General features: G+C 35.1%; 1 long non-coding RNA gene across 1 annotated transcript; it reads left to right on the top strand.

The window, feature by feature from the left end:
- Positions 1 to 21,585: 21,585 nt before the first annotated feature.
- LOC149555259 (uncharacterized) lies at positions 21,586 to 22,579 on the top strand. Its single transcript, XR_016365291.1, has 2 exons — positions 21,586 to 21,680; positions 22,131 to 22,579. It is a non-coding gene; the product is annotated as an uncharacterized LOC149555259 (long non-coding RNA).
- Positions 22,580 to 66,448: the final 43,869 nt, after the last annotated feature.

Below are 66,448 nucleotides of genomic sequence, written 5' to 3'. Positions count from 1 at the left end.
ATTGTATTTCTTTTTAGATTTTTAAAAATCTTTCTCTTTTCACCAGTTTGTTGTCTTGTTTTCAGCAGCTTGTATTAATAATGGTGTAACTCAATATCCCACTATTGGATTTGTATGACCTCTTGGGGATAGTGAGTATACACAATGTAATATATTGTGGCAAAGGCAGGGCCCTTCAAAAATTTGGCAAGCAATTTTAAACTCTTGCCCTAGGCGAGCTAGAACATGTCTGGCAAGTGCATCCAATATAGAAAAAGAACATCATTGAAGGATATATATGCAGATATGAACATTAACCAATAAAAAATATAAATGAATAAGAATATTGAGTATTGTATACAATAAATATTTTTTCAAACCAAAGGCAATAAGTCATTTATAATAGTTAGACAATTAAGAACTAGATATATATATGAACTAGATTATTCTTACATATGTATACAATATTATTGACCAAATCAGAATTAGCAAAATGATATTGCACATAATATCCATTATAATAGCATGGAAGCTTTGAAATTTTAATAGTTATATTATTTGGTCCCAAAAATGGACATTATGGATATTGTTCACTTCTCCTTTATAATAGAAAATGTTTACAAAAAATGGCATGTACTTGTATGAGGACATTATATATTATGGAAATCCCACACTGAAGTAGTTGGCTAGCCGCTCAAAAAATAGTAACTGAATGCAAGTGGGATCATAAAGATACCCTAATAAACTAGTATCCCCTTTACTCAAGCAACATCTTGTTCATTGACGCAGCAGTAGGTAGCAGAAGTCTTCAAACAACAAGGAATGGTAGAAGTTCTCAAATTCCCTCAACACCCAAGGTGAAGGGTCCTAGTGCCAAATACCTATCATAGTTATGGAGACAGGATTATATAAAGGTTATCACAACCCTAAAAGACAAACTAACCTAATCACTAGGTCTACTAAAGTTCTAAGCACCAAAAACTCAAAATGCACTAATGGATTCCCTTAGCCAAAGAGGGATCAAACCCCAAAAACTAGATACAAAGACCAATGGTGCCCTAAAATCACTAATATGGCCTATTTAAGTCCCAATCAACATGAATCAATGATTCATTTCATCAAATATAGCTTATAGCATCAAGTTGCTTTGAAAACCAATTAATTAGCTTGTAGCCCTCCTAGAATGAGAACGAGGCATAAGTTTAAATTCTTCCAAACAATATGGTGAATTTACCATGGATTTGGATACCATTTTTTTTATTATAAAATATTCCAAAGAGCCCAAGGATGGAGAGGAATAAAGGTTGCTACTGTTGCAACATTAGACTGGATTCCTAGGCCTAATTAGGGCTCCATTTACTCTACAAGTGTGTTTTCTAAAAAGGAGAAACTCAATCCAACTATTAGGATATGTGGGGGCATGTAAAGTAAACAATAATCCAAGGTTCTAGCCTTTGATGAATCCAAATCAAACTAGAAGGTACTATTAAAAATGTTGTATGGTGTACTCATGGTGATGCACACCTAGGGTATTGCAGCAAACTCAACTCCTTGCACTTCCTAGAAAACAACTTGCAGAATCTGAAAGCACATTGTTACACCTTGCATTCCACCAAAAGGCATCAATTTCCTATTGTGGAATGTGTCAAAATGACCCAACCCTAACAAAGTGTTGATTTCTAGGTTGAATCCTAGGCAGGAAGCAAGAAAATTTGATAACTTTCCACCTATGAAGAATTAGAACATGAGACTTGATGAAAAATGAAATAGATAAAAATCTCCTTCTTCTAGATCCACTAGAACATTCCCTCTCATCTGTATAGTTCCATACAAGGGTTTGGAACATGTATTTTGCAAGGAAAAATGCTGGTTTGTATTGATTTCAATGCCAAATTACAATTGTGCTCCCTATCATCAGCCTATAAGGCTTTTTAGGACTTCTCTAATGGTTACATGGTTAGTTTGAACTACCTAGCCAATGGAGGAAAGGATTTGAATGTATTTGACACTTTTTTGCAAAGTTTCTCAAAAGTTGCTAACTTGATCTAGACCTAAGCTTTGTTTAGACCTAAAGTAGGCAATCCAACATGGATCTAGTTTTTAAAAACAATTAAAAACCTAGAGTCCAATTCATTTCTAAGGTGTATTGATCATATTTGGTCTTAGTTACCCAACTAAATAAATGTGATAACCTATCCTAAGTGAACTATCTAGGATCCTTAGTTGCCTTATTTGATGAGTCTAGAGTGGGTGCTCCTGCACTAGTCATCTACTTGACTAGGACATTTTTGGGAACTGACAATCTCCATTTAAACTCAAGTCTCCATTTAAAGGTGGCAATGAGCTTTTTGTTGTTCTGTTAAGATCATTAATATATTTCAATGAGAACTTTGAGGGATCATACCTAGCTTGAGTATCCTAGCTTTTGAAGTCCTATAAATGAAAAGCCATTGATGAATAGGCATTTCTAATTGAAACATATGTGGTGCTAGAATGAAGTGCATGACTAGGTTATTTTCCTACTAATGAGCCAATTTGGGGCTTCACTTCACATTTCTCCATGGATAATTCTATAGCACTTGTTACCTCTCTATCTAAAAATTTTGTGTCTATGTACATGTGCACTCTTTCCCAATAGTTTTAGGTTTTGTCTCTTCATCTTAAGTAATTTGCATACCTTGGATGGCACTAAGATAACCATTTTCTTTTGAAATGTCCTTTTCTCTCAAATTAATCTCTCTATTAAGAAAATTTTCTATATCTTCCTTTGTATATTTAATAGATGTAGCTAAAATTCCTCTATATATATTCCTCTATATATTAAGCTTTCCTCCATATAAATGAGAAGGGATGGGGAGTGAGGCCAACTATTGGTCACTATAGTAAAAAGATAGTTCTTGGCCATGCCACTGATGGGAATCATTTCAATCTTACTTTTCGAATCGGTACCTCATTTTTCTTGAAAGAATAATATGTATTGTTTTCAATGTCTTTGAAATATTTGTAGCTGGTAGCCAATTTCTTATTCATCACCTTTCAATATTCATTTGAAACTAAGATATTTGGTTACCTAATAGGTCCTAGGAATATTAACTAGGGTCCTAGAATAGTCCTAGATGGACCCATTTGACCTAAATATGTAAAGAGCAAAAATTGCTCAAAAGTTGCAATGTTGCTAAAAAGGTTGCTTGAGCAACTTTTGCAATTTTTGCAAAAGTGTTGGAAATGGAAGTTTGAGAAGTTTTAAATATCCATGCTCATGGGAAACATATTTTCAAAGGTTAGAAGGTTTCCAATCAGATTTGCATTTTTAAGCAACTTTTAGAACTTTTGCAATTTTGTACAAAAACTGCAACTTTTGAAAAGTCCACTAGATTTCAGTTTTAGGACTTGGAAAAGGTTCCAAACTATTTTTAAAAAATTAAAAACTCCTAATCCTAGGCTATCTTGACCAAAAAATCAAAGAGACCCAATTTTTCCTAATTAGCAACTTTTTCTCATATCTTGAACAAAGTAGCCTAGGCATACATATCTTACTCATATTTCTCTCACTATTCATCATGGGATCAAACTAAATCTATTCTATTAGCTCGGGGTGGCCAAGTAAACCCTAGCCCCAAGCTCCTCTTATCTTGTTGAGTGCTCAAACATTTTTGGGCACACCAAATTGAATCATCCCTAAGAGTCACTAAATGTAGTGATCTTTGATGGGGCATATCTCAGAGCTCGTGCAAGGTATGGATGCAATTTTGGGTGCTATATGGTCATGTTTGAAGGACCTGTAAAAAAATCTCTCTGATTTTGGATATCTGATTCCATTTAGATTTTGCAGCCCCATCTCGAGTGATGCTTAAACTCGTAGCGTTAGCCAGTACAAAGGTGCCAGCTTTTGAATCTCTCCCACCATTCATCATGGAATTAAACTATCTATTCTATTAGGTCTAGGTGGCTAGATAAACCTTAGCCCCAAGCTTCTCCTATCCCATTGAGTTCTCAAAAATTCTTGGGCATACCAAATTGAATCATCCCTAAGAGTCACTAAATGCCATAACACAACGATCTTTGATAGAGCATATCTCAGAGCTCATGTGAGGTATGAATGCAATTCTAGGTGAGACAAGACCATGTTACCAACACCTACAATAACTTCTCTAACTTTTTGGAGATCCAATTTTGTTGAAATTTTGTGGCCCCATCTCGGGTGATGCTGAAACTCATAGTGTTGGCTAGTACAAAGGTGCCAATAGCCAAATCTCTCTCACCATTCATCATGGGATCAAAATGTCTATTCTATTAGCTCTGTATGGTCAGGTAAATCCTAGCCCAAAGCTCCTCCCATCCTATTGAGTGCTCAAACATTCTCAAGAAAGCCGAACTGAATCATCCCTAAGAGTCACTAAATGCCATAAGGCAGTGATCTTTGATGAGGCATATCTTAGAGCTCGTGCAAGGTATGGATGTGATTCTAGCTGCTAAAGGATTGGGTTGTGAAGACCTACAATAATATTTCTCCCTTTTTGGAGAACTTATTTCATTTTGATTTTGTGACCCAATCTCGGGTGATGCTGATACTTGTAGTGTTGGTTAGTACAAAGTTTCCAACTACCGAATCTCCCTCACTCTTCATCATGGGATCGAATTTTCTATTCTATTAACTTTGGGTGGCTAGGTAAACCATAAACCCAATCTCCTCCCATCTCATTGAGCACTTGAACATTCCCCAGCACGTCGAACCAAATCATCCCTAAGAGTCACTAAGGGCCATTGGGCAACAATCTTTGACGGGGCATATCTCAGAGTTTGTGTGAGGTATGGATGTGATTCTAGGTGCTATAGGACCGTGTTGCAGAGAGATACAATAAATTCTCTCACTTTTTAAAGATTTTGTTCTATTTTTATTTTGTGAGCCCATCTTGGGTGATGCTAAAATTTGTAGTGTTGGCCAGTAGAAAGATGCCAACTATCAAATCTCCCTCACTATTTGTCGTGGGATCAAACTGTCTAATCTGTTAGCTCTAGGTGGCTGTGTAAACCCTAGCCCCAAGATTTTCCTATCCTATTAAGCATTGAAAAATTCTCGGGCATGCCAAACCAAAACGTCCCTAAGAGTCACTAAATGCCATACGGCAACAATCTTTGACGGGGTATATCTCAGAGCTCATGTGAGGTATGGATGTGATTCTAGGTGATATAGGACCATGTTGGGGAGACCTAAAATAACCTCTCTTTCTTTTTGGAGATCTTATTCCATTTTAATTTTGTGACCCCATCTTTGGTGATGTTGAAACTTGTAGTGTTGGCCAGTACAAAGTTGCCAACTACCAAATCTCCCTCACCATTCATCATGAGATTAAATTGTCTATTTTGTTAGCTCTAAGTGGCTAGGTAAATCTTATCCCCAAGCTTCTCCTATCCCATTGAGTGCTTGAACATTCTCGGGCATGCTGAACCAAATCGTCCCTAAGAGTTACTAAATGCCATAGGGCAACGATCTTAGATGAGGCATATATTGAAGCTCATGTGAGGTATGGATGTGATTCTAGGTGCTATAGGACCATGTTTTGGAGACCTACAATAGCCTCTCTCACATTTTGTAGTTCTTATTCCATTTTGATTTTGCGACCCCATCTCGAGTGATGTTGAAACTTGTAGTGTTGGTCAGTACAAAGTTGCCAACTGTCGAATCTCCGTCAATGTTTTTTGTGGGATTGAACTGTCTATTTTTTTTTCTCTGAGTGGCTGAGTAAACCCTAGCCCCAAGCTCAAACTATCCCATTGAGTGCTCAAACATTCTTAGGCACGCTGAACTGAAACATCTCTAAGAGTCACTAAATGCCATAGGGCAGTGATCTTTGATGTGGCATATCTCAGATCTCATGTAAGGTATGGTTACAATTCTAGTTGCTATAAGACCATCTTACTGAGACCTAAAATAACCTCTATCTCTCTTTTTAGAGATATTATATTGTTTTGATTTGGTAACACCATCTCGGGTGATGCTGAAACTTGTAGTATTGGCTAGTACAAATTTGCCAATTGTCGAATCTCCCTCACCATTCATCGTGGGATTGAACTATCTATTCTATTAGACCTAGGTAGCTAGGTAAATGCTAGCCCCAAACTTGTCATATCTAGTTGATCACTCAAACATTCTTGGGCATGCCAAACTGAAATGTCCCTAAGATTCACTAAATGTCGTAGAGCAATGATCTTTGATGGGGCATATCTTGAAGCTTGTGCAAGGTATGGAGTTAGTGGAAGATGTTATCACTGAATGGAGTTAGTGGAAGATGTTAAGGGTCTTCTTTTTTGTCTTAATATCCATTTCATGGGTTAGAAACATAATCACTTCCCTTTGTGAATATTTGTTTGAAAATCAACAAATTACATGTTGTTGCAAAGAAAATATAGTCATAGGATGTTGGAAGATTGATTTCACTCATAGGATGTTGAAGAATATCTTGGAAGGATGGAATAGATGATAGACTAAAGCTTTTTAGATAGTTATTAAGTGTTCCTTGAAGATTCTAAGGTGTTAGTTTGAAGCAAGAAGTTGATTATGATCCATTTCTCAAATTTTCTCATTTTTCCCTTATTGCTTCCCAAGTCTTGAATAGGGAAAGTGATCAAGTAGTTTTGTGAAGTTGGGTTGAAGTCTGTTCAATATTGTAACCAAGTTGGAAAGAGTCTTTGAAGAAACTTGGGAAGGTGGGAAAGGTAGTTTTCCTTAAAAGTGTTCTTGCTAGGAATCCACTAGCTTTTGGTGTGAGCACTCTACATCATTTTGGATGCAATTTACATTAAAATGAATTACATGAAATTTACTTAAAACATAAATAAGAAAAACAAGATATATATTATGATAACCAATCATTTCATACGTGAACAAACATATAATATATTATAATAACCAATAATGTCATATATGAATGAACATATAATATATTATGATAACCAATAATGTTATACATAAACAAACATATAATATATTATGATAACTAATAATGTCATACATTAAAAAACATATAATATATTATGATAACTAATAATTTCATACATGAAAAAACATATAATATATTAACCAATAATTTCATAATTCTAATAATGTCATGCATCAAATATATGTCATACATCAAATATAAAATGTCATATATACATCAAATGTATATTGAATATGTCCACTAACATAAAATCCAACATATATGTCCACTAATGCCTATACATGTGTGTCTATCAACTATATCTTCTCCTTCCCATGAGGGGAAGGAAAAAAATCCCTAGAGGTCTTTGGTTAGGAGGGAGATAATGGGGATGATGGGGTCTTCCTCACATGCTCACTCAACCTCTTGTTTAGGCTCTTCTCTAACTTGAGCTCTCATCGGATTGGTTTGTCCACAAGATTTCAACCTACCAATGAGTGCTTCTAATTCATTTTTCCCTCTTTTTATTTCATTCAAAATGTGTCTTGGGAGGTCTGCCAATTAGTGGAGGTTGTGGAATTTCTTGCTCTTCTTGTGAAGGGTTTTGATTTGGATCTTGTGGAGTGTTTTCATTTTGATTTTGTTGATCCAGCTAGGGATTTGGTGATTCATTATTCACATTTCCTAATAACAAACAAATTGCAATCTAAATAAATAAAAAAATTTAAAGAAAAGAATTACAAAAAAATGTAAAACTTTACAAAACAATGCAAAAACAAGAGTAGAAAACCTAATAGATGATCCCAATCATGATCTTCAGTGATGAGGAGGTATTTTGAGGAAGTAGGTGATAGAATTCTTCAACTTTTACAACCCACGTGCATGCTAATGAGGAGAAAGAATGCGAAAATAAGAAACAATGAAATGGGCCGCAAGTTTGGAGCCCATATATAAAAATTTATGATTTCACAAGGCATTTACACGCTATAGTGTGCACACGCTTTGTGAATTTAAAAAAAAACTTTTGTGTGTCATGTTTTTGGCACCACAACTTGGTGCACTTACCCTCCAACAACCTCCTAATTTCTCCCATTGATATTCCTCCACTGTTATCTCCAATGCTCTCACTGCACCCTTGCTAACACTACAAGGCTACTAAAAACTTTTGAAGCCATATAGCTTCACATGTCACCATGCTAGTTTCTATGTATTCTGCTTCTACTAAACTCAAAGCCACAGATTTTTACTTCCTGCTTAGCCAAGATACAACTCCTCACCCCAAACTAAAACAACACCTTAAAGTGCTCCATTTGTCCATTGTATTTCGTACCCAATCTGCATTAGTATAGCCTATCAATCTAATACCTTCACCTCAAACATATATGATCCCATAGTTAATCGTACCACAAAAGTAAACTCATGATTGGCTACTATCCAATGCATTGCATTTGGTTCAACCATGAACTGACTAAGAGAGTTCATTGCAAATGCAATATCTGGCCTGCTATTAACAAAATATATAAGTTAACCCATTAACTACCTATATAAAGTGGGATCTACATCCTTCTCCTTAGATGTATCTACCTTCCTCCAATTCATGATCATTGGTGTAGACATGGCTTTGCAATCCTCCATCCCCAATCTCTTCAAGATCTCAATGCAATATTTCACATTACCAAGGAGAATCTCTCAATCTATCTACCACACCTTCATGTCTAGAAACTAGTGCATAAGTCCTAAATCCTTAATCTCAAACTCTTTTGCAAGGTGTCTCTTGCAATCCTTGATGAGCCCTAGTGCAACTATAAGAAATAAGTCATCCACATGAAGAACAAGAATGAGAACCTCACCCCCAACCAACAAGTACTAGAGGTTATCATCCAGTTCACCCTTCACAAATCCCATTTCCTACAAGTATGTATCAATTGTCTCATACAATGCTCTGGGAGCTTGCCTGAGTCCATATAAGGCTCTCTTCAATTTACATGCATTTGTCTCCTTACTGTGTGCTACAAAGCCCTTTGGTTTCTCTTTGTATACCTCTTCCTTTAATTCACCATTAAGGAATGTTGTCTTGACATCCATTTGATGGATTTTCCATTCCATTTGTTCTGCAAATGAGATCACAACTTGTATAGAAGTATACCTAGCCATTAAAGAAAATGTCTCCTCGTAGTTTATTCCCTCCTTTTGAGAGAACCCCTTGGCCATGAACCTTGCCTTGAATTTCTTGATGCTACCATTTGCACTTTGCTTTATCTTATAGATCTAGCATGATTCAAATACTACTCTATCTATTGGCCTAGGCACTACCTCTCACACATCATTTTGCATTATTGAGTTATACTTTTCAACCATTTCATCTTGTCATTCTTGATGTCATTCAACCTCTTGATAGCTAGAAAGTTCACTATCTACCAACTAACTAAATAATTCCACATAGTCATTAAACTTGACTCGTTGTCTCTACTCTCTAGTACTCCTAGTTACTCCCACAAACTCTTGAGTATCCCTTTGTGTCTCTTGAACTTGATATTTCCTATTGCCAACTATAGAGGATGAAATATCAACCTCTAAGTCTTCAAGATGCATTTCATGTTTCTCTATGCTTTGTGAATCTTCACCACCAAAGCCTTCACTTGTACTAATAACTATACTTGTGCTTTGCTACCCTTGAATAGGCCTTGGAGCTTCTACTGGTTGTTCACTCTGATTATCTACTAGCAAATCTCTGGACCTTCTAAATGTCTTGTCCTCCATGAACTTAACATCATGTCTTACAATAATTTTTCTAGTCCCAGGGATAAAAATCCTATATGCCTTTGAGGTTTTATTGTACCCAAAGTACCCCCTTTTTACATTCTAATATAACTTGGTACACGTGTATCACCTAGATTATGACAATATGCCATACTCCCAAATATTCTGAAGTGACCAACATCTAGCTTCTTTCCTATGAAAGCTTCCTATGGTATCATCTTCCCTAGTGCCTTTTGTGTAACCCTATTCTAGATGTAGATTGTTTTACTACACACCTCTACCCATAAATAATGGGGCATGTGTCGGTCATGTAGCATAATCTTTGCCACCTTTGATATAGAATGGTTCTTCCTCTCAGTGACTCCATTCTGATGTGGATTGTAAGGAACAATCCACTGTCTCTTGATTCCTTCTCTAGTACAAAACTCCTAGAAGTTATTTCCTTTGTACTCACCTCCATTTTTTGACTGAAGAACATTTATCTTCCTTCTTTTCAAGTTCTCCACAAGAGCCTTGAACTCTTCAAACCATAGTACTCATATGCTCTAAGAGATTTTGCTGAAATTGGACCACAAACATTTGAATGTACTAGATCGAGAACACTCTCAGCTTAGTATCACTGCTTAGAAAATATTCTTTTGCAAATTTCCCTAGCATGCATCCCTTACATGCATCATCGTGCTCTGTGCTCACCTCTAGAACACCTGTCATAGTCTCATGAAGCAATTTGAGTGCTCCATGATGAATATGACCTAGCATCCTATGCCATAGTTCTCCAAGATCTCTAGGATTATTGTTACTCATGAGTGCCATAGGAGTATCAAACTCTAATCTATAAAGGCGACCATTGTTAACTCCTATAGTTATGTGTGATTTCCAATCCTTATGTTTAATCAACACACATATCCCTCTAAAGATTACATTATACCCCCTATCCTAAAAATTATATATAGAAATCAAATTCATACGTAAGCCTGACGCATGCAACACATTATGAAGTGGAATTATCTTTCCATTCTCCTTTTGAAACTAAACAATCCCTTTCCCAACTATGTTGAGTTTGGACAAGTTTCCCATAGAAATCTAGATATTGGTGTTCTCCTCCTTATAACTAGAGAATTACTCTCTAACTCCTATCCTATGAAATGATGCCCCATTATCTATATACCAAACACACTATGAGGTTGAGCTCACTGTAAAATATATAAGTGCAAACTCATCTTTCATTCTACTAGATAGTTATTTTGCACTTGCTAAAGTTTCCACCTACTTCTTTTCCTTCTTCCTTTATGGGAAATCACTAACATAGTGACCATACTCATGACAACCAAAGAAATTGACCTTAGAAAGGTCCTTCTTCTTCTTCTCACTTTGTGAATTTGATCCTTTGCTAGACCCCTTCTTTGCTTTCCCTTTTCCCGGTAGGGAAACTTTTTCTTTTCCCACCTCACTTTTCTAACTCGTTTTGGCCCTATTGGCAAGACTTAGTCTGAACTCCTCATGAGTGAAATCAATCCATAGTCAATCCCAACTTGATTAGGTATCTCATCCACTGACAACTTAAACAAAGAAACCCCATTGATTAGTAAACTTATTTAGGGCTATTCTCACTAGCTAATCATCACTAGGGCTATCTCCAATAGTTTCAAACTCATCCTTGACATGTCTAAGCCTAGTGAGGTAACTTGTGACATCTTCTCCCTGGTTCATCTAGGTATTCTTCAACTTCTCTCTGAGAATCATCTTTCGATTGGTGGTAGCATTCTGGTAGAGATTTAGCATGGCATCCCACATCTTCTTTTCTATGTATAGCATCGAGATATGTGGAACAATATGATCCTTGACACCATCAAGGATTCTCCTCCTCACCTTGACATTTTCCTCCTTGTATGTTGCAAGCTATGTAACATCTATAGGCACAACTACAATAGTGGTAACATAATCCTTGATACCATTCTCTTCCAACAATAAAGAAAGTTGGGCCTTCCAAACAAAGAAATTCAAGGCACCATCCAATATGTCTTGATCTCTCAAACTAGCTAAAGCCATCTCAAGGAATTAAAGAAAATAATAAATCTAAAGAGATCAATTTAGGTTTTATAAACCCTTAATTTATTTACTAGGGAAAAAATCTTCTACCGTAAACATTGCTCTTATACCATTTGAAAATTCCTATTGAAGTCACTGATTATTAATCTCCTATCTTAAATGATAGTTTTCTATCATTGCAACTATTATCCCCATCTCTATCATTGTGTCCTTGGTAATACTGAAAGATAGTTTTCTATCACTACAAACTCATTTGCTAACACTGCAAATGCTTCTACAAAATTGTACTCCAAATCCCCCCTTGACCCCCTTTTATACTACTCCTATTGGAAAACCAAAGGCCAAGATTAATTCTCATTCGATGGTCAAGATTAAAATAGCTTAACAACCCTAACCAAGTTGGTTTCTTGTTTTTTCTAAAAGTGGTCTATTAATTAACAAATATTTTTCCAAACTCTTTAAACTAATTTTTTGGTAAAATAATTACTTGCTAAATAATAGCATATGGACAAACAGTTGTCCAAGCTACCAAAACTAAAAATGTCAACCTGATTTGCAGGGAATGTTGTAATAAATATGCACATCAATGGACATGCTAGTTTGTATGAATCATTGGACAGTTTACACATGACAACATTTGGTGTCATGATAGAAAAAATTTCTAGGATTAAATTTATTGACCACTTAACTAACAAAGGGCATTACACATACAAGACTAATAACTTATTTTCTCAAGGCACGTAAAATAAAAATGTAATAGGAAAATACAGACAATCCTAATAACTTATTTTCTCAAGGAACCTAAAATGAATGTAATGGGAAAGACATCTAGAATAGGATGGTTACACTTGTATAACCTAGATATTTTGAGTCCCTATGAAAACATCTAATGGCTACATGAAAGAAATATCAATGAATAAATATTGAGTAATCCTTCTCATGCATTCTAAATAATGTAAAAACTTCCCAACAAATAACAACTCCTAGAATAAGAATCCATAGCCTTTAACATAGCTTTATTTGACCAAAGAAGAAGTTCAAATTAGTTATGTGGATTACAAGAGTATTTTTTTGAGATTGAAGAAGAGAAGGTAAAGAGTGAACTAATGGAGTTAGTATTAGAATGAGATGCTTGAGTTTATTTGGATGATATGTATAAGGTGCCAATAATTGCTTTAAGGGAAAATTGTTTTCTTTTTCTACCCAAGTCATCAATATAAATTTTATGGGCTATGCCACATGTACAAGGAGCTTTTCTAAAATGCCAAGATAGAAAGCAGCCACTATAAGGATTTCTAGAGTTTATGTGAAGTGTATCATAATTATTTATTATCTTATCATTTATTTGTATTTAATTATATCACTAATCCTAAATAAGTAAAGTGGGAAAGGGTCTAAACCCTTCGAACAAACTGAATATCAAGTCTAAAAGACACAAGATAAGGATATGAATAATGAAACCTACTAAATAGAAAAATAGCTTAAACAAACATGACAAAAATTTGAAAAACCAAAATGGATATGAGGTTGAAAATAAAATCCTTGAATTAGGTCACTAGTTATTAGTTAAGGAATACTTATCTTTTAGTTTTTAAAGTGTACATCCTTTCATTTTGAAAGTAGATCCTTGTTTACAAGTATAGGATGATTTTGTCCCAAAAATGATACACAATCATTGATATATCTTGTATAAAATTAAATTAAGTACTGTCTCTTGGGAATATGAGACTACCAAAAATGTGATTGTCTATAACTAGTTGATTAGACTATACTTATTTACATATAAGAGCTAGGTGTTATTGAATTTACTATTTTGTTTTATCTCTCAATTGTCTTATTAGTTCTTTATAATAAATTTATTTTATTTTGGATTGTTTCAACATGCTATCCTATTTTATTGTCATTGTCATAGGCATTATAGTATTACATTCACTTTTTTCTATTATGAATTTGTTTCCACCATTTTTTTTTTTTTTGCAAAAAGAGGGGTAAAAATTTATTAAGACAGAAAGGAATACAACAAGGAGAGCTCAACAAGGAGCTCGATCCTGAACAACAAGATCATCAAATTCTTGCACCATCTCAAAGGACAGTTGCCTCCTATCCCTAATATTCCAACCCGGATCATGACTAGATGCCCATTTGGCTAAACAATCAGCAATTCTATTCCATTCAGGAGGAATATACATGAACCTAATGAACTGAAAAGAGGAAGAGAAGAAAAGAATCTACTTCACAATAGTGGCCAGCTGCCAACTAACATCCTCAAGCTCTTGCGAAGAAAGCATGTTCACCACCACCTGGGAATCAGACTCACAGATAATCTTACTCCATCCCCGCAAGCAACACTATTCCATAGCATATAAAATAGCCTGAGCTTCCATGAGATTGTTAGTATAATCACCCTTATGAACTAAGAAGAAAAATTTAACATCCCCAGAACTACAACGAGCCACTCTGCCAATACCAGCCGGACTAGGATTCCCACGGGAAGAACCATCAGTGTTAATTTTCAGAACTCCATAAGGAGGAGGAGTCCAGTGCCCATCCTGATTAACCCGAAGCTTCCTTTGATGGTGAAGCTACCTAGACATAGAAGGAAGCCTATGAGCTGTAGCCCCATCCTGCAGATGAAAATTGAGGCGATTACAGATAGTAAGATCAACCGGATCCATACCCCCATCAAGCTCACACTTCGCAAGAATAGTTTCCTGAAGAGAATGTGATATTTTCCACCAAAGATGCAAAACACCAAGCCAAACATCTTGGAATATGCAACGATTCCTCTCCAACCAGATATGCCAAAGCATGAAAGATGGGCCAGCAATCCAAGCAGCATGGAGAAAAGAATACTTGGAGGGAGCAGTACCCAAGTGGGCCCAGAACTTAGGCAAAGAGGAAGTGTGCCGACAAGAGCAACCCCAAGCACTCCACCAAAGGTGCCATATCTAAGTAGAATAGGAGCAATGGAAGAATAGATGGGAGATAGACTCCTCTCCATTACCACACAAAACACAATAAGAGGGGCCCTAAAATCCACGTTTACAAAGATTATCCCAGGTAAGACAATGGTTGTGAGCCACTAGCCACATGAAAAAATTGCACTTGGACCAAGAAACTTTATTCCAAACTTGCTTCCACCAAGGGACCTCAGCATCCCCAATTGATAAGGAGTCTTGTAATGAGCCACTTTATCCCATCCAACGGCAAGAAAAGAGTCACATTTAAAGAGGCTGAAGATGAGGGTATATGGATAAAATGGAAGGGAATCCATCCCAAGCATCAGACCAAAACATATCGTAAGAACCTCCTTTACATATCCAAAATAGACCCCTCTTTACTAACATCACACCTATCCTCAAAGTATGCCAAACCATTGAGCCACGACCTTCAAGAGGAAGTGCAGAAACAGAGCAAGGATCAGCACCATGAAAATATTTATGAGTGATAATATGAGCCCAAAGTTGATGTTTTCTAGAGCACCATCGCCAATAAAGTTTAGCAGCCAAAGCTTGACTACTCAATAGAGCAGATCGAAGACCAAGACCACCCTCCTTTTTAGGCCTACAAACAGTTGCCCAATTAACCAAGCTCCATTTAGTACTACGCAAATTACCACTCCAAAGGAATTGTCGAGAAAGGCATCAAACTCCTTGAGAAAGTAAATAGGTGTAGCATGAACCATGCTTCGATAAGTAGGAAGAGCTTGGATAACAGCTTGAAGAAGAGTAACCCGGGCAACAGTAGAAAGCCATCTATGAGTCCAATGATTTACCTTATCCTGAAGCTTGGTAATCAAATTTTTTCAGAAGAGACGTGGCTGCCTAGAAACAAAATTAGGGATGCCAAGATAAGTCAAAGGAAGTGATCCTATCTGAAATCGTAGGATACCAACAATCCTGTGCTGAATAGAATCAGGAGTGTTAAAAAAGTAAATGGAAGATTTGTGCTCATTAACTTTCTGGCCTGAAGCTACCAAATAAATGTCCAAAGCATTTCGAAAGGCTTCAGCTTCCTTGATCCTAGCAAGACCAACAAGAGCAGAATCATCAACAAATTGAAGATGGGAAAGAGAAGATAAGCCATTACCCCACCGCCAGCCTTGAATAGAATTATGGGACACCTGATGCTTAATGAATCTACCCAAGCCTTCAGCCATGATGATGAATAGATATGGGGAGAGAGGGTCACCCTGGCAGAGGCCTCTAGAAGCACCAAATAGTTGAGAAGGTTGACCATTAATAAGAACAAAAAAAGAGGCAGAAGTAACACAACTCATAATCCAACTCACCCAGTCAGAGCTAAATCCAAAAGAAAGAAGAATACTCCTTAGGAAGCTCCATTTAACTCTATCGTAGGCCTTAGCCATATCTAGCTTAACAAACATGGCTCTCTCCCTTGAAGTAGCCATAGAGTGAATAGCCTCAGTAGCAATAACCACCCCATCCAAAATTTGTCTGCCAGCAACAAAACCACCTTGTTCTTCTGAGATAATAATGGGAAGCCACCTTTTCAATCTCTCAGCAATCAACTTAGTAATAACTTTGTAAACCACATTACACAAGGAAATTGGTCTAAAAAACTCCAATTGATTAGCACCCTCTCTCTTAGGAATAAGAGTCAAGAATGTAGAGTTCAAAGCTCGAAGCATCTGCTTGCTAGCATAGGATTTTTTAACCACCTCCAACAAATCATGATTAATGATGTCCCAAAATTCCTAAAAGAATTCAACTAGAAAGCCATCAGGACCAAGAGCCTTCCCCTTAGGCATGCCAAAGACCACCTCCTCTAGCTCTTCCAAAGAAATAGGGTGCATGAGATAATCATTCATTTCTTGAGTGATAAGGGAAGGAATACAGGACAAAATAAGATTTTCTTGATTATCAGCAGGAGGAGAGTCCTCAGAGATGAGGGTAGAGAAGTACAAATAACCTCCTAGAACAAAGTTGGCAAGGAATTCAGTTGGATACCTTGAGAATTAACCAAAGAAGAGATAGTGCTCTGATTCCGGCGAGATTGCACTATTTTATGGAAAAAGGCAGTGTTACGATCACCTTCCTAGAGCCAATCAACTCTAGCCTTTTGCTTCCAAAAAATTTCCTCTCAAAGTTCCCATTCTTCTAGAGCTCTAGAAGCAAGGGATTCAGCCTTGCCAAGATCCTCTGAGAAACCTCGATCTCTAATCTCCCTTGTGATGACATCAAGATCTTCTTGAGCAAGCCTCTTCATAAAGTGAAGGTTCCCAAAGCATTCCCTATTCCATATCTTGAGCTGCCTTTTAACATATTGAAGCCTTTTAGAAAATGAGAACATTGCAGTACCATATGCAGGAGCAGCATCTTTCCACCAACAGAAAACACAATCATGAAGAGAGGAGTCCTAAAGCCACATCAACTGGAACTTAAAAGGAGGATGCTTCCAAACATAAGCCCCTATAGCAGAAAGATTGATTGGCCAATGATCTGAACCCCTCCAATCAAGGATTTCTGAAGAGATAGTAAGGGTACCACTAACCCAGAAGCAAGAAACAAGAAATCTATCCAGACGTTTTGAGATAGCAGCAACACAACTCCTACGATTATTCCAAGTATAGAGACCATTATAATGCTTAACATCAGAGAGATGCAAAAGAGATATATGTTGCCAAAGAAGAGCAGAAGAAGGCCCCAATCTAGCCAAACCACCATGCTTCTCCTCCAGACTTAAAACTGAATTGAAGTCCACTGCTAACACCCAAGGATGATAAGGATGACAATTTCTAACATATTGAATATGTTCCCAAAGTTCCTCCTTTCCCACAAGATCAACAGGTGCATACACATTAGTAACCATGATTACATCTCCTGAGTCTAGAGAAAAAGCTACCATAGAGAGAGCTGAGCGAGAAGACATCCAGCCAAGAGGAGAAATTTTTTGAGGATCCCAAAATATAGCTAAACCACCCACACTGCCTGTTGCCCCAACACACTAGCATTGGCCATGACACCAAATACTAGAGGCATGTTGGACCATAGACTCCACAGAGAGCTTAGTCTCTTGGATACAAAAAACATCAGGGCTATGATCAACCACCAAGTTATGAATAGCCTTTTGTCTAGGGATGCTATTCAACCCCCTTACATTCCATGAGAGAATAATCATCGGTGGGTAGAATTGGGAAAATGAGAATCCAAAGGTTTCACTGAACCAGACTCAATCAATATATCTCCTGTGAGTTTAATCTTCTCTTGGTCTATTTTGCGCCCACTCCTTAGAGGAGGAGTAGAAGAAGCCTGCTTAAAGGGTCGAGACATCAACCCCAAGGGGAGAGGAGAACCCTTGCCCTTACCTGATGGTAGCACATCCTTAACCAAGTCAGCTAAAACAACATCATTATCCTCCAACATTGCAGGAGTCACGAGAGCCTCTATCACAGGAGCTACAGGGACCTCACAGTTCTGATATACTATAACTTGGGATGCCCCACAAGCATCATTAGGAACAGATCTCTCATCTGGAAAAACTGGATCAGAAGAGATAGGAGGAGGAATACCCTCCTCTAGAACCATACTATCCAGCACCTCAAAGTGGTTAAAACCTGAATCAGATAATCTTTCCTTCAAAGGCCTCTTTTGACCACGACCCTTAGCACGAGGGCGAATAGGGGTAAATCCATCCTTATCCTGCATTTGAGCCTTACCCTTATCTGTAGCATCTTGCAAATTCATCCCCTTGGTACTATTAGCCATTTGAGATTGTCCTTTCCTTGTAGTATCTGCCAAACCACCAGTATTGCCAGCTATAGAACCATCCACTCCTTTGAAACTTGAGTTATGGGGGCACTAACGTAGTAAATGACCATACTCATGACAAATTCGACAACGAAAAGGGAGAGATTCATAATCTAACTGCTGCACCCAAGAAAAATCCCCCATACAAATTTCCAAAGAATCTGGTAATGGGTTATTCAAATTAATTTCAACACAAATTCTAGCATAAGAAATAACCTTTTTATCGAGGGATTGATGTGCGATCGCAGCCGGCTTCCCCAACAAAGCAGCAATTTGTTGAAGGATGTCTTCACGCCAAAATTCCAAGGGAAGACAAGGCAAGCGAACCCAAATTGGCACTGTTGAAGGGAGATCCTCAGCAGAATTAAAACTTGAATGCCAAGGTTTGACAAATAAGCCCACATGGTTGTAGAAATAAGGGCCTCCTTCAAAAACAAGATCCCGATCAGACATGCAAGAGAATACAATAAAAAAATAACTATTCCCCGCCAACATAATCTCCATATCACCTTCCACCTGCCATGAGCGACAAATCCATACCTCAAGAGCGGATAGGGAAATCCGGATTCCAAAAAATTTGCATATCAAAGCATGCTTGGTCCAATAATCAATGTCCTCCATTACAGCCATTGGAGGAATAACCAGAACAGGGTGATCATGGCTACGCAAAAAAAAAAACATTAACTTTTTTCAGCTTGGAGCTCTCCCCTGAATAAAACGATTCAAATCACATTGCATGCATAGTTGGAGAAGAAGCATCTGTTCTCACCAACGGAGAAGAAATCCCAGGCCCTGCCATGCAAACAATAAAACCCCAATCCAAAATTGACTGCAAAAGATTTCCAAAAACAAAAACGCAAATTATGTCCAGTAGCTAGCAATCCAAACAGAACAGAAAAATAGTAAAGATCAAACACCAAGAACAGGCTAGGGGAAAAACCCTAGCCCAGCCGGCAGCCAACGCTTCTCCACCATTATTCCTATTAGCTGAGATTAACCCACACAGTTCCTCGTTTCCACCAATTAATATTACTAGTTTTTTGTCATTAAATATTTGTAAAGATTTGTTATTTATTTACCTATTTTATATGTTATGAAAATTATTTCTTTCAAATTTGATTGGTTCATTTTATTTGGTGTTTTATGACTCCTTTTCTTGTTTGTTTTACTTTTCTTTCATTGAGATTTTTGAAATAAACATTAGTTTACATTTTCATTTTTTACAATATTTAATCTTATTTTAATCTCTTTTAATCTAATTTTAACTCTTTTGTATCATAATACCTAAACTAAAGTTAAAATTCAAACTTCTAATTCTTATTTTATGATGATATAGAATTTATTTGAATTAAAGTTTAAAAAATTATATTCATATTTTTTTAGTACTATTGTGTTCATCCACAAAATATAATTAATTCAATATTAATCAACTAATGAGAATAATTTATTATAATTATAAAGTTAATATATTATTTAATTATATCAATGATAATTGAGAATTTTATTTTGATATGTCTTATATATAAAGCTAATATAACAATTTTATTATACATCTTTTTTGTTATGTTTCACTTACTATAACGAATAACTATTATAATACTTAAGTTCCATAATTACAATTTTAGAATATTATATTTACATAATTACAAATTTACTATAATATGTTCTATTTCAACTAGTATGCTACATGTAATTTTTATTAAAATGCATTCTAATAACAAGTACACACCACCATAGCACTTATTAAATCAGATCTGCGGACTATCTTTTGAATCAGATCTGCAAACTATCTTTTATAGAGATCCTCAACTATGGTTAGCTTCATGTGCTTTAATTCATATCAGCCATCAGTCATCATTAGTCATCAGATAGAAACCTAGAGATTTGAGAGTTAATTAATCAACACCCCTATAACAAGCCAATAGTCAAATAGTTAAATAATATGTGCATATTAGTTTTAAAAAGTTAATTTTGAGTCAAAATGATTATTGGATGCTTAGTAGCTATTCAGCAAACTAAAATGTGAAAAATATATGAATGACATGGAAAACACAAATGTTTTTTTAAGTTTTTTCTTTATATTGTTCTGCTTTTTATTAATATGAAAAACAATTTATTTTACTAACAATAATATAATGTTATCATTCTTACATGTAAACAAAATAAATCACAATGAAAATTATTGGAGGTTGGAGTAGAAGCCACAACTTTGGCCCTGAGTTCATTAAAAAAAATCCCAATAGAATATATGCAGAGTGAGAAAGAAGAAGTTATTATTATTATTAATCATGTTGGAAACCTATAAAAGTGGTCATTGAAAAGACAGAATTCGATCATAATGCTGTGATAAGAAAGAAAGTTAAGTGGATTTGACAAACTTCATTATCTTTGACAAGAAAAAAAGTCAAGGCTTGATATAATAGACATCTTATCACATTGAAATTTCAGTAACTTCAAGTTGAGAATAACAATGGCATTCATTAAATACCCAGCAAAACAAAGCAATTACTCGCACTGTCCAACTGAAATGTCTGGTCACGACCCCAACGTTATCGATTAGATTAGTGAGCTCGCTAATCCCAACCGGTAATATTTGCATAAAATCTATTTAATAGATTTTGGATATGAAATTCAATTTAGAAATCCCTCGTGAAACCCAAGCTCTATATTTCTGCTTGACAAATACATATATTTTTTCTTCGTATGTATGGAGCATGTTATATATTTAAAAATATAAGCTCCCTCTAAGTATGGAGCTCCAAAGAAACTCTTATTTTATTTAATCTTTTTTAACGATTTCGGTGTAAATGGGTTTAATTATTTCTGTGTACTTATTTAAACGACGTAGGTACCCCAACTTAGAAAGAAGGCTGTTCGTAAAAACTATTCTGAAAGAATATATGCAGTTTGAAAAAGAATACAGCAAACAAGTAATTGGCGGACATAAGTTGCTTATGGAGAAGACAAGATTCTATGATTTGACTAAATTCTTCTTTATCTCCTGATATATTATATCAGCTCACAGTTCAAATAGCTCTTCAAAGTGAGAATAAATGCTGCATTGATTAATTCATTAATTTTTCTTATTGTTTTCTAAATCGAACAACATTCTGCACGCCTCTATAAATCCCTCCGATCAATTCGTTACTCTCATCTTCCGTGTCTGTGAACGTCCATCCAATATCGATAAGATTAAAGACTGGTAATGTTAGCACAAAACTTAATTTCCATTTAAACTCTAAATTTCAGTTTACATGTTTTTTCTTGTCTTGTTTTGTTATTATTTATTGCCATTATCTATTAAGTTTCTCGCATACACTTACTCTTCTCCGTTTCAATTTAGAACTTCAATAAATACTCTCAATCTGCGCTGCTATTTAGTTCTCAATGGTTTCTGAAGGATTTCTATTGTTGAATATCTAATTGTTATAGGGGAATAACAAAATATAGGGCGAATAAAAGTAATACAATAAAATTATATTTCTGTCTTTGTTAAGGGTTAGGGTTTCACTGTTGGTGTCTTCTGTTGCTTCTTTGCAAGTTTTAAATCGGGATGGGTGGTGGGGAATCCCTACAGGCTTCCCCATCCAAAGCTTAAATAAAAGATTGCATCTTTTGCTTGTAACTTTATTCTTTGGGCTCTTTCTTGCAGGGTAAAATCCAGCAAGATGGATCGTGGAATGTCATTGATGATCTGCTCCATGATAGCTCAGCTCAGCTCAGCTCTAGAGGTTTCATCCAACGTGATCAACCTAATATTGACCAGGATAGGGGATTGGTTGACTCTCATTGGAAACTAAAGAGAAGTCTTGAAATCAGTGCGATGGGTTATTTTTATTCAGTTGGGAAATGATGTCCAGTCTATTAGGGTTCTTAGGAGGGTCATTAGACTTGTAGAAGCAATTTGTTGATCTTTCTGATGCTCTGTAAGAGAAAATCGAGGTTTGACTCTTTTGAGTACCTAGGGCCTATATACCTTCTACATGGATCTTCCTCCCTAGCTTATCGCTATAATTTGTAATATAGGTGTTTTAGGAGAGATGTGAATTCCTCTGCACCACTTCTCATAGTTGCGATGAAGTTGATATTTGTTTGGACCTATGTTAATTTTTTCATTAGATCAGTTATCCTTACTTTTGACACTTTTTATTCTAAGTTTGGTTTGTTGAAACAACCTATTGAATATGAATTGCAATCAACTTTGTAAGAAGTGCGATCATTTAAGTTCTAAATGTTGGGCATTAAAGGGATTGATAGATTAGAATGACTTGGGTGTTAAGATAGATGAAGATAACTAGAATTCGTTTTATTGTCTATGTATATCTTCTCTTGAAAAGGAATTGATCCAAAGGCCTAAAATGACTAGTTCAAAGTTATTTTTGTTCCTTGTTTGACTAAATTGCAAAATGTTTGAGTTGTGCCTTCTTTGAAGGATAATGATGTTTTGGTTGACTTGATGGTCTCAAACTCTCTCGAGTGTTCTATGGAGGTTTAAACAATTAGGAAATAGACTATCAAGAAGAGAGCCTTTGCTTGACTACTATCCTACCCAAATGGAGGTTCAAGAGAAGGTAAAAAAAATCCTCTACTATCCCTACTTAGATGGTCATTCAGGAGAAGATTACAAAAAGTAATAGGGTTTGTGACTCTATAATTTTTAATAAAATTGACTTGATAATTTCCCCTACTTAGATGGCAGATAAGGATGCTAGACAAGAAAACAAGATTTGTGATTCTCAAATAAATGAAAATATTAATAACCCTATTAAGAAAGATTATATTATGAAAATGAATAAATAAAATAGGAGCCTCCTGACTGCAATGGTTGAGCCTATTGTGAGTGATTACTATAAGGGATAGATGGGGTTCAAAGATCTCATCAATAATATGACTTTCCTTGGTTTTTCCTCCACACAACCTCAATATTATTTTTCATGATTTGTCTTACTTCATCAATTTCTTTATCACCTTACTTCTACTCCCTTAACATACACCATCAATCTGTCTATTATAGAGCCTATATGTTTACCTGACATCTTTTTGCCTCTTAATCCTAGCCCTTCACTTGAATTTCTATTTCATTTTTTCCTCTCTAGTATTTCATTAATCTCAATCATTAGATTCAAATGGGTTGGCCTTTACCTCTATTTTACTTGTCCACTTCTTGGAATGGTCAATATGTGTTACATAAGGATAGGCAATCCTTGTATATTTTATCTATCTTTATTTATCCTCTTCATTGAATGGTTTGCATATTGTCCACACTTTCTCATATATAATCATGGATTTTCACTTAGTGATTATAGATTGTGAAAATTGTCCTTCCATTGCCAATTAAGATGTGATTTTACCAATGACCCCAATTGATTACTAAGTTAGTTCTCAATCACCAATCAATGTATGATTTCTTATAGCTATTAGATAATATTTTTCTAATTATGAAATGGTTAGGTAATGGAAATTTTCTCCTTTGATCTTCTAGTTCTAGTTATCCCAACAATCTAACCATTTAGCATAGATGGAAATATCATTAATTTCTTTAGTTTCTCAAATACACTTGAGATAACTGAGTTCTAAACATTGATAGTTAGTTGATATCATCATTCTAATCTACTCCCCCTCAAACCATCCTCATACTTCTTTCTATATATGATCTTCAGTCACTTATTGTAGTCTTCACCTATGGTCTTTTCCTCTTGTCTTCTCCCCTAGTCTTTTCGTTTGGTCTTCTCCTTCTTCGACAATAGTACTAGAGGAGTAATATTTAACAACATTTCATTGCTAATTTACAATCTATTAAAGAAAACCTTATAAGTAGCCCATGTTGACTCTAAAGATGCCTCCCAAGTCTTCTTCAAATGACTCAATGCAATAACCTATTCTTGCATTTGAGACCCAAGCTCAACAATCTATCATTTGAATCTATACTTGGTAGTGTCAATACTTCTTCTTGTGTATATATGCTTTTGTGCGTAACTACCATGACAAGGGATAGAGCTGCTTTCACATCTAATATATTCACCATTCTCCTATCCTTCTCTTTTTTTTGTTGTCTTATCTTGTTCAGTGTCTTCTCCACCTCTTCACTAAATAGAGTAAGTGAACTTGCTAATGGAACAAGTTGACTACATAGGCTTTCCAATTCTTTCCATGCATCATCCTTCTTCTTCTAAAAATAGCTTACAATTCCCAAACTATTTGATATTTTAGTAATGGTGTTCCCTACCTCTGTAAGGATTATTTTGATCTCCTTTACCAAATTTGCCAAAAAAATTTACTTCAGTAAAATTCTCTACCATTTAATGTGTCATTTTCATCTTCAAGTTCTCTTTGATGATGTTCATGGATGTAGACTACAAATCTATTTCTCATTCATAAATAGCCTTGGTCATTATGTTTAGTTGATCAATAAATGTATCATCTTGGTATTTTTCAAAAATTAGTTACTAAATTTTCTAAGATGTTTCTAGCCATTCTCAACACTTGTTTATTTCTCTTCTCCTTTTCTCTGATATCTTTCCTCTTCACTTTTTTAGAGTACTACATCATTTTTTGGGTTTTAATTTATTGACATCCATAGGTGTAGGAAAGATTTCATCTTCACCTAGATTTCCAAATTTGTCCTTAATTATAAGTTGACTAGTTACTTTTACTATACTGGATACTTGGCTCAAGAGTGAGCTTTCTTATTACTTGATATTCTTTCTCACTCTATTCATGTTTCTCCTTTTCTTGAGATTCATCAATAATTTCATCTTTCATCTTTTCTATAATTGTCTTTTCCTATACAAAAGATAACTTAGCTTGACTAGTTTTGTCAACATCTCTTGCTTCATCGATAGGTGTCTTCACATCTTGTGCTTCTAGTTCCTCTGCTTGTAGTGGCATATCTTTTATTAAAATTCTATTTATCTCTTCAATGATATAAGTATCATTTTACATTAATAGGTAATAAATATCCTTGTAGAAACTTATCTAATTTAGAATCTTTTTCCTTACATCAATTATCTCATCATCTAATGACTAGAGATCTTTGACTATTTTTCTTATATTGCAATTTATTTTACTCCAAATTTCTTCTTATGATCTTCATATAGTTTCTTTGCATCTTATGAACTTACCGCTAGTTGAGCTTCAATAAAATTTGTTTCATTGATGTCTTTACATTTTTTATGTAGAATTCCATCTTGCATTAATAATCTATCCAAATTCATCATGAGGTAGCGAATGTAGTTGAAGAGGGGTTCTACTAAATTTATGCAAATATGAAAGAATTGCTTCTTCAAATTTCTTCTTGTCTTCTAAATTTTCTAAGATGTAAATTCTCATTACTATTTCTAAGCCTCTGTATTCTTTTATATATTTGAAAAATTCTTCAATTGTTGGTGCTTTTCTATACACTTCTCTTTTGTTCAATTCTACACTATGTTGATCTGAGTATGTGCTTTCTACTTCTTCAACATTTTCTTGTCTCCTATCATGTTTCCTTTTCCTATAAATTTCCTTTGTTGCATCTCTCTTGTTCTTTTCTGATTCAACCTTTTCATCCTTAATGTCTAACTAAGTAGTCTCTCTCTTTACTCTTTGGTAGGTAGAGGGGATATTGTAAGATGGATCCTCTATCACCATCTATTTTTTCCTAGATGTTCTTGCTCCTTCACATGGTTTCTATTGGGATTAACTGGTAGACATTCTCATTGTTGAGATTGGTGTCTTTATCTCCTTGATTGTTGTTAGAAAGGTGAATCTTTCCTTGGATATATTTTAATTGGGATATTCCAAGGGTCCCTACATGTAATTTGTCCACTTGTACACATGTGGAGGACATGTCATTATTTGTCCATTATTCCACATGTAAGGACAACTCTTGTTTATTTCTTTATTTAGTTTATCCTCCTTAAGAGGATTGTGACACTTTGCACACACCTATTATGAATGTGGCATTCATAGAAATGGGAGTTACAAATGCAACTCCTCTCTCATCTCTATATAAGAGATGCTCCTCCTTCTTTCTTCATAACTACACACCACTCTAAGCAGTTGATGTTATTGTATTGAGCTACCTTTGCTCCAACACTCTCTCTCTCTCTTCTTTAGGCATTTGCCTTCATTCATAATAACTCACAAGGGGTTTTCTTTGCTTTCCCCTTATAAATCCTTGTCTCCATTGTTGAACCATCTTGGTGTATGCTCTTGGAGTTGCTTATCTCATGGTAACATTGTTTCACACTTAACTTACTTGGATTGTTTCTCATTCTTTGCTCAACATTATTCATTTCTTACATGGTATCAGAGCTTGGTTATCTAATCCTTGTTTTAAGTTTTGTGGTGAAGGTTGCCATTCATTGGAGCACACCTTATTTGGAGACGTTATTGAGAGAAGAAGATTGTGTTGTGATCTTAGCTCGTTTTAACTAATCTTGTGCATGCAAGTTTTTTTTACTAACCCTCTTTGGAAGGCTTGCCGCCAAAGGGTTTTCTTGCAAAGCTTCATTTTTTTACTAACCCTCTTTGGACGGCTTGCCGCCAAAGGGTTTTCTTATAAAGCTTCTTATTCGTTTCTAACCCTCTTTGGACGGCTTGCCGCCAAAGAGTTTTCTTAGTAGTTTTTTTTTGGTTAGTTTTGGACGGCATGCCGCCAAAACAAAACATATTACAATAGTGAAGCTTTTTATCTCTTTATTTTTCCTCTCACTTTATTTATCAAAAAAAATTTAGGAAAAATAATATATTTTACTATTTTAAAAAAATATATATTTTACTTCTTTTTGTTTTTTTTTAAACAAAAAAAACAACAAAAAATATAGTATAAAGTTTTTATATATATAAAAACAAATTAAAAAAAAAAAAACTTCTTTTATTTTTTTAAGGCGGCCGCGCCACCCGCGCGCCACCTCGTGCCTCAGCCACCCGCCGAAGGCACTGTTACATATTTCGGCCCGAGCTCGCTGCAGCATTTTCGGCCGCGCCAACAATCCCGCCGCTACGCAAACATTTGCGCCGCCGCGCCAACATCCTCGCCGACGGTTACATTCTGCCGCCGCCACCTCTGCACCTTTACCGCGCACTCTGCTTTTTTAAAACCCCCCACCACCGCCCGCGGCTCGCCGCTCCACACACGCGGCGACCACCGACCACCGCTTTCTCTTGCCACGCGGCAGCCACCACTCGCTTCCCTCAATTTTTGATTTAAATCCGTTTCCCCCTCCTTCTCTTTTCATTTTAATTAAACTTTAATTATTTTTAAATTCCACTATCACTATTAATTATAATTAAAATAATTTAAAAAAAAATCAAATATTCTTAAAAAAAAATAATAATAGTAACATAAAATATAAAATAAAAAAAACAAACAATTTTGTTCAATTCATAAAAATTTTAATTTTAAATTTTTTTTTTTTTTTCCAAATGATTTGATTCTCAAATTAAGGGCATTTTTTTTTCAAAAAAAGAAGGAAAGAATTTTTTTTAATCATGTCAACATTAATTCCAGAAATCAAACTTAATTATTCAAATTATCATTCTTGGAAAACCCATATCTCATTTATTTTTCGTTTTAAACATCTCTTTGAAATAGCCACTGACCCTTCTCTTGAGCCTGGTTCAGCAGCTACTCAAGATGAGAAAGATACCTGGAAAGCTAAAAACGAAGAAGCTTTAGGGTTAATTGGTATTTCTATTATTCCAGATTTATATGTCTTAATTGCTCACTGTTCTAAAGCTCATGATGCGTGGTCCATCTTGAAGACCAAGTATGACAGTAGCGATGAATATCGCAAAATACAATTGCAAGATCAACTCGAAGATCTCAGGTATGCAGATTTTAAAGGTATGGATGAATTCCTCTTAAAATTTGATTCTCTTAAAAGTCAAATTATGGCTTTAGGTATTCAATTAGAGGATATTCGTTTAATCCATCTTATTCTTAAAAAATGTCTTCCAAGACAGTTTCAACAGTTTATAACCAATATTCATGCACAACTTGCTATTCCTACTTTATCTTCTCAGTTAACTTATGTTATTTTCCAAACTTTATTAAGACAAGAAGAAGCTAAGCTAATCCAGTTTGGTACTCTCAAATCAACTGAACATGCATTTGTCTCTAGAAATTCAACTAATAATTCTCGTTCTAATAATCATAATTACAAGCCATCTAATTCAAATAACACTAACAATAAATTTCATCCCAAATATAATAATACCCATCACCCTAATAATACTCATAATCCTAATCAGAGGAACCATTCCAATCCCAAACCTCATTGTTCTTATTATGGCAAAGATGGTCACCTTGTTAATAATTGTTTTAAAAAACAAAATGATAAAAAACCTATGAATCATAGTACCAATCATCAAACCTCAAACCATAGAAAAGGTAATTCAACTTATTCTAATTCTCGTCAAGCTTTTACTTGTAGCTTTAATCTTTGTAAACCTCTAGAGTGGATTGTTGATAGTGGTGCATCCCAACATGTCACCTCTCATAAAGAAATTTTTGATTCCTTACAACCTGATATTGCTAACATTCCTATTCAGTTAGCTAATAATCAGACTTGTAAAGTTGAAGGACTAGGTGATGTTACTATTCCTAATGGTAAATTGCATAATGTTCTATATGTCCCTGACTTGAAAACTAATCTAATTTCTGTTTCATAGCTATGTCAGAACTATAAAGTTGAATTCTACAAAGATACATGTTATATTATAGATCCTCAAACCCTCAAAGTAATGGCTTATGCTAAAATGGATAATGACAATTTGTTTAAATTCCATGAATTTGCTAGTTCACGATATTCTTTACATACTTCTATTGATTTCAATATATGGCATGAAAGACTTGGTCATTTAAATTCTGATTATATTACTTTCATGAAAAAGCATAATATGGTTGATGGCTTGCCTAACATTATTCCTTCCAAGATTACCTGTACAGGTTGTATGAGTGGTAAGATGCATAGGGAGCCCTTTCCAAGTGGAAAATCATGGCGAGCAACTCATAAGTTGCATCTTGTCCATAGTGATCTTTTGGGTCCCATGGAGAATACCTCCATCCAAGGTTCTTGGTATGCACTTACCTTTGTTGATGATTTTTCTAGACGAACTTGGATCTATTTTTTGCATAGCAAGGATCAAGTTCTTGATATATTTATTGAATTTCAGTTATATGTGGAAAGGCAATCTGGGTATAAACTTAAAATTCTTAGAACTGATAATGGGAAAGAATATGTGAATAATGCTTTTCATTCTTATTTGAAATCATGTGGAATTAAGCACGAGCTTACTATTCCTTATACACCACAACAAAATGGTGTAGCGGAAAGAAAGCATCGGACCATTGTTGAAATGGCTCGAAGCATGTTGCATGCTAAGAATTTGCATTATAAATTTTGGGCTGAAGCCATGTTTTGTGCAACTTATATTCTTAATCGGACTCCTACCAAAGCTCTTAAAGCTATCACTCCAGAAGAGGCTTGGTCTGGTAGGAAACCAAACTTACATCATTTACGGATATTTGGTTCTACTGCTTATGTCCATACGCCTAAATAGAAAAGGCATAAATTAGATGCTAAGTCATCTCCTTATATGTTTGTTGGCTATGATGAACACACTAAGGGTTATCGAGTTTATGATTCCACTACTAACAAAGTTCAAGTTGCTAGAGATGTCTGTATTGCAGAAACTGGAGTTCATGACTGCTCTACTACAACGGATGAAGAATTCAATGGCACTAAAATTGTGCTAGTGGAGGACCAACCTCCCTCTCTTAACCCTACTCTTTCTTTTAATCAAGTACCATAGGTTATTTCTACTCCTCCATCTCATGATACTCAAATAGATACTAATGATACCATTCTTACTCATGATTCTTCCTCTAGTGATAATTCCATTACAACAAAACGTAAACCTAAATGGGCTCAAAATCTCATCAATGAAGCTAATGATTATATTTCTAAATCTGGTGGAATTAAACATAGAAGGATTAATTATTGTAATTATGCTTTGATGACTACTATTATGAATTCTAACGATCCTAAGTCTTTTGATCAAGCTAACTCTCAACCTCATTGGCAGAAAGCCATGCAAGAGGAATATGATTCGTTACTTGCTAATCACACTTGGGATTTAGTCACATTACCTCCTGGCAAAAACCTAGTTTCATGTAAATGGTTATATAAAACAAAATTGAATACTAATAATGAAATTAGTAAATTTAAAGCTAGACTAGTTGCTAGAGGCTTTTCCCAAATTGAAGGCTTAGACTATAATGAAACCTTTGCCCCTGTTGCTAAAATGCCTACTATCAAATTAGTTCTTGCTTTAGCATCTAAACTGAATTGGCCCATTCATCAAATGGATGTTAAAAGTGTTTTTTTAAATGGTGAGTTACATGAAGAAATCTATATGGCTCAACCTCCTGGATTTGTTAAGAAAGGTAGTGAAAATCTAGTTTGCAAATTGAACAAATCTATTTATGGCCTTAAACAATCACCTAGAGAATGGTATTCTCAAATTAATTCTTTCTTCATTTCTCAAGGTTTTACTAGAAGCAAAAATGATCCTAATTTGTTTATTAAACATACTACCGATGATATTATCATTGTTATTGTTTATGTAGATGATTTAATTCTCACTTCTAGTTTAGACATTTTGATTTCTGATATTAAATTCCAACTTAAACAAAAATTTCAAATGACCGACTTAGGTATCTTACATTACTTCTTAGCTATGCAATTTTTTCAAACTCCTAATGGTATCTTTGTTTCTCAAAGCAAGTATGCTTATGATCTTTTAGAAAAATTTAAGATGAATGACTCTAACCATGTTTCAATTCCATGTGAATTAGGAACTAAATTAATAAATGATATGAATACTCCTTTTGTTGATGAAACTTTGTATAGACAATTAGTAGGAAGTTTAAATTATTTAACTCTTACTAGACCTGATATTGCTTATAGTGTTGGTTTAGTGTCTCGTTTTATGTCTAAACCTCAACAAACTCATTTTAAAGTTGCTAAACGCATCTTAAGATATATTAAAGGAACTATTAATATAGGCTTATTTTATGATCCAAACTCTGAATTCATTTTACATGGCTATACTGATTCCGATCTAGGTGGAGATCCTAATGATGGGAAATCCACTTGTGGTTATGTTTTCTTTGTTGGTTCAGGTCCAATTTCTTGGAAAAGCAAAAAGGAACACTCTATTTCCCTATGCTCAACAGAAGTTGAATACAGAGGTTGTACCAATGCAGCTAAAGAAGCTTTGTGGATTCGAAGACTTCTTGATGATTTTGGTCTACTTCAACAATCACCTACACCTATACATTGTGACAATCAAAGTGCTATTGCCTTGGCAAAGAATCCAGTATATCATGCTCGCACTAAACATATTTCACTTCAACATCACTTCATTCGACAACAAGTTGAAGACAATCAAATTATTCTTCTTTATTGTAAAGGAGAAGATCAAGTGGTTGATATCTTAACCAAACCACTTTCTAAAGAGAGATTTCAGTTCCATTGTAAAAATTTGGGTTTGCAACCCGTTGAAGTAAACTCCCCAAGTAAAGCTTAAGGGGGGGTGTTAGAAAGGTGAATCTTTCCTTGGATATATTTTAATTGGGATATTCCAAGGGTCCCTACATGTAATTTGTCCACTTGTACACATGTGGAGGACATGTCATTATTTGTCCATTATTCCACATGTAAGGACAACTCTTGTTTATTTCTTTATTTAGTTTATCCTCCTTAAGAGGATTGTGACACTTTGCACACACCTATTATGAATGTGGCATTCATAGAAATGGGAGTTACAAATGCAACTCCTCTCTCATCTCTATATAAGAGATGCTCCTCCTTCTTTCTTCATAACTACACACCACTCTAAGCACTTGATGTTATTGTATTGAGCTACCTTTGCTCCAACACTCTCTCTCTCTCTCTTCTTTAGGCATTTGCCTTCATTCATAATAACTCACAAGGGGTTTTCTTTGCTTTCCCCTTATAAATCCTTGTCTCCATTGTTGAACCATCCTGGTGTATGCTCTTGGAGTTGCTTATCTCATGGTAACATTGTTTCACACTTAACTTACTTGGATTGTTTCTCGTTCCTTGCTCAACATTATTCATTTCTTACAATTGTTCTAGTAAAAATTTTGTCAACGGCTCGAACCATTTCCTCATGTTTGTCCATAGGTTTTCATAATAATATATCAGCATGAAGAATGACCTCTTTTACATTAACCTCATAACCCATTAATGGTAGCCAGTGGGTGCTAGTTTCAACTACATATAGAACACAACAATATGTGTCTCATAGAATATAAATATCATTTTTATATTTTCCTATGACACTAGAAAGAGCTCTTATAACAAGAGTATGCATGTTAGCCTAATGTATTTTTTGACCATTCAATGTTTTCTTTCCCCAGAAAATAGTTTTGGATGGAAAATAAAATATGTATGAGTAGAGATCCATACTTTACTAAATGCTTGTTCTCATTCTTTACTATTTCCATATTTTCTATAAGTTGTGTCCTCGCTGCTTCACGTAGGTCACAGAACTGATTGTTCTTCAAAGTATCGTAAGTGGTGTGTATTGCATCGTGGTACGATTTTGGTTCAATTGGATTGATGTACTCTATATGCAATCAATCTTGAAGAAAAATGTACTTCCATGTCTTCAGTGTTCTCAAATATCATGAGTCATCCATCATATTTTGATTTACTTAGATTGGTAGCCAAATGTGTTGGTATCTTTCTTCTTGTGCAATCTTTTCCTTGAGAATGGAATCTTGTCACTCTATGAATGATTATTTTTGGCAAATTGTGTTGTTGAGCTAAGAACATTGTGAAAAATAAATCACAACTAATGTTGAGTGACAATTTTTCTTGGCACCACTTGATGGCAAGTGAACTCAATACACAAAGAGCAACTCGGCACAAGTGTATGTCGAGTGAGCTCGGTAACAACTGCAGATACAAAACTTGGTCAAAGTCTAGACTAAGTGAACAATATACCAAACTGTCATTAAAACATAGAGAGCCAAAGGTTGAATCTTTCAACTATGAACTTCTCAAAATGCAAAAACTATGCAACGATGAATAGAAGAAGAAAAAAAAGGATATGAATGACTGCTTGCTTGATTCCTTTTTATTCAAATAAGATAAACCATTACAAAAATTTGGGAGCATTTGGCTTCAACCACAAAAACCCTAAAATCTTCAAATTGATACAATTTAAAACTTACAGCTCTAATGGTTGCATACAACAATGCTTGGAGCAATTACTACTCCATAGGTCAAATGAATAATAATTTATACAATGAAAAAAGATCCAAATGTGAAAAGCTTTTGTCTTCTCAACTCCTAACTTGATCTATTGATCAATTTCCTTCTTTGCTGTTCGTTTTTGCACTTCTCTACTCTACTCTCCAACAACTCTCCCAACTCTCTACTCCAACTGATCAAATGAAATCAGATTCATTCTTTTTATCTCCTGCCAAAAACATTTCCCTCTCATTTCAAATTGAAACTTACCTACCATGCATTCAAGGTTTCTAATGTCATCAGGGTGGTAGGTGGGCATTTTTCTTTAGGGGCAAACCTACTGCTTTAAATATTTCAACAATCCCCCTTTGTCCAGAGCCAAATAAAACAAGGATCACTCCTAATCAGAATCAACTACACCAAGACTCTCTCTTAGGTACACAAAAGTTCCAATGTCTAATGACTTTGTGAAAATGTCTGCTAGCTACTGCTCAGACTTGCAAAATTTCATCCTGATATCCTCATTCTCCACCAACTCTCTAATGAAGTGATATCTAATCTCTATATGTTTGCTTCTCCCATGGAAGACTAGATTCTTGGAAAATGCAATTGATGAGATGTTGTGGAAAAAGATTGTGGTTCCATCCTCTTGCCTTTCATTCAAGTCTATCAAGATTAAGAAACAATAGGTTGCTTCTTGGATGCCGATGAAGTTACACCTAATCCCATATGGAACATGTATCTAGAAGTGCTCTTCCTATCATCTAAACTTTCAGCCCAATCACTATCTGTGTAACCAACCAACTTGAAATCATTTTCTCTAGTATACATAATTTCAAATCCCTTGGTACCATTCACATACCTTAGGATCCTCTTTCCTACTTGCCAATGTGAATCCTTTGGTGTTTCCATAAATCTAGAAATCAAACTTATTGCATGCATCATGTCTGGCTGAGTTGCAGTCAAATACATCAAACTTCCAACCATACTCTTGTATAGTGTTGGATTGACACTTTTGTTGCAATCTATCTTGTTCAACTTTAGACCTACTACTATTGGTGTTGGGGTTGCTTTATTGTTCTACATTTTGAATCTCTCTAAGATCTACCTTGCATAATTTTCTTGAGAGATGAAGATGCCATCATGCATTCATTTTACTTCTATGCCTAGAAAATACTTCAAGAGACCTAGTTCTGCCATTTCAAATTCATTCTTTATTGCCTCTTTAAACTCACAAATTAGGAAATTGTCATTTCCAATGAAGATTAAGTCATCAACATACAAGAAAACAATGAACACATTACCATTTTATGCTTTGATGTTGAGAGTGAGCTCACCATCGCTTTTGCTAAAGCCATTGCTCATCAAATATGAGTCAATCCCGCTATACCATGCTCGTGGAGCTTGCTTGAGCCCATACAGAGCTCTCTTCAATCTATACACTTTGTGTTCTTCACCTGCAACTTCATAACCAAGTGGCTACTCCACATAAAAAAATTCTTTCAATACACCATTTAAGAAGGTGGACTTCACATCCATTTGATATACCTTTTATTTATGTTGGGCTGCAATTTTTGTGACAGCACACATGGTTTCCATTCTTGCAACTAGGGAATATGTCTCATCATAATCTCTACCATATTGCTACTTGTACCTCTTGACCACTAAATGTGCCTTATGCCTATCTATCTTTCCTTTAGCATTGCACTTGGTCTTGTAAACCCATTTCACTCTAATTACTTTTTTCTTGGGAGGCAAGGTAGTTAACTTCAATGTCTCATTTCTTTCACTAGCATCTATTTCCTCATCCATGGATTACACCATTTCTCTTCATTCACAACTTCCTCAAAATAAATTGGATCACTATGAGAAAATAATTCAAAATTTACACTCTCATCATAATCTTCCTCATACCTTTCATCATGGTATATCTCCCTTAGACTTTTAGTCTTTTTTCCCAATAGGGAGGTGAGAGTGGGATCTAAATTCTTAGTATTGTTACTGCTACTATTTTGCATACTAGCTCTAGTTTGTCTTGATGTGCTTAGAGATGTTACTCCACATGTTAAGGGCTACTTCCCTTTTTTCCTTTGTTTGCAATCTATATTAGTTGCTTCATCATCTTGTTGATCATCAATACCATCTTCTTCCTCTTCAATGGTAGGAACTTTACTTGAAGTACTTGAGGATTAATCTACCGAGCCATCCCATGACTAATTTTCAAGAAACTCCACATCTCTTGAAATTATGATCATCTTGTCAATTGGATCATACAATCTATAAGCCTTTGATTCTAAGTTATACCCTATGAAGATGCACTTCACACCTTTTTCATCCAACTTTTTCCTTTGTTCCTTAGGCACATGTGCATATGCTACACATTCAAACACTCTTTAAGTGCTCAAATTTCCATCTGCCTCTTGACCAAACCTCAAGAGGTATCTTGTCTCGAACTTATTTTGTAGGACACACATTGATCAAATATACTGCTATTGCTATAGCCTCTCCCCAATATTCAATTGGGACTCCCTTTGCTTTCATCATACTTCTTTCCATTTAAATAATGGTCCTATTTTTCCTCTCAGCCACTCCATTTTGCTACAAGGTATAACTAGCTATAAGCTCTTTTCTTATGCCATTTTTCCTACCAAAATTTGCAAACATATTGAAGGTATACTCCCCTCCTCTATCTGATCTAAGGACCTTAACATAGTGTCCACATTCTTTTTTGGCCAGGGCTTTAAATTCAACAAATTTATCAAATGCTTCAGATTTGTTCTTCAAAAAATACACTCATGTCCTATGACTGAAATTATCTAGGAATGTCATAAAATAGATACTCCCCCCAATCGAAGTAGTTTGCATAGGGCCTACCAAATCAAAATGTACCAATTCTAATGGTGCTCTAGCTCTTCTAGAATTTTGAAAATCAAAGGGAAGCCTATGTTGCTTACCCAAAATGCAAGCCTCACACTTCTCATAAGAATCTACTATGCTTGGCAAACCATCTACCATTCTTTTCCTGGACAACAAATTTAAACCAACAAAGCCAAGATGTCCATACCTGAGATGCCAAGGCTTGGAGGGTTCTTCAATCTTGCTCCTAAGAGCTGATTTCTAATGTACTACTATACATGCATGCTTGGGAGGTGCAACAGTGACTTGAGAAGAGAAACATGTCTCTACCTTGAATGGGAACATTTTATTCTTTTTCATTTGGACTGCTGCAAGTAATCTATTACTCCCATCATTCTCATGAATGACACACTTGTCATTTTCCATCAGTACTTTGTATCCATTTTGAATGAGTTGTCCAACATAATCTATTACTCCCATCATTCTCATGAATGACACACTTGTCATTTTCCATCAGCACTTTGTATCCATTTTGAATGAGTTATCCAACACTCATCAAATTGTGCTTCATACCCGAGGCAAAATACACATTCTATATCTCCTTCTTCTCACCTTGCTTGGTGCGGACCATGATAGATCCTTTTCCCACTATGGGAATGGTTCCATTATTTCCCATCTTAATTTCAAACTTCAAAGTCTTATAGATGAAAGAGAATAAAATTTCATTACCACTCATGTGGTTGCTACATCTGATGTCAAGGTACCATACCTCAGGGCTGCCTTCTTCATGAATGTTACACATGATGAAGGTTGTGGGATTATTTTCATTTCCCATGTTCATATCAGCCACATTAGCATTTTGATTTAACTGATCACCCTACTTCTTCCATCACTCACTTGTATAATGCCCGTACTTATGATAGTAGTAGCATTTGACATTGCTCTTGTTAGAATTTTAATTCTTCTTACCTCCTCTAGAAATATTTTGAGAGGTTCTTGTTCCCTCTTGGTTTCTTGCTTGTCCTGAGCTTTCTACACCAGTATTCCTTTGACTATTCCTTCCACAACCTCTACTTCTTGAGCCTCTATCAGAGCCATTTCTTCTTCTCCCTCTACCTCTTGAATTCTCTTGAGCCTTGAAAGACTACTCTTGAGAAGTTGTTGCTGATATATTGATCAGTGCTCATGAGTTTGAAGAGTTCCCATCAACTCATCCATGCTCAATGTGGTGAGGTCCATTGCTTCTTCTATGGTCATAAAAATATTGTCATATTTTTGAGGAAAACTCCTCAGTATCTTCTCCACAATCCTCTACTCTACATATTTTTCTCCATTTGATTTGAGTTAGTTTATAAAAGTGGAGATTCATGAGCTGAACTCTACAATAGGTTCATTTTCCCTCGTCTAAAGGTTCTCAAACTCTCTTCTAATCATCTATAGCATCACTACTCTAACCTTATTAGTCCCCTTGAAGTTCATCTCAAGGATATCCCATGCTTCCTTAGCATAATTTGCTATTGCAATCTTTGGAAAGACTATCATTGCTTCCCCAATAAGACTTAATGCCTTTGCATCCTTCCTTCTTGACTCTTTCAACTGAGTCTTTTGTGGATTTGAGAGGGCAACATACATTGTTGGGACTATAACATCATTAAATCCATTTATCACAAACTCCCACAAATCATTCACAACCATTATGGTTTTCATCTTCTTTGCCCATGTATCATGATTATATCCATTAAAGGATGGTGTCTACTGCCATATCTTTCTTGCATCTCTTGCCATGTCAAATATCCCAGAAAAAAAATGTCCTAACTCACTATGGACGTGGGGCCTCAAAGGTCTAATACCATGTGGAAAATAAATCACAACCCTAAAATCTGACTCAACAACAACTAATGCCAAGAGGAGGGTGCTAAGTAAGCTTGTACAAGAGGAAGTTAAGTGAACTTGGCACACAAAGGGAAACTTGGCACAAGTATATACCAAGTTAGCCTAGCAACAAGAAATGTCGAGTGAGCTCAATAGCTACTATAAAGTGGTGCTTAGCAAAAGATGATACTGACACTAGTACATTTGAGCTCATTTTTTGACCATTATTGGTCGAAATTTCAACCCATTTTTCAACCAATCTTTGACCAAATTTACCAACAAATTGATCGATAATTTTTCGATCAAAAATTTGACGAACCTACTAGATGGTCAAAATTTTGACCAATACATTGGTCAAAAAATGTCCAAGTTGTTAAGCCATTTTTTCTCATTCATTGGTCAAACTTCCGACCAATGCTTGGTAGAAATTTGTGAGGCATTGGTCAAAATTTTGACCAATGCATGGTAGAAAACTAGATGGCACTAGTTGAAAACTTTTTGGTCAAAAATTCAACCATCTAGTAGGTTGGTCAAAACTTCGATGAATACAGTTGTCAAAAAATGTTAGCGTTGTCAGCACATTTTCTGCCATTCATTGGTCAAACTTTCAACCAATGCCTGGTAGAAATCTGTAGGGCCCATATCATTGATAGTAATATCATGGACCCACTTCCCCGTGTACTAGGTATGAAGATTTTTGATCGTGAGATCGAGCCAAGATCAAACGGTGGCATTGACTCACTATGAAGAAGTGCTCAAAAGTTAAGTATAGCGAGTTAGCGAGTGTGACCCACTACTACTGAAGTAAAATTTCTGTCAATAAGATCAAGTCTAGATCGATGACACTCGTTGACTCGCTATAAAGAGATGTGCAAAAATTAGGTATAGCAAGTTAACGAGTAGTGGACCCACCATCGTTTTCTTAAAGGTTGTTTCAATTGCCTACCACACGATTAAAGTAAGATCAGTGATCATTGCTAGCTCGTTGTAGAAAGGTGCTCAAGAATTATGTATAACGAGTTAGCGAGTTGATGACACGTGTGTGTAGTCATGCATGGGCCCAGTTTCAAGTGCCAGCCTTGAAGGAAAGGTAGAGGTGGAGGTGTTTTATTGGCTTGACTGCCAATGTGTTAAGAAGAAAGCTGAGTCAGCTTAGTTGTCATTCCCAGATCGTAGGATTTTTCAAGGATCAATGGCACAAGTTTAAAAAAGAAAGTGCGACACCACTCTATTTTTCTGTTTGGTGCATTTATGATAAGTGAAAGCTTCGTGTGTGGGAGAAACAGAGTATAACACAAAGATTTTCATTAATTCCAGTCCCACATGAACAGAGATTGCAAATGTTTTGAGCATAAGAGCTTGATTGATTGTGTCATGTTAAGCCTAGTAAAGACGTGAAACTATTCTTCTGTCATTGAAGAGAAGTTCAGAGAAGAACAAGTTCAACAAGTCAAGTAAGTACTCATATTATAACCTCTGTGGCATTCCAATTCTCTCAATACTATAAAAATGCCTCCTAAGAAACCATTCTCTAGGCAAATTAATTATGTGGATAGGAATGTCCACAATGATTTATTAGAATTACTCCTAGAATCTATTGTACAACCTGCACAAGTTAAAAAATTAATTTCCTTAAACCCTAGGCTTAAAATTGGTGATGGCCTATATGAAAAGGGGAACTGGGTTAGGGATGCAACAACTACTCAAACTGGCCTTATCTTGTTTAAAAAGTGGTTTTCAGAAAGAAAGTTGTTTTCCCCGCATGCTAATGTCTGGAATTTTGATTTGGGAAAGTTAGTAGTCCTAAGTGTTTTCATGGATTATGATTTGCTTGAAGCCATTGCTAAGAATTATGACCAAGCCATTAGGGTTGTAAGAAGAAAGGATGGTATGCCTCTGGTCTCGATTACTCCTGAAGAAATTAGAGAGGTTTTTCACTTGGAACCATTATCAGACTACCATGTGCAAATCAATCTGCTAGAATTAGAGAATGAATATAAAGCAAAGAAGGATGTAATTAGGGGAGGTGCACTAAGGGTACATATTGGTACAATAGGAACTTTTCCAGTAATTACTGCAGCCTCTAGCGAGCCTTTTAAGAAGAGTCATTTCACTTCCCACGTTGTAGAGATATACAGGACCTTATGCCGAGTTTTTGGTGAAGATCAGCAAGAATTTATGCCCATTGGTTTCATGTACATGATGGTTCAAATTGCTTCCTTTGGTGTAGATGTTATTTTTGATTTTGCTTCCTTTTTGGCTAAAGAAATTCACATTGGTTTAGTTGGGATTGCGAAGGGCAAGGTGGAAAAAACTTTTGGTCACTACTCTCTATTAATGCATATGTTTTTGTTCAAAGGAGTGACATATTTTGGTAATGAGATGGAACTAAACAGAGAGGAGAATGGGGAAATACTGCCAATCTAGTTGTGGAGTGCAATTATGACCTAGGATGCAAGTAATGCTAGTTTTGTCAAATTTGATAGATATTTTGCTGCTAAATTGAGATGCCTCATATTGAGTGACAATCCCAGAATCCCTACGGTACTAATGAGTCTCATCAAGCCTATGGATAACCACCATGACTTGAAAGTTTCACATAATTGGAGAGATATCATCCCCTACCCTGTTTCTACTATTTTTAAAATCTATGGTTTCAAGGGGAACCCTCATGTTTTGCCTTACCAAGTTCCTTTGAAGGTGGGAATGGCTGAAGTTTTATGGTAGTTAGGGGGAGTGGAAGAAATGTTTTTGTTGAAAAGGCAATTAGGGTCAATTTTCCCTACCTTCATAGTGGCCCATCAATTTGTGATTACAAAAGGGGGATGGATCTTTTTGCATAAAATTTTGGAGCAGTATATGATGGTTATCTCTCATCCCCATTTTTGTGATTCTGAGGGATTTTTCAATCAGATGTTGAGGCATAGAATCAAGTTGGGACCAGTCAAGCACAATTCTTATTATCCAGAGGATATTATAAGGAATGAATTCTCATTGTAGGAGCAGGAAACTAAAAAGGAAAAATGGAGAGTTTATTCCTAGGTCTTAGAATTCATTCATTGTTTTGATAATAAATATGATCCTTTGGATAATGCTATTACAGAGGCTGACAAAATAAGTAAGCTCATGAATACCTTCCCTGAAATAATGGAGGTCATGAATGAAAAGAAACAATTTTTTATTGATTCATATCCTGATAAGGCCAGAGAGGTCATGAGGAGGTTGGCTTTCACTCCAAATGTGAGAATTGATAAAATAATTGTACCAAAGAGGCCCGGATATACTATAATTCAAAATAAAAGGGTTCCTGTAGACAAGGGCAAAAAAATAATAGGATCTACCAGTATAGCCCAAGAGGAGAGACATGAAGAGCCTAGTCCTAAGAGGAAAAAGGTAATGATAGAAGAAAGGCCTCAAGATGAGGAATATTCACCCACCCAGTCCCCTTTGATGAATGGAGATGAGTAGCTCACTGGTGAATAGGTTGAACAAATGGGATCACAGGGAGATATTTTTATTACTCAAGCAGAATTAGATGAGGGTAAGCCTCCTGAATTTCCTCTCCCAAGTTTGGATCTTACAATAGCTGATTATAGAGGTAGGGAGTTGGACCCTGTATTAGAGTAGGCAAGTCATCAATTTTTGACTAATGATAGTTTTGTGAAATCAAGGGCTTTTCAGCAGTTTGCATGGAGGACAAACATGAAATTTTTCGAGGAGAAATGTAAAAAGATGAAAACAGAGCATCCAGAAATGGATGAAACTTCCATGCAAAACCAAATTAAAGAAGAAATGATGAAGGAATTGCAGAATATAAGCCCTAAGGAGGGGAGGAAAATGATAAAGGCATCTAACATTTTATTATTGCCCAATTGGGATATTGTAGATGCATTAATTTTCAATTCGATTTCAAGTAGATTGGAGTTGCAAGACCCAAATAGAAGAGACTTCCAAGGCACTTCATTCATTGAAGATCAAGTTGCATTGGTCAATCAGTCGTTGAGAAAGGGATCTAGAGCCACACCATCACAATTAGATGGGTCTAGGTTGATGGGAAATATACTTGTAAGAAGGGTTGCTGACACCTCACATGTACATGCAGCATATTAGAATGTGGATTCTTCTAAGTTTGTGTTGGCCACTGCTAAGAAGGAGGAACAGGTTATGTCTAAGTTACAGAATAAATATGAAACACTTCTTGAGGCCTATAATAGGGAGGTATAAAGGAGAATTGAACTTGAAAACAAGGCGATGGGGAAATCCACGAGGCCAAGAATAACATACCCCCATCCTCCAGTGGAACCTTTTAAATCCACCCCCCTTGTAGAGATACCAGACACACCTCACAGGCCTGAATATTATACAGCTAAGGAATTTGAAGAAGAGAAGAGAAAACTATCGGCCTTACATGTAGAGTTAAATATGCAGTATGAGGATAAGCTTAGAAAGGCTCTAATGTATTTAGTGGGAAAAATTGAGTGGCCCTTATTCTTTGATTAGTTGGTAAAAGTAATAGATATATGGGAGAAATTGAAAACTCATGATGATACCCTGAAGCCTATTGTTAATAAATGGGGAAGAAGGGAAAAGAAAATCACCCTTCTATGTTATTCAGTTATAAAGTCTTCCCATGACCATGTTGAAAAATTGTATGATATTGCTAATGAACTGTCAGATTTTGATAACAGGAGAGTTGCTCTGCAACTGAAAATTATTTCTTAATTGAATAAGTACAAGAATCAAAAATTTGATCTATTTCCTTGTGCCTTGGATAGAAAGAAGAAATTGAAAAATAAGGAAGAGTGGAGTAAAGAATTGGATGACCTTTTCTGCACAAGGATAAATAAAGTTATTAATGAAAAGGGGCATGCCTGGTGGGCCACCACGATAGAGGAATTGGTTAAAGTCCAATTATTTTTTGATTCTTTAAAGAAAGAATTTGTTGGTTTTGAAAAGGATGCTGGTTATATTTTAAAAAAGAAAAATGATATCCTATAGTTTAGCTGGCCGAATGATATACAATTTGACACTTGGATGGCAGATCTTCTGTTGGACAAGTAGTTAGAGGAGGATAGTTCAGATGATGATGAGAAACTAGAAGGCGAGGTGAAGGTTATTGACACCTTTGCACTATAACTGAAAAAAGAAGAAGGGGAAAAGGTAATAATGCCTACTCAGGGTGAAAGCAGTGAGAACCCGTAGGAGAAAACCGATTTGGAGGTATCACAAGATCATCCTTCTTTGGCCAACTTGGCAGCCTCATATTCTGAGGAGCCGAAATAATGAGAGACAAATCAGAAGTTGATGATTCACAACAAAAACTGGAACGAGCCTACCTGAAGGAATATTTGATATGCTTGGCATTTTGTTGTGATTGTTTTTGTCTTTTGTATGATGCTTTGTTCCTTGGACACCTGTCAGATCACAATTGCCCTTTTCTTGTTGCAACTCATGCTATATAAATGAGTTTTCAAGACATTGTGATGGTCTGAGACTTGTGTAATTTTTTGTTTCTTTCAAGAAGAGTACATATTCAGTCGGTCCAATAGTATGCAGAGGTTTTGAGTTTGCTTCCATTTTACTTTCTGATAAGCAAATTGAAATGACAGAAATGGCAATTTATTATGGGCATTCAATTGATTTTCTATTGGTTATTGTATTAGTCATATGAAAAGGATAATAAAAAGGGGTATTTACAATATATCTATGGATCATCAATTTCTATCTCCAGTTTATGGGTTTGTTTACTTTGAACTCATTTAAATAAGGTTTATTTGGCTGAATGCAGTCTGGATGGGTTGTATGCTGGTTTTATTGTTGCTTTTAATTCAAGCAATTATATAAATGCTTTAGTAAATCAGTAGGGTTTATGAGTTCATAAAATGGATATTGCTTAAGAATGGAGATGGGCGATTGTAGTTGATTAATTCTTATACAAGTTATTTGAATTAGATCTCTCGCCAATAGTCAATTTCTTCCCCAATGGATAAGGCACCGGTCCTATAAATCAAAAGTAAACAAGGATAAATTCTGCTACTGCATATCAAATCATCTTACAAAATCAAAATTATTTTCAATCCTGTTCAAGAATTATAAATGCTGCTCTCAACTCATTTATATCTAATTTCTGAGTCTTAGGTAGCTGCTATTTCTAGGAATATTTGTAAATTTTAAGAGAATTATGACCAGATCTATTGATAAGGGATGTGTATAAGTTTGAGAGCATTGAAGAATTGAAGTGAGCTATGTATGTATGTGAGGGTAACAGAGGAGAATCAGAATGAAACTAAGATAATTTCATTTTCGAATTCTACTACACCGTGCACTTGTACAAATCCTTTCTTGTTCCTCTTTGTGCCCACCACTTAGCCCACATTATTGAGTGTCCTATACAAGAAATTCTTATAGCAAGCAATTTACACAAGATTCTTGGAGTTGTTCCACTATAAAATATGATGAAATCATGAACTAATTGCCTATTATTTAAGAAAATGAGAAAAACTATAAGACACTTTGTAGTGTTGCAATAATAGCCAAATAAAAAAAGTAGGCATGCTTTTTTGGATCATATTCTCTCTCAGACACAGATGTAACATGCATTTTGGTTGCAGGTGATTTCTAAGAGCTTGGGGTTCACTATTAATTCCAACACCTTCGACTAAATTTTTTGAACAAGTCAAAAGTTGTTCCACTATAATGATTACTAATAAACTTTATCATTGTTCAATTAAAAAGTTTATCATTAGCAAAAATGGTAGATAATTTTTTTCATGGTCTCAAGGAAAACAAAGACTGCTTGACAATAGCAAGAAACAACACAGATGACTTAGAAATAGTCTATCACAATGAAAGACATATTTTGCCCATCATAACACTAGCAGTGCTCTACTATCTCATTTTTGGTAATAGAGACACCCCCCAAACATGAAGGATTCGCCCCCCAAACATCTTCAAACATGAAATGATCCACTGTATATTAGACTGGTGTCTAATCCAGGCTAAACCTCCATCAACAATTACCATCCAACACTGCACTTGCACCAAGTTTTCCCACTCTCCTGCATTTGGTTAATATAGTACAAATAAATTATCACAACCTCATTGTCTCCCACCAATAACAATGACTACATTTGGTAGGAGAGAATCTACATTAGAAACTTTAGAATAAGTACAGTTGACTGTGCCTAACCAGTCACTAGTTTGAATCCACCAGTCTATTATTCCTTAATCAACTTGCAATGAAAATTAAAAGAATGCATGGACAAGATAAAAAAAATAATAAAATGTTCTCACATTAAATATTAGTCTAATTTCATTGATACATCATAGGAACTCACTATTCCATGGGACAGAGACTGAATTGCAGAGAACGGGATTATTTTATTGATTATAATTTTTTCACAATGCATTGTCTCACCACCCCAACTCTACTTCTCCCCCAAACACTCAAAAAATCCCTTCTAAATAACCAAACAATAGTAAATAACCACTACCATGTAACTATCTGACTGTTACCAGTTAGTTATAAACTAAAATTTGTTGTCTAGTTGACACAAAGTGTCAACTTCGACAACTTACAATCATATATGCCTTTAATATATTTCACTAACCTTTTCAAAGGTTTAATAACTTCACTAACCCTTCCAAAGACACCTAAAACCCTTACAAGCTTTTCTTTGCATTTTTTCTACATTTGATACTTTTCTTATAGGTGGACATGTCTACCACAAACATCCAACATGTCTGTCCTTAGACTTCATGGCAAAAAACCTACAAACAACACAAACAAAAAAAAGGACATGAACCATCCAAACATCTCTAATAGTTTGTGGATATCCCAAAGATGCATAAGTGCATGACTTGTGAAAACTAAAAAGATAAGACTAACTTGTACAACAAGCAAATAACCAAAATGATTTTATGTCTGTGTTATGTTTGACAATGACAATGATATTTGGATTCAAGTATGAGGAAATTTGTATCAATCAATTCATTAAATATCATTTGAATACAAAGAAGATTTTAAGAGATTCGAGAGCATAATTATAAGCCAAATTTGTGGAAGACCTAAATCAGACCTAAGTGAACAGACATGTGAAGGCTTATTTTGAATATGATGAGTAGATCTAAGGCAAAAATTTTATGAAGGTATATTCCAAGCTTAGAGCATTTATTGAAAAACAATATTTCAAATCTTGGTGGATTATTCATAAGTACAAGGCAGATTTGTTGAAGGCCTCGAAGGAGATCTAAGGAAAATCTACCTACATTATAAACACTTTGCATTTCAAAGGTTAGTTCCTTCTACATTGTAGGATTTGAGGTTGGTGTCTCTTGCTAATTGAGTCTATACATTTGTTTTAAGTTATATACATACATACATATATGTGTGTGTCTGTACATACATGCACAATTCACCTACAAGGATTTCCATGCTAAATAGTATATGCATCTTGTCTTCTTTTGTTAGACATCAACTATGTGAATGCTTTCTACATTGCTTTCAGTTGACTAAATATATATAATCAAATATGCAGGTTTCTATGCCAAACTAACGCCAATGTGGACAAATATCTAATAATTGGGATTTAAACTAAGCAAGAACTATATGTTCAAGGAACCAAAAGATGATTGCAATGAGACTATTACAAGCAAAAAAACTTTTGTCTCGTTAAAGAGAATTGGTATGTGTGTTTGAAGACTTAACAAATTTGAGCTTCACTTGGTTTCAAGAATACTATAATATTCTCCACTTAACAAGGCCAATCACGTGAAGGTGGAAGCTCATCTGGCCTCACCCCCCTCCCCCTAACATCAATCTAAACTACCCATTATCATCTAATTACATACTTCATTCATTCATTCATCCATTTATGAACTATAACATTCAATCAATACAATCACATAACATTCATTAATATGACATAAAAATCATTAATACACAATACTAATTAAAACTTCATTAACACAACAATATTCATTAACATAAAATAAAAATCTATATTAATACGCATCATTCATACATAATTACTTAAAACAAAGTTCTTTCATTATCCAACAAGGTTTATGAAAGAAGATTTTTAAAACATCATTTCTTTTTTTTGTTTTTCTAAGCTCCCTTAAGAAAAGCGCTCATAGGGACATCCATATCTGCTTCATTCTCCTCCTCTTCTAGCACGTGTAATGTCAAATTACGATGGCTCCTTCTCTTTGGAGGAACAAGAGGTTGTTGCACTAAAGGGGGCTCTGTTGCAAGAACAAGTGAATGCGATAAATTGGCATACTCTTTTTCTTTTTCTAATTGTTACAAGTTTGTAATTAAGTACGAGTACAACATAAAATGCATTTTTCTTACCTGACAATGCCACATCATGTACATTAACATTTTGATCTACCACAACGTCAACATGTTGAACACTTGGAACATGGTCCAATCCTTCAGCATGATGTTAAATTGTATTCATAATTGCATAATTATGAATACACTTGGAACATGCTCTGAAATATTGAAGAAAAGAATACACGTCAAGTTCAAATTGAAGATGTTAAATTGTATTCATAATTGCATAATTAATTTCCAATAGCAAATTAATATCTCCACCAATATAATGCACATCATGGCCTTCGTCAGGAGCAGGTTCTGTGGTAGGATATGAAGGCTGTAGTAAAATGTTATGCACATTGTTATGTAGTCAATTTACATTTAAAACTAATACCAAAAATGAATCTTCTCAATTATTTAATTTCATTTACTTTTCATCTGACCAATTTACCTGTGAGATATCATTTGGTGCACTAGATTCTTGGGCAAGGCTTACAGATTCTTCACATTTTTGCTTGATAACGTCAGTTTTCCATGTATGGTTTCATTAAACAAAATTGTTTGCAACATTATATTTAAAAAAAAACAAAATTCATTGCTCTACTTACAAGTCGAGACTGCAGATTCATATAGTCACCAGAACCAAGTTTGTGTTGGCCAACCTTTTCTATTCTTGCTTTTGTAGCAACAGATGTGTCCGACAATCTATGAACAATTTCAAACATCTTAGATTATATATTTACAAATATCAATAATTAGTGCATGATTACAATGTACTTAATACTATAATGACATACCTCTTTTTTCCCTTTGCTACTTCATTATCTCTATCTTCACATAGCCTTTTATCCTTTGCATCTTCTATTATTTCATTCCACTCCATTGGTGGAATCATAGGAGGACGATCGTACTTTGGGTTATCCTTAAGACCCCTTCTATATTGATCCCTTACAGTCTTTATATGCTTTGCTGCTCTTTTCAAAAGTAGGCCAGTTTCAAAAATATTTTTCCCAAATTTCTCCTCAATGGATGCAATCAGCTGATTTTTTAATTCCCCATCTTGTAAATTCCACCTTTTTAAAAACAAATAGATTGTTAGATCAATAACTTTAATATATTTCAATAAATAGAAGAAAATAAAAATTATGTAGCAATGATATGAAACTATGTACCTTTTACATATGGTGGGTCCAAACAGTCTCAATGTCATATGAAAAAGATGTTCAAAGAAAGCATTATTACCTACAAAAACATAAAGGATTTATCAGTCCAAAATGAGTAATGTAAAAGTAAACTAAATTTACACTTTAAAAAAAATCAATTTTAAAGCACCTAGATGCTTTCATTCTCTTAATGGAAACATAGTTTTCTTATTCAGCAACAATGTCCCTTCATACGAACCAATACTAATCACACGAATTGCTCCAAGGAAGGGATCAGCTTCAGTAGTACTGCTCTCTGTTGCTCTATCAACTAAAACATCATAACAATTAAATGATAATTTTAGTACTACTCTCTGTTGGTCTACCTCCCTGCCTATGTCCATGTCTCTCTATGTGTGGCTATATATATGTATGTATGTATGTATGCGTGGTGTGTGTATGCATGTGTTTGTGTGTATGCAAGCTTCTGTAGACATCATTTAGGCACTAATGTGCTACTTCTTTGTTCATCAACTTGTAGAAAGACATTACAAAATATAGCAAAACAAGGTTTTACCAGTTCTACTAGGCATAGACGATGATGTTTGCATGGTCCTTGTTGCCGAAAATGCAACAGACAATAGTGGACCGCCAACCAAAGGAGGGGTCTGCACTTCATCATGAGTTGAAGAATAGAATATTGTTGGCAAAGACATTTGCAATGGATAAAGATCAAATGGGATACTAGCAAGAAACTTCAACAAAAAAAAGGTAAGTGTTATAATGTTGATCAAAACAAACAAAGTGTTACTTACACAAAGGTACTATGAAACAACCCTGAACATGTTTAGCATGTGATGTCGCAACTGGCACATATGTCTATACAAGAACATATAAAATCAGAGATCATGATCCATAAGATATTATAAAATATTAATATCTATTGAACTTCTATTACTACTTTAGTCGAATTACTGCTTACTTTAAAAGATTGGATTCTACGGTCCAATTCTATTCTCAGTGCCTCTTTCTCCTCACTTCTGTCACCCTTGATGATAATTTGAACAAGCTCATCAATGTATCTTTGTGTACTTTTTTGGGTGATGAATACAGGGTCAGTACTAAGGCCAATGTCATGTAGATATGACGCCCATATTTCAGATTGCATTTGATCAGCGATCATTGTAGCTTTTCCTATCAGATGTGACATCAAATATTCGTATACTTTCATCAAAATAAATCCAAAGCCATAAAGAAAAGAACATAATAATATGACATTTTTTTCTATATTAACATTAAAATTTACAATAATTAATGTTTACCTCTACTGAAGGTGTCTGACATGGTGCATCCATATCACCCTGTGAAAAAAATTAGTAAGTCTTAGAAATCAGCAATGAAATTAAAGTAATAGACTTACCAAAAAAAATATTAATAATAAATTAGATTGTATATGTAAATCATTTGTCTTAAGTTAAAAATTTAGCATAACTAATGTTTATATCTAAAAAAATATTTGGCATGTTCTACTTAATGTTTATATGTGCACATATGGTTTGGAAAGAAATATTTGGTCATACAAGACCCCATCATAGTTGACATTGATTGTACCTGAAGATTTCATTGATCATCATGATCGTCATCCATGTCATCATCATCATCATCATCATCATCATCACCATCACCATCATCATACTCGTCACTTTGATCATCGTCATCACCACCACCATCTTCATCACCATCATCATCCTCTTGATCACTATCATCATCATGACCATCATCGCCATGATCATCACCATCTTCATCACCATGATCATGATCGTCATTAGCATCATCATCATCATTATCACCATTATTTTTAGCATGACCAAAATCATCACCATCTTCTTCTTCTTCATCACTGGGTAACTGTTGTTCCTGATAATCATTTACTTCCTCTTGTGCTTCTTCAATATCTTCTTCTTCGATCACATTATACTTTACCGGCCTTCCTCTTGGGTCATGTCTAACAACAAATGACCAACCTAATTTTTTTGGAACACCAAAGTAAAACACTTGCTCGCATTGACTTGGAAGAACATAGGGCTCATCTCCGACTGGCTCAAATGACCTTGTATTAATCATAGTAAATCCACTGTCGTGTCCTATTGGGATCATTTCGATTCAATCGTAACCTAAACCATTTGACAACAAATAGAACTATTTTGAATGAATTAAAGTTGCACTCAAGTATATCATCCAAAATGTCATAGTATCGATTTTTAGATTATTGAGGATGTATGTCAGTTCTAGATGAAATATTGGTGACTGCGAAGACAACACTATCCCAGAATCACACATTTCCTTCGTTACATCTAAATTTTTTGTGTGAAATTTATAGCCATGGTAGTACATAGCTTTGTGCTATTTGACCTAAAATTATTCAAACATGTCAAGAATCTTCTCATTGATCTGTGAGTTGATATTAAACTTATGTCTCATGATTAGTAATCTTATGCATACCTTTGTATATCTTAAGCCATATATTACATCAAGTACCATTGGCATAATATTGGGATCTCCATTACGATGAGCTTCTTTAACCAACAATGCAACACCATCCCATGTTAATGAGTGACCATTTTCTTGAGACTGTTCAATCGACACTGTCATCCAATCAAGATTGTTTGCAATATACAAGTGTAGTGCATCCCACTCACGATCAACTATAAAGAAGACAATTACACCAGTTAGAAACAACTTATATATATTGATGATGGATAATAATTGTTAAATTACAAAAAAAAACTTATAACTACCTCTCACCCTCCTCAATCTACCTTTCCTCGTCAGGTACTTCCCTTTGAATTTGTCATTACAGTTGGGATCCAAAATTCGATCTAGATGGATACTTGCTACAAACTTTGGAAGATATTCACTGATATACACCATGGTCGGGTATATCATATATCCCTCCATCATAGAACCCTCAGGATGTGCTATTTGTTGAACCAAGCCCTTCATAAATTTCAAATGCCTCTCAACCATCCACATTGATCTAGCTTGTATAGGTCCACACAATTCAATCTCCTCAACTTGATGTATGAGGTAGTGTTCTTGAGCATTGAAAAATGTTGGAGGTAAACACTTTTGCATTTCACACATAAGCTGTGGAATTTTTCTCTTCCAATATTTTATATCTTTTTTATCAATTTCTTTAGATGATAACCACCTAAATGAGATTCAACATGCAAAAACGCATAGAGTAGATTTCAAATAATATTATATAATAGATTTCAGATAAAAAGCTACAAATCTAAGAAAAAACACTCTTCTAACCTCATGTATTTTCCAAGATCATATATAACTTTTTTAATACTATTGTCAAACTATTGTGGAAGGGATAGAGGTAGGATGAACTACAATCATTAAAAAATGATCATTTCAATATATTATTAAATAATGCAACTGGTACTACATTCAATCTGACAAATATACTGTAAATAGAAAGCATGACTTACCTTGAGGAAGGTATGCCAATCATGTGTCTTCAACCCTGGCCCAAAATCACCTTTCTTTGATAGAAGAGTGCTTATATTTGCAGCAAATCCTGTTGGAAATTTTTTTTTTTTTTATGACTTCTTTTAATGCATCACTTTGTTGCTCCATTAATAACCAAGGAAGGGCACTTGTATTTATGTGATCTCCATTCCTATTTGATTCAATGAAAACTTTTAGTGCATGATTAGATTCATGAATGTTAGTACAAATTTTAGCAATTTGTTCTCTATCAAGCCTTCCATCCAACATTTTCCATAGTGTCTCTGTTACATTCTTTCCAATATGCATAGCATCAAACAAATGCACGATTGGGAGATCCTTGTAGTATGGTAACCTACTAAATTGAGTAGGATAACTTTTCATTCCTCTAGAAAGTTGGTTATTGATGCCTTGACGACCTTCATGAGAATCAGTTACAGCATTAGTAAATATAAGAGAATATCAAAATACAAATTGTAAACTTTAGATGACAAATTGGACATTACCTCAACGATTTAGTTGATCGTATTCCAACTTCCATAAATGAGGTGTCATTCTTCGTGGCCTTGATGATGTCTCTTCTTTCCCATTGAAAAGATGTTTTTTGGCAATTCGACACCTATGATTATTGTAGAGAAAGTGTCTAAACTCATCAAACACCTGCTTTCCTAAACTTCTCGAATGACAACATTTCATCTTCGGACCACAAAGTGGACATGCAAATTTTCCCTTTGTCTAAAGACCTAAAAGATCATGTATAATTGGATCATGTAAAATTATCATACGCAACTTAAGAATTTGATAGTAATGTGTAAGCACTATAACAGACCAAAATATATGTGATCTTAACAATATAACATACTGCAAAAATGAGTTAGCCCAGGGGCATCATGTATTGTCCATGCAAGCATTGCATGGAATTGAAATTGTCGATGTCCTATCGGTCTAGAGATGTCATACATAGTGATGCCATTCCATAACTTCAACAACTCATCAATTAGGGGCTCAATAGACATGTTCATATCTTTAACTTAGTATTTACTTAGCAATTGAATGAACATAAACATTACGTAATTATTATAACCATTTTCATGCACTATTTATAAATTAATTTAGATAACTATAAAAAAAATACCTGGCACAATCATTGACAACATTATGTGCTCCCTCTTTATGGACATCCAAGGAGGAATGTTATTGTTAATAACAAAAATAGGCCATACTGAGTAAACAGATCTCATATCTCCATATGGATTGACACCATCCACTGCCAATGAAAGTTTTAGATTATGAGGTTCTTCTTTAAAGTGTGACCATGTTTCTTCTATCTCTTTAAATGCAAAACCATTAGCAGGCATTTGCATAATGTCATCCCGACTTCTATTCGTGCATGGTAATCCATAAATTGTGCCAAGCTAGTGCACCTGAATAACTGTTCCAGACGTAGAATAATGGGAATGTACCGAAGAACCTTGTGAGGCACTTTTGTTATTTGATTTGATTGATATCTACTAACATGATAATAAGGACATTCTATTGCAAATTCATGTTTTTTATGATATAGAATGTGATCATTGGGACATGCATGTATTGTCTGATACTTCATTCCAACCTGATCCATAATGTTAGATAATTCTCAATACGAACGAGGCAAAATGTTTGATGGTGGTAACAAAAACTCACTAATCAACCTACAACAACAAATATGCATTGTTAATATAATGAAAAATAATTGTATGCTAACTTTGAAGATGACAAAAATGACATACCTTAGCATACGTGACATTGCTACATTGGATATGCTATTCATAACCTTTAAGTTCACCAACAACACTATAGCCGACAGTAGAGTTGTTTGGGAGCTTGGGTATAAGGGCTCTTGTGCCTTCTCAAGTAAAGGTATATCAAGATCATCTTCATCATTATTATCAAATTTTCTAGTACCATCATTGTGAGCCTCTTCATCACTTGCCCCAATACCATCTTCTTCAATCATGTCCTTTGGCACATTATAATCTTCTTCCATGGGAGTGTTATCCTCAGCTTGGATATTCACACTTCCATGTTCCTCCAGTAGGAAATCCACATTCAGCAATGGACGAAAGTCGTGGCCACCTTCAACATGACCATATTGCCTACAATGACTCTAGGTTGTTGTGATTAGAATTCTTTGATTCTTTAAACCCTTACACTTTTTGCAAGGACAATAACATTTATCAGGTTTTCTTTAGAATTGAGCCCACAATGCAGCCATTGTCTCATTATTTTCTTCTAGATTCATATTGTCAGGCGTGGTCTTTCTTCACAGGAAAATATACCTACAAATAAATTGGACATGTTGTGATTAATGTTTATATCTGCACATATGGTTTTTTTTAATTAATGTTTTCAAATGTAACTAAAATGATTACAAACATATCAAAAAGGACCTTCACAGGGTCTTATTACATCAACTGTTCTAACATGGTCATTTTGGTTATCTTGAGACCTTAATGTCTTCTCATGCCTTCAACCTTGACGTTGATGCTACCGCATCATTCTCCCAAGGATCAAGGAAAGTTAGATCATCATGGAATTGAGTAGGCAGACCTTCTAGGAAGTTGCAAAACTTCAACCTTGTAAGTGTCACGTCAATGCAATGGGTACTAAACAAACAATTTAAGTTGATGAGAAATGCTTGTTATGAATTCAAATTGTAAGCGTCACCTCAATGCATTGGGTATTAAACAAACAATTCAAGATGATGAGTATGGGTTTTTATGAACCACAACTCATGAAATATGCATTAAGTCCATATCTGCTATTTACAATGAGTATGGGTTTTTTTTTCGAAGAACATACCTATTGTTTATAGTCATTACATTTCTATATCCTCTAAAAAATTTGAAGCAATGAGCCAAAGTCACACGGTTGAAGATGATCATTGTCCCCTCAAAGCGCCATTGTTTGACAAATTGTTTCATTGAAATATGATCTAGAAAGGGCCTTTCCACATAGTATGTTGGCACTATTTGGCAATCATCGATCATGTGGTTATTGCAAAGAGGCTAAGGACCAAACATGGAATCATGGAGATAGTGCATGAATGTACAAGGAAAATTTGTTGCTCTTTAGCTACTAATCTTGCTTTGTGCTTGTCAATTAAAACATTATTTTAAAACTTGATCTTAATACTTTTTATAATCAATGGCTTTCTTTCCAATGTCTATCTCTCGACTCAACACATTTTTTCATTTTTCTTTCCTTCTTGCTTCATCATAAATACTTGGTTCACAAGCACTTATGGTGTTCTTCTTGCTAAGATTATGAAGTGGACAATGACTTTCAATCTAGATAATCAAATGATCGGCTCAACTTTTTTGGGTAAGTGTGATGATATGTAGTGCACTATAAATTTTATCTTCAATGAAAGGATTAGCACCTCTAATTTTCAAATGGCGATCAACCAGAACTAGCTGACAATCTAACCTAAAAAATACATTTTATGTCAAATTCCAATCATAGTTAAAGACATTTAGCTATTGGAAAATGGCAAGATTATGTCTTATTTCAAATATGCAATAAAATGGGCAAGAAATGTGGAAGAACGTTAAGTTTTTATCCACCAAAACATGAGTAAAATTGTATAAACTAAATGTACTTTTAAAAATAATGTCAATTCCCTTCAAAAGAAATATTTTGCATACAACTTACTTGCTGAAGATATTTCAAGTTCAGCAACTCTTTAATCATAGGATCCACAATAGTTGGAAGCTTTGACCTGTCTATCAGCTGTGGCTTGGCCTGCAGCAACAAAAAATTCTTAGTATATGCATCTCAACATTAAAAAAAATACATCAAACAATTCAGATCAGTTACAGTCTGTAAATTAACTAGCATTTGTTTCTTCTTTAACATATTCAACAATCAAGTACAATTAATAGGAATACAAGAGCAAAACTTGGAATTCTACTAATGTCATCAATGTTAATCTTGGGTACTAGTACAAAGCCAGTAAGAAATCTGCAGTTGTACCAACCAAGATATTTACAAGACTTGATCACAAAAGGTTCATTTAGCACGAAACAACTTCAAAAATATTGTATATATACACTCTTTGACTCTGTCAAAGGGAACAATTATTTTAATTATGTTTTACGTAAGAATTGCTAGAGGAAATGATAAGCATGAAATATATTCAAGTTTTGACACTAAGGAATTGAAACATCTGCACTCAGGAATTGCCTAGAGTATTTAAATTCACTCGAATTATGCCTTACAGCTTCAATGATTTAGATATTTAGTGGTATCTTAAGTACTATATATATATATATATATATATATATATATACACTAGTGCTTGCACCAAGCATAGGTGCAAGAGTATACTCGATTGTGGCATGCAATTGATCACTTTAGAAATGTGGCAACTAGTAGCATTGTTTTATAGAAAAGCCCTATACTATTATTTGGTAGGAAGATAATTAGAACCAAAGTACACATGGCGTGCACAACTAGCATCATTTGATTGTTTTCTATTTTGAGGTGTAGAATATTTGGTGGATCTTAATTTTTGTGGAAACTATTTTGAGCAAGGATATGCTAAAAATGAGTTCTTCTTCTACAACCATAAAAACATTATCAGATTCACCATCCAAACTATTGAGTTTCAACCAAATATCAATATGTAGTTTACGAATAGTTGGCCTAAATGGTTGTTGTTATAATTGAGAATAACACTGAGCTTGATTTGATGAGTTTTTTTTATTGACTCATAAATTTTCTAATAATTCAATAGAGTAACCCGTTGATAAAAAAACATGGAAACTCATTAGCTATTTTTGTGCAGTTAGATCTCAACATTGGCTCTAGTATTTCTTTAGTTGGAAATCGTGCATTGGTTACATCTGGATTATCACCAGCTATTGTAGATGATGGAAGTGATACTATGTATGAAGCTTCTAATATAGGAGCTCCATGAGAAGCTAGAGATTATTTAATGGAGATTTCATGATGAAAAATGAGATCTCTAAAGATGAATAGAGCTCGTTGAAGTTAAGAGGGCTCGTCAAAGTGTTTGTTGAAGTGTCCTATGTGTTTTTTGACAAGTAGAATTGGTTATAAAGTGTAATGTCCTCATTTTAGCTTGCCATGGTTTATGTTTGGATTGACCTATTATTGGCCCTCGTAGGTTAAGGCTGATGACTAGAGGGCCCCATCTGGCAAAATAAGAGGATCTTTCCCTTCTATAGTACAGAAGTGTTTACGATTGCTCCTCATTTATTTCAGTTAGATACACTTACAATTTACAATAAGTTATGTATCCAACATTTCTACATTTGGCAAGGCACCTGGACCGATCTCAATGCAGTGATGACCCTTGGCACTACTGATGTTATCAAATATTCAGGGAATTACTAGTTATAGTAGGTTAGGAGTTAATAGAGAGAACCATTAATATTTTTAGTAAGGTAGTTGGTTGTGCAATGGAAGCAATGGTTGACCAACTGGTTCAGATGAGACAGAGAGATGATGAGTAATCAATGAGATATTAAAATTATAGTAACAATAATAAAGCTATTTATAATGGTTATATTGTAAATTTATTACTAATCTTCATAAAGTATTATTGAGGATCCATTATATTTAATGGAAAAGTATGCCTTTAATAATGACATAACTTAATTCAAATACAAAAAATAGTTATATAAGTCATTAAAGTGACATATTGGTGAAGCCTCATGAGTCAAACTTTATTGAGGAATTATAAAAGCCCTAGAAATGAAATTGATTTATTTTTTGTTTATGAGTTTTGACTTTTATATTGGATGTTCCAGGGAAGAGTGCAATGTTGAGTTACAAAACATTATATGACTACTCTGAGTCTTTATTGCATTCAAAGCATGAAATTTAGTACCGGTCCTAAGTTTTCATAGAAATCAAACCATGGATTTTGTATTGATTGATTCTAAGACTTATTATTATTCAAACCATAGATTCTAATATTAATTCTAGGTTTTTATGGCATTCAAAACATGAACTGTAGAAGAATTTATATGGTCTGAAGAGATGTTGCCCCACACTTCTCGTCACCACCCTTGTAGTCAAATGTTTTTCTTAAACTCTTTGGATATTATTATTGGGTAAAGCTTAAACGGTCTTGAATTTGTTTGTTTGCTTTTTCTATTTGGGGTTCTTTGGAAAGGGAGGAGATCCTGGCAGCAGCAAGCCCAAACTTTAGATTGGTGTTCCTTCTACGGCTTTTGGTGGAGCATTAATAAGTTTTGTTCATTCTATTAGAAGAAATACACATAAGAAAATAAATTCATTCAAAAAACCTGTGATAGCTTATCATGACAGACAAAATGGAGATGATACCTTCTATTTGGAAAATAAGTAAATATCTCCAAGGAAATACCAAATTCAAACTCATGCTCAGGTTGCATGTGTCAACATTCCCCATCGACCTTAGTCGCAAGGCTAACTAACTTATCAAGAGTGTGTATTCCACAAATGAAATTGGTATAAATGTTACAACCACCAAATTTGGAGGGCATGGAAATTCAGTCATCACTATCCTATGTAGTACACTTAATTTCATATGTTGGAATCATTTTGTGACTTGTACACATGATAGTCCAATAGTTTTTAATGTCATCTTCATCACAATTTTTCTATGATAGTCTAATAGTTGCACGTGGAATCTTCGTCACAATTTTTCCATGATAGTTTTGTTGGTCTGAATTTTTGCATAATCAAATTCCTTTGTCCAAGGTATAGAAGAATTCAAACTAGGATCCACCTATGGTGAATAGGGTTTCTAGCCAAGTCATATTTTGTAGGTCTTTGAAGCAATTTTTTGTCGAAACCCTATGTCTTGTTTTCTTTTAAATTTTTCGAGCACGAAACTAAAAATATGTGAAGATTCCCATCCTTTTCAAACTTTTTGTGCCCTAAGTCACATCTTTTCTTTTGTGTTTCTAACTGCCCAATCCCTAAAAGATCTACGGCAATCGCTATCTCACTATGAAAAGATACAAGTATTTTACCCTTAGCGACATAGCAACCACTGCTAAGTTGAAAAGTGGTACCATCAACTGGAAATATGGTGACTGGAGATTGTATTGTTTTAGAGATATTTCATTACATTTACAATAGACATGTCAAAACCTAAAAAGGAATTACAACATTGAGGTACAAAAGGCGTCAACAGAAATCTTAGCTTTTCCGATTAGTTGCTTTGTTGCTATCAGAGAAATTGGACACTTCGCCGTTAGTGACATGACACCTTCACCAAAAATAATGGCCGGCAGTCACTTTTAAATTTTTCAATGATCGTAAGTTTTTCAGGGTGCATGGTGCACGTGCTATTTTATTATGTGTCAGATGCATTAACAAGGGTAGTTATGACTTCACTCGCCTTTATCTTTCTGACCCTAAATTTTGATGAGTCACTAGAAATCGCTATGTCGCTATCAAAGAATTGGTGTCTCTCATCGTTAGCGACATAGTGCCCAGACAAAAAGTAGTACCGCGGCAACTTTTCAAAGTAAGTGGGTCCCAAAAAGTACTCCATCAGATATCAATTATAAAGCTTTGGAACATGTTGGTATCTAATAGGCTACACGTATACGTCGAGAAAAGCAAAGACATCGAGATTCACTATGTCGCTATCGGGAACTTGTTCTTCTCGCCCTTAGCGACATAGCACCCGACCAAGAAATAAAAAAATATGGGCCCCAAGCAGTAAGTAATATAGCCATGATTTCATCACGTCATCAATGATTGGACCCATGCCCTATTCACAAAATATATGAAAGATTGATTGTCAGATCTATCTCAGATCCATGATTATTGCTATATCGCTATGGCGAGTTGGATGAAGGTTATGAATAGCGACATGGCGACAAGGGGCCCACCATATTTATTTTGAGCAATGCATAAAATGTCATCCACATGATCAAATCAGGATCAATGACGGGCACTATCTTGCTGTGGCAAGGTGCTCACTCTTTATGTATAGCGAGATAGCGCCTAAGTGACATGTGTCCTCAGAGTTCTGTGGGTCCAATTCAAAGGCACCAACAATGAAGGATAGGTAGACATGGAAAATTTTCATTGGGTTGACTGCCAACTTGTCAAGAGGAACATGAGTCGTCTTTGCTTGCATCCTTGGATCGTAGGATTTTTCATAAATCCACGGTGTAAATTTGAATATAGAAGGTAATGCCACCTTGTGCATTTATGAGAGATGAAAACTTCGCATGTGAAGAAAAATAGAGTATAACATAGAAGATGTTCTTAATTCCACCGCACTCAAACAAAGATTCAGAGCATTTCTAAGAAGAAATAGTTGTTGAGAAGACTGTGTTGGATTCGGTAAGATTGTGAAGTAGTTTGTTCGCAGAAAGATTGCAGTAACACTAAGAAGAACTAGAGTGAAATTCAAAGTAAGTACTTGCATTATAATCCTCCTGCTATTTCAATTCCTTCAAGAGTTAATTAAAATGGCTCCAAAACAAAAAGCATTTTCTAGTCAAGAGAAGTATTTAGATAGGAATGTCCACGATGATTTTCTTGAACTGTTCCCTTCTTTCACTGTTGAAACTATAGAAGTCAAGAGGCTGACTCCATTAAACCCTAGGCTAAAAATAGCAGATGGGCTGTATGACAAAGGAAACTGGGTTAGGGATGCAATGACTTCACAGACTGGTCTTCTTTTATTCAAAAAATGGTTTTTAGAGAGGAACCTTTTTGCCCCACATGCCAACATCTAGAATTTTGGTCTAGGGAAAATGGTGGTTCCCAGTGTTTTCATGGATTATGATCTTTTGGAAGTTGTAGCTAAGAATTATGACCAAGCCCTTAGGGTAGTGAGGAGAAGTGATGGTGAAATCTTGATTACAATCAGTGCAAAGGAGATTAGAGAAGTTTTTAGTTTAGGGCATGTCACTGATTATCATGTGTCCATTGATTTGAAAGGGTTAGAAAATGAGTATATGTCTAAGATAGATGCAGTTAGGCAAGGAGCATTGAGCACACACATAGGTAGAATTGGAACACTGCTAGCAATAACAGCATCCTCCAGGGAGCCTTTCAAAAGGGCATACTTCAACTCTAGGGCTATAGAAATATATAGGTCCTTGTGTAAAGTTTTTTGAGAGATGAAGAAGAGTTCATGCATGTGGATTTTATGTATATGATTACTCAAATTTCCTCTTCTGGTGTGGATATAATTTTTGATTTTGCTTCTTACTTAGCTGAGGAGATTCACATTGGACTTATTGGAATTGCTAAGGGTAAGGTGGAAAAAAATTTTGGCCATTATTCTCTGCTAATGTACATGTTCTTATTCAAGGGAGTAACATATTTTAGTAAAGAAATGGAATTAGACAGAGAAGAGAGTGGGGAAGCATTACCAGTTCAATTATGGAGTGCAGATATGACTTGGGATGCAGAGAATGCCAGTTTTGTCAGGTTTGATAGGTATTTTACTTCAAAGCTGAGATGCCTCCTATTAAGGGACAATCCCAGAATCCCTAAAGCATTAATGAATCTCATTAGGCCTATGGACAACCCAAGTGGTTTGAAAGTTTCACATAATTGGGGAGATGTCATTCCATTTCTGTTTCTATTGTATTCAGAATATATGGTTTTAAAGGAAGCCCTCATGTACTACCCTACCAAGTGCCTTTGAAGGTAGGAGTTGCTAAGATATTGTGGCAGCTGGGAGGAGTGGAGGAAGCCCTTCTATTGAAAAGACAAAAAGGGTCAATTTTTCCTACTTGTATAGTGGCTCATCATTTTGTAATCACAAAAGGAGGTTGGCTTTCTCTGCACAAGATTTTGAATCCTTATAAGATGGCCACTTCCCATCCTCATTTTTGTGATTCTAAAGGATTTTATCATTTGGCTCTGAGGCAGAGAATTAAGCTTGGTAAAATTGAGCATAAATTTTATTTTCCTGAAGACTTAATAAGGAATGAGTACTCCTTGTAGGAGCAAGAGACTAGAAAAGAAAAGTGAAAAGTCTTTTCTAAAATTTTGGATTTCATTCATTGTTTTGATCTAGATTATAGTCCTTTGGATGATGCAGTTACAAATGTAGATAAGATGAGAAAACTTATGAATAATTTTCCTAAAATTATAGAGGCAATAAATGAAAAGAAGAAATTCTTTATTAGGTTCTACCCGGATAAGGCTAGGGAAGTAATGGGAAGATTGGGTTTTACTCCCAATATAAGGGCAGGTCAATTAACTATCCAAAAAAGGTCGGGATATACTATTGTTCAAAATAAAAAGAATATAGTGGACAAAGGCAAACAAATAATTGAGTCCACTAGTATGGTTTTGAAAGAGAGGACTACTGAGCCCTCCCCTAAGAGGAGGAAAATAATAAGAGAGGAGGATTCTCATGTTGAGGAGTATTCACCTTCACAAACCCCTCTAAGAACCAGGGAGGAGTAGCTCACTATTGAGAAAATTGAACAAATTGGATCACAAGGGGGAGTTTTTGTCACTCAAGCAAAGATCAATGAAGGTAACCCCCAGGAATGTCTTGTGCCAAGCCTCGAGCTGACTGTAGCCAATTTTAAGTGAAGGGAATTGGACCCTATTTTGGAACAAGCTAGCTAGCAATATTTGTCAGATGATAGTTTTGTAAGGTCTAGGGCTTTCCATCAATTTTCTTGGAGGGAAAACATCCACAATTTTGAGGAAAGATGTAAGAACATGTAAACAGGAGCATCCCGAAATGGATGAAGCCTCCATCCAAAACCAAATAAAGGAGAAAATGATGCAAGAATTCCAAAACATTACCCCTGAGGAGGGAAGGCAAATGGTAAAAACTTCTAACATACTATTCTTGCCTAATTGGGATATTGCAGATGCATTGATTTTCAACTCTGTTTCTAATATACTAGAGTTACAAGACCCAAATAAAAAGGAATTTGTAGGGATTACTTTTAGTGATGATCAAGTTTCTCTTGTTATGTGGTCATTAAGAAGAAGATCCAAGATTGTATCAGCACAGCCTGATGGTTCAGGACTGATAGGGAATATTATTGTGAGGAGAGTTGCTAATACTTCACATGTACAGGCAGCCCACATGAATGTGGATTATTCTTAGTTTTCCTTGGCTACTGCTAAAAGGGAGGAAAAGGAAACATTTGAATTACAAAGTAAATATGAGGCAATTCTTTATTAGGTTCTACCTGAATAAGGCCACGGAAGTAATGGGAAGATTGGGTTTTACTCCCAATATAAGGGCAAGTCAATTAACTATCCAAAAAAGGTTGGGATATACTATTGTTCAAAATAAAAAGAATATAGTGGACAAAGGCAAACAAATAATTGAGTCCACTTGTAGGGTTTTGGAAGAGAGGCCTACTGAGCCCTCCCCTAAGAGGAGGAAAATAATAAGAGAGTAGGATTCTCATGTTGAGGAGTATTCACTTTCATAGACCCCTTTGAGAACCAGGGAGGAGCAGCTCACTATTGAGAAAATTGAACAAATTGGATCGAAAGGGGGATTTTTTGTCACTCGAGCAGAGATAAATGAAGGGAACCCCAAGGAAACTCCTGTGCCAAGCCTTGAGCTGACTATAGCTGATTTTAAGGGAAGGGAGTTGGACCCTGTTTTTGAACAAGCCAGCTAGCAATTTTGCTAGATGACAATTTTGTAAGGTCTAGGGATTTCCATCAATTTCCTTGGAGGGAAAAAATCCACAATTTTGAGGAAAGATGTAAGAACATGAAAATGGAGCATCCAAAAATGGATGAAGCCTCCATCCAAAACCAAATAAAGGAGCAAATGATGCAAGAATTCTAGAACATTACCCTTGAGGAGGGAAGGAAAATGGTAAAAACTTCTAACATACTATTGTTGCCTAATTGGGATATTGCAGATGCATTGATTTTCAACTCTGTTTCTAATAGACTGGAGTTACAAGACCCAAATAAAAAAGAATTTGCAGGAACTGCTTTTAGTGATGATCAAGCTGGTCTTGTTATGTGGTCATTAAGAAGAGGATCCAGGATTGTATCAGCACAACGTGATGGTTCAGGACTGATAGGGAATATTATTGTGAGGGGAGTTGTTGATACCTCACACATACAGGCAGCCCACATGAATATGGATTATTCTTTTTTTTCCTTGGCTACTACTAAAAGGGATGAAAAGGAAATGTTTGAATTATAAGTAAATATGAGGTGGTTGTGGATGCCTACAATAAAGAGGTAAAAAGGAGAGTTGAGCTTGAGAACAAGCTACTGGGAAAATCCACCAGGCCTAAAATAACATACCCTCACCCCCCTCATTGAAATACCAGACACACCCCAAGGGCCACAATATTACACTGTTGAGGATTTTGAAGAAGAAAAGAGTAAATTGTGGGCCTTACATGTAGAGCTAGAATATAAATATGAAGATAAAATAAGAACAACTCTTACATATCTAGGAGACAAGGTTGAATGGCCACTAATCCATGATCAATTGGCCAAGGTGATTAACATCTCGGAGGAGTTAAAAGTAGATGATGAGGCTCTAAAGCCTATTGTGAACAAATGGGTGAGAGGGGAGAAAGCAATAACCTTATTGTGTCTATCTGTTATAAATAATTATCATGATCAGATTGATAAAACCTTTGACATTGTTTCTGATCTTGTTGATTTTGATAGCAAAAGGATACATTTACAAAAGATAATAATAGGCTACTTAGACAAATATAAGAGCCAAATATTCAATTTATTTCCTCATGCCCTAGATAAGAAAAATAGTTTGAAAAGCAAAGAGGAATGGGCGAAGGAACTTGATGATTTATTTTCTTTAAGAACGAATCAAGTCATAATAGAAATAAGGCATGCACAGTGGGCCACCACAACAGAAGAAATGGTGAAAGTGAAAATGTTCTTTGATTCTTTAAAAAAAGAATGTGTTGATATTGATAATGAGGCTGATTATATAATAAAGAAATAGAAGGATATTTTGCAATTCAATTGGCCAGATGACACATTATTTGACAAGTGGATGGCAGAAATGCCTTCTAGTGAATAGTTTGATGTAGATGAAACTGACACTAATGAGGTGTAGGGTAAGGAACTCCAAATCATTGATACCATCACTACTCAAACCCAATCAAAAGAAGAAGACAAGAAAAACCTATCACTTTCAGTTGCAGAACTGGGACCACAAGATGCCAATAAAATTAAAGAAAAGGAAAAGGTAGAAGTTGTCCTTACCATGCAGAATGAAGGTGGTGGAAGCCTACAGGTGGAGGTTAATGTGCCCTCATCAGAACAAGCTTCATCGTTGGCTAATTTAGTAGTTACATATGAAGCTAAATCAGATCAATAGCGAACTTAGAAACATCAAAACATGTAACAGAAGCTGACCCATCGAAAGGAATGATTTGATTTTGATATCTTCTGTTACCCATAGTTTTTTCATTTTGTGATAGTTGTATGTAGATATTCCTTGTAAAATACACCTGTCAGTTTCTCTTAGCCTGAAGCTTGTTGCATTTCACACTATATAAGTGAAATTCTAGGGCAAGAGAAAAGGTCCAAATTCTATTTGCTAAGTGATACACTTAGTCTGTTTTTGGTCCACCATTTTTGAGCAAAAATTTGTGATGTATTTTCTCTGAAGGTCATTCTGAGTCTATTGTAAATTGTATACAATTTTCAAGGAAAATAAATACAAATTATGAACTATCCCCATATTAGTTCTTTTTGAACTTTGTCTCCTTTTGATTACTTGGTTATCTTGATGTTGTATAAGTAAAGGCTTGTGCAATTGAATGCAATTCAATTAGGTTGTATATCTGTTTATCATGGTTGTTAATTCAATAGATTAAGTAAAAGCTTTGATGAATTTGATAAGGTTGCTGCAGTAGTGGAAAGGATTTTGAATGACGATTTTTGATAAGAATTTTTGATAAAATTTGTTGTAAGGCAACAAATTAGATCTAGAGATTTGTAGTAGACTCTGAACCCCAATGGATTAGGG

This window comes from Cupressus sempervirens, chromosome 5 (genome assembly GCF_028749045.1).
Source record: "Cupressus sempervirens isolate cs-2001-9-10 chromosome 5, ASM2874904v1, whole genome shotgun sequence".
In the NCBI taxonomy this organism is placed as follows: domain Eukaryota; kingdom Viridiplantae; phylum Streptophyta; class Pinopsida; order Cupressales; family Cupressaceae; genus Cupressus; species Cupressus sempervirens.
The sequence above is the reverse complement of the archived record's forward strand: the minus strand, read 5'-3'. Positions and strand labels throughout refer to the sequence as shown.